Below are 71,618 nucleotides of genomic sequence, written 5' to 3'. Positions count from 1 at the left end.
ACTGCCCATCAGGGAGAGTAAGGACATGGGGCCTCTGCAGGGCATGGCCAGGGGTGAGAGGAGTCTGCCAACTGACTGTGGAGATGGATAATAATAACAATAATAATAATAATAATAATAATAGCATTTATTAAGCACTTACTATGTGCAAAGCACTGCTCTAAGCACTGGGGGGGTTACAAGGTGAGCAGGTTGTCCCACGGGGGGCTCACAGTCTTAATCCTCATTTTACAGATGAGGTAACTGAGGCACAGAGAAGTTAAGTGACTTGCCCGAAGTCACACAGCTGACAATTGTCGGAGCTGGGATTTGAACCCACGACCTCTGACTACAAAGCCTGTGCTCTTTCCACTGAGCCACAGGCAGACATTGCCCGGGGCGGCAGCTCCCCTCCTACCTTTGCCCAAGTCCGAAGCAGATCCTGGGAGGGCGACACATGGTGAGGGGGAAATGTCTGGGGAGGAGGAGGAGGGAGGTCAGAGAGGTCAGGATCCCCAGGAGGAAAGCTCTGAGTTCGGGCAGATTCGGAAAGACTTCCACATAAGCATGGCTGGTGTAATGCCATTGCACCATGCACCCCGGAGAGATGCCCTAAGGATGGGGGTAGCATTTTTTTCTCATATCTCAGGGTAGATAACTGTTTATAACCAGTCAGTCAATCAATCAATCGTATTTATTGAGCGCTTACTGTGTGCAGAGCACTGTACTAAGCGCTTGGGAAGTACAAGTTGACAACATATAGAGACGGTCCCTACCCAACAGTGGGCTCACAGTCTAGAAGGGGGAGACAGAGAACAAAACCAAACATATTAACAAAATAAAATAGAATAGATATGTACAAGATAAATAAATAGAGTAATAAATATGTACAAACATATATACATATATACAGTCCTGATGGCCCATTTCCTGCAGCCTTTCCCAGGGGAAAACTTTCCCTGTAAATCGAAGCCTTGCTCCCATAAAGGGGGCCCAGATGGGGTCCAGCAGGTGCTAGCCCTGTATTGGCAGCAGAGAATGTGGAAAGTGGAGTTAATACAGTTGATGAAGTTTGCTCCCTCATGCCTCACTATCTGAGAGATTGGCCTGAGGACACAAGCACCGGTTCAGGCACCCAAACCAAACCAAACTGATTATCTGGCATCTAGACCTTACTTTGCTTGTCTCCTTCTACAACCCAGTCCGCACACTTGGCTCCCCTGGGGCTAACCTTCTCACTGTGCCTCCACCTCGCTTGTCTCGCCACCGACTCCTGACCCACATCCTACCTCTGGGCTGGAACACTCTCCCTCCTCAAATCCACCAGACAATTACTCTCCCCCCGTTCAAAGCCTTACTGAAGGCACATCCCCTCCAAGAGGCCTTTCCAAACTAAGTCCCACTTTTCCTCGTCGCCCACCCGCTTTCGCATCACCCTGACTCACTCCCTTTGCTCTTCCTCCCTCTCTCCACCCTGCAGCACTTATGTATATATCTGTAATTTTATTAATTTATATTGATGTCCGTTTACTTGTACTGATGCCGCACTTGTACTCCCCCTTTTAGACTGTGAACCCACTGTTGGGTAGGGACTGTCTCTATATGTTGCCAACTTGTACTTCCCACGCGCTTAGTACAGTGCTCTGCACACAGTAAGCGCTCAATACGATTGATGATGATGATGATGCCTGTCTCCTCCCCTCTAATAATAATGTGCTTTGCACATAGTAATAATAACAATAATAATAATGGCATTTATTAAGTGCTTACTATGTGCAAAACACTGTTCTAAGTGATGGGGAGGTTACAAGGTGATCCGGTTGTCCCACGGGGGGCTCATAGTCTTCATCCCCATTTTACAGATGAGGTAACTGAGGCCCAGAGAAGTCAAGCGACTTGCCCAAAGTCACACAGCTGACAATTGGCAGAGCAGGGATTCGAACCCACGACCTCTATGAGCTAGTTGTGAGCAGGGATTGTCTCTCTTTATTGCTGTATTACTTCCCCAAGTGCTTAGTACAGTGCTCTGTATAAAGTACGAGCTCAAAATATATGATTTAATAAATGAATGAATAGGAGAAGGAGAGAACAGGAGAGAAGAAAGGAGAGAGAGAGTGTGCTGCTGGAATCTGAAATGAGATTCAGAGCCAGGCCCTGATTTTATTTTTTGTTTTTAATGGTATTTATTAGATGCTTACTATGTGCCAAGCACTGTGGTTGATCACAGGTTAATCAAATCAGACACAGTCCTTGTTTCCCACTGGAGCCACAGACTAAGAGGGAGGGCAGGCATTTTATCCCTCTTTGACAGATGCGGAAAATAAGGCAAAGAGAAATTAAGTGTTGGAAATTAAGAAATTATCGTGGCGTAGTGGATAGAGCGTGGGCCTGGGTGTCAGAAGGTCATGGGTTCTAATCCTGACTCCACCACTTGTCTGCTGTGTAACCTTGGACAAGTCACTTCTCTGGGCCTCAGTTACCTCATCTGTAAAATAGGGATTGAGACTGTGAGCTCCATGTGGGACAGGAACTGTGTCCAACCTGATTAGCTTGTATCCACCCCAGCGCACTGTAGTGTCTGGCACACAGTAAGTGCTTAACAAATACCACAATTATTATCATTATTATTATAAGTGACTTGACCACGGTCACATAGCAGACTAGTAGCAGAGCAAGGACTAGAACCTGGGCCAACTCCCGGTCCCATGCTCTTTCTATTAGTCCGCACTGAATTTCTATAGCATTTTGATTTCTCCAAAGTATCCCCTGTGAGAAAGGAAGAGGCAGGTGTTATTATCCCATTTTACAGATGAGGACGCTAAAACCGTTTAGATTAAGACTAAGCAACTGGCCCAAGGTCACACAACAAGCCAGTGGCAGAGCTGGGAGTCTTAAACCCGTGGGCTCTCTTGCTAGACCAGAGAGGCATTCTAGCTGATATGTGGTGATCCAGTAGGGTCTAATTAATTTCACTGAGGAAGGGCCCATAATGGGTTTGTAGAAGGATTCTCTCTATTTAGGGAAGTTTTCCTTTAGCACCAACTCTGTTGTGTTGTGTTCTCCCAGAAGCTTAGTGCAGTGCTCTGCACACAGTAACACTCAATAGATAGCACTGATGGATGGATTGATGGGGAGTAGCCCACTATGGAATTCTCCTTAACAAGAAACGAAGAGAGAAAGTTAGGGAGGTTGAGCCATCCATCCCCAGCCATGAGGATCAAAGCCAAGGAGCCAAACATCCGTCAGGTCCTCCAAGTCTCCCGTGTCCCTTTCAGAGACAGAACCCTGAGCTGGGTGGCCACGGGTCTGACCCAGGATGCCTATTCTCATGCTTTCATGTCCATCTGTTCAGGCCACAGCCACAGTAAATAGCCAAGAGGCGGCAGAGGGTGGGCAGAGAGACAAAAGGCGCTGGCCTGGACACAAAAATTTGACTCAAAAGTTTCTCCAGGGCAACTCAAGGGGAGCAGCAATGCAAACCATTTCTGTTCCACTCACTCCAAGAACCAGAACCTTCCTACATCCTCTTTGCCTTGAGAGGCCCTGGGAGCCCACAACCCCAAGGGGACTTCCCCACACATACCCACCCCCTTCAGTTCCAGGCCACAGCACGAGAGCGCTGCCCCAGAGCTGCCAGGAAGGGGCTCAGAGAGATGTCAACAAGCGGCAGCTGGGAAAATGCCTGTGTGCGTGTGGTGAGGGTTGGGGGTGGAGAAGAGGAAGAGGAAAAGGCAGGCCTGGGGTGGTAGGGTGGCAGTCCTTTGGCTGAGAGTCCTGGGAAACTGGGGGAAGCTGGGAGCTGCCCAACCTGCTTTGGGGGTTGGTGAGGAGCAGGCGAAATCACCAGCTGGTGGGCCCTGCCTCTCTGGCTCAGTCTGGAGCAGCCAGAGATGTCCCCATTTGGGAGAGATTTCTGGGGCCCTGGCATAGACCAAGAGGCCACATCTGCCATGTGGAGAGTGCCAACCCGGAGCCTCAGGCCTGGAATTGGGGGATTCTCCCTGGGCTGAATGGAGTTCAGGAGAGGCACAAAAACCTCCAGTCCCGTCTCCAGGAGACCCTGGTACAGGCACCATCCATCTCCCATGATCCCCATATTCTGCCCTCCTCAGACAGCATCTCGTAAAGTACACACACACACACACACACACACACACACACACACACACACACACACTTATAGTTTGTTCTCAACTATTTCCATAAATACACCATATACCACACACCCATCCACAGACACCCTGCATGCACACACACCTTCACACGTGTCAATACCCACAAACATTATCTCACGAATACACCCCCCATGTCCCCACACTCTCACTCACTAGCACCTACATTCTCAAGTAGGTGGTCACAATAATGCACAAAAGCACAAACCCACACTGCAGCACTCTCACCCACCTACACATAAAAAACATCCTCAACCTCCCTTCCACTCCAACTTTGTGTACGATTCCCACTCCCCACTCAAGACTGTTTATTCTTCTCTAATCCTAGCCAAAGCATGGCCCACAGCGCTGTGACTCTCAGACCTACTTAATCTCGACTGAAGGCAATTTCAAAATCATTTCAAAAACCAAGTGCCTGATTATTCTCAGGGTGTGTTGAAACAGTTCCAAAAACGGGTCTTGGTTGCTTTTATTTCACTGATATTTTTCCCTCTCTCTCACATGCTCCTCCCTTCAGAGTCAAAGACACAGACCATCCTGCCGCCATCCCCCTGCGCCCCCCCAAGCCTTGAAGCAGACCACCCAGGACAAACTTGCTCACTTCCCCTAGTAACCATTTTTAATTGCTGAAGGACCATTGCTTGAGCACAGAACAAGAGGAAATCAATTGAAAGTGCCACAAGGAGGAATGAGGCTAGCCCTCAGGAGGAACTTGGTGATGCCTGGGCTGTAATATTCTGGGATGTTTTCCTAGGGACAGGAGGAAGGGAAGTGAAGGCGGAAAATCTACAGGATCTCCTTCTCTGGAGATTTTCTGGGACAGTTTAGAAGCAGTTCTGCAAGAAGACAGGGGAAGGAATAAATTGACCTTACAATTTCCTTCAGCCCGGAGAGCCTCTGCTCCTTAGCTCCAAGGCAGGTCAGAGCAACTCCAGGAGGATCCCATGTTGCCCCAAACTCCCCAGGAAGATTCCTTAACCTGGAAAGGTAGCATTTCTCCATCTGCCATATTCACCCTTACACACAGTTCCAGACACCCCTAGACCAGCATCCAAACACACACCCAGACTCACGCTTACACCCTCACACTGACACAATAATTCCTACACACAAAACCCCTTTGCCAACACTCAGATCCACATTCATTCACGAACACATACACAGCCTCTCAGAAACACCCCCCCCCACCACACACACACACTCATGCACACCTAGATGCCAATTTCTAGCATGATTGAAATGATCGTAGCTGATGCTGGCTGCTTCATTTGGGAGCCAAGGAGTCAGGAGATGCAAATCCTGACCCTCAGGTATGTCTCTCTTCCTTTAGAATACCATGTAACATGAGTGGTAATTCATGGGGTAACTATGGCAACAGACACAGAAACATTTACATATTTCTCTTCCCATAATCACCACAGGGACGTCTAAATCGACTGAGTCGCTTTCTACATAATAATAATAACAATGGCATTTATTAAGTGCTTACAATGTGCAAATCACTGTTCTAAGCGCTGGGGAGGTTACAAGGTGATCAGATTGTCCCACGGGGGGGCTCACAGTCTTAATCCCCATTTTACAGATGATGTAACTGAGGCACGGAGAAGTTAAGTGACTTGCCCAAAGTCACACACAGCAGACAATTGGCAGAGTCGGGATTCGAACCCATTACCTCTGACTCCAAAGCCCGTGCTCTTTCCACTGGGCCACGCTGCTTCTCCCATAACTCTTTGTTTAGTTTGCTAAACAAGAGTCATAATCCAGGTCCTTTCCTTTATGCCATTATCTTCACTTTGCTCATCTAGAATCTCTCATTTCCATGACCCCCATCTTCCCCACCAGATGCCGGCCAATCAGTCTCTGCAGCAGAAATCCCCGCATAGCCCCCCGACCTGTATCAAACTTCTCCAGCTTCCCTCCATCCTCTCAGCCAGGGACAAAGGGCTTCAGCCTGGCCTCTCCTTGGGATGCCTTTGCCCTCTAGACTGCAAGCTCTTCTCCAAACTGTAAATTCTGTGTGGGCAATCAATCAATCAATCGTATTTATTGAGCGCTTACTGTGTGCAGAGCACTGTACTGAGTGCTTGGGGAGTACAAGTTGGCAACATATAGAGACAGTCCCTACCCAACAGTGGGCTCACAGTCTAAGAGATCATACCTACTTATTCATTCATTCAATCATATTGATTGAGCACTTACTGTGTGCAAAGCAGTGTATTAAGCACTTACTACTCTAGTAGTAATGGCATTTATTAAGGGATTACTGTGCAAATCAATCAATCAATCGTATTTATTGAGCGCTTACTATGTGCAGAGCACTGTACTAAGCGCTTGGGAAGTACAAATTGGCATCACATAGAGACAGTCCCTACCCAACAGTGGGCTCACAGTCTAAAAAGCACATACTAAAATCTTTAAGGGAGTGTGAAAGGCCCCTGATCCCTCATGGGGCTCACAATCTAAAATTGTATTGTTCTCTCCACCTCAGTTAATATAGTGTTCTGCACAGAGTAACCACTCAGTAAATACCACTGATTGATTGATTGATTTCTCCTAGAGAGATGAAAATCTGATCCAGAGAAAAAAATGGAAACCTGGACCTTCTGTGGTTCCTGGGATTCCTGAAGGAATTTGCTCCAAGGGGCCCTGAGAGAGCAAAATCAACTCTTCCCTGCTCCAGAGGCTCTCCTGGAGATAAGATTATTGATCTCCCTGAGAGCAGGAAATGTGCATTTCATTTCTGTTGTACTCTCTCAAGTGCTTAGCAGGCTCACTAAATGCTTGGTAATTACCATCTATCGATTGATTCATTGATTGACAAGAAAAGTCAACTTCCAAGGATGGGAGCTTGGTTGAAAGCTCTCCCATAGGGATTTGGGACACAAACACCCACACCCACCCCCCAGCCCTCTCCCAGCTTCTATCAGCCAATCCACAATCTTTGCCTCAGCCTTCTAGATAGCGGTTTCCCATCTGACATGGGAGGAAAAGCTGAAAACTAAAATCTCAGCTACCATTTTACTGCCCCACACCTTGGAGCTAGCCCTGGGCCTGTACCACCCAGGGATCAGGAGCAGGCATGCTAGTGGAAGAGAACAATGCCCTTTGCAGAGTTAGGCCATTAACATGGAGCCCAAGGAAATCTGCCCAAAGTGTAACAGAGAGCCAAAGTGGAGCATTCCTTTGGGCCTGTTCCTTAATTTCCTTTAGGCCCACCGCCTGATTTCTTTTCATCCATTTGCACTAATCTCTGTTCCAGGATGACTTCTGTCCCGGATCCCTGACCACCGAGGAGACATCTTATTAGAGAGATGACAGGAAGGTAGATATCCCAACCCAGATTGCAACTCCAGCATTGACAAGGGGAAGAGGGAGCTGGGACGCAGGAAGAGGAAGAGCATCCATGGAGCAGTCTCCCTCTGGCTCCAAACAAGCCCAACCTTCCACTGCCCAGAGTAATAACCCAATAATCCAATTCCATGTCCTCAAGCACTATTTACAAGGAGGCTCTGCCAGGGGCATGACTGGCATCAGGGTTGGCGACCAAGGACCTGGTTGACTTTGGCCGTTCACCCAGAGTTCTCTATCCCAGGAGGAGAATGATTGGGTTCTTGATGAGCTCCCAAAGTCAATCATTACTGTGTGCAGCACACTGTACTAAGCACTTGGGAGAGTACAGTATAACAGAGTTGGTAGACACATTTCCGGCCCACAACAAACTTACAGTCTAAAGGGAGAGACACACATTAATATAAATAAATTATGGATAGGTATGTAAGTGTTGTGGGGCTGAGGGACGGGTGAGCAAAGAGAGCAAATCAGAGTGATGTGAAAGGGAGTAAGAGATGAGGAAATGAGGGTTTATCAGGAAAGGGCTCTTGGAGGAGATGTGCTTTCAATAAGGATTTGAAGATGGGGAGAGTAATTATCTGTCAGATATGAAGAGGGGCTGGAAGGTAGGGAAAAATAATAATAATAATAGTAATAATAATAAAAATAATTGATCGCTTACTATGAAGCCGAGCACTGCACTAAGCACTGGGATAGATACAAATTAATCAGGTCCAACATGGGGCTCACAGTCTAAAGTAGAAGGGAGAACTGGTATTAAATCCCCATTTTGCAGATGCAGGAACTGAGGCACAGAGTAGTGAAGGTTACACAGCAGGCAAGTGACAGAGCCAGGAGTAGAACCCAGGTCCTCTGGCTCCCAGCCCAGTCTCTTTCCACTAGATCACACTGCTCCCCAGGAAGCAGCCGAAGGAAGGAGGACTAGGCCTTAGGCTCCATCCTAGGGTTGGGGAGGGACAGTCAGTGGAGGAAATGTTTGCTCCTGAACCCAAGTCCGCAGATTTCTCCAGCAACCTCTTCTGGCCCATGAGGGAAACTCCAGAGGCCACTCCGCTCCCATTTCCCAGTCAGAAGGCCCGGGCTCACAGATATTATGTGACTTGTCTCAGGTCCAACATGACATCAGCAGGCCCTCTTTCTTGCCTGCCTGCCAATCTTCGAAGTCTGACTTTATAATAATGATAATAATGGCATTTATTATGCGCTTACTATGTGCAAATCACTGTTCTAAGCACTGGGGAAGTTACAAGGTGATCAGGTTGTCCCACTTGGGGTTCACAGTCTTCATCCCCATTTTACAGATGAGGGAACTGAGGCACAGAGAAGTGAAGTGACTTGCCCAAAGTCACACAGCTGACAATTGGCGGAGCCGGGATTTGAACCCATGATTTCTGACTCCAAAGCCCACGCTGTTTCCACTGAGCCATGCTGCTTCTCTACCCTCTTCATCACTTCCTGAGACTCCCAAAATATAGTTTTCTCACACTATCCTGATCTTTTTATGAGCCATGACTCAGAAAGAAAAGCCAATTGCTTTTACTAATTGAATATTGCATCTTTGAATAGATAGATAAGTAGGCAGATAGATTCATAGGTGAAATTATTTCTTCTATAGCCTTATCTGCTTTCTTCCGGCCCCCTCCACCAACCTCTGGTCCTGACGGCTCCTATTCCCTAAGCTGGATGGCTTTCCTGCCTACTCACTCTACTCCCAGCTTTACTACACTTACGTACGTATCGTTTTTCTCGGCCACTTCCCCTATTTTTTTTTTTTGGTGGTATTGGTTAAGTGTTTACTATGTGCAAGCCACTGTACCTCGGCCGCATAGGGTTCAATCTTAATCCCCATTTTACAGATGAAATGTCTCTGGGGCACAGAGAAGTTAAGTTACTTGTCCAAGGTCACACTGCAGGCAAGTGGCAGAGCTGGGCTTAGAACTCAGGTCCTCTGATGCCCAGGCCTGTGCTCTTTCCATCAAGCCACACTGCTTCCCTACCTGTAATTTATTTTAACATTTGTCTCACCCACTAGATTGTAAAGTCCTAGATTGTAAACTCTCTGAAAACTACTGAACTGGACTCTCCCAAGAGCTTAGTACAGTGCCCTCTGCCCACAGTAAGCATTCAATAAATACCATTGATCAACTGATTAATAATAATTATTATAATAATGGTATTTGTTAAGCACTTACTATGTGCCAAGTACTGTACAAAACGCTGAGATGGATACAAGCAAATCAGGTTGTACGCAGTCCCTATCTCTCATGGGGCTCACAGTCTTAATCCCCATTTTAAAGATGAGGTAACTGAGGCACAGAGAAGTGAAGTGATTGGCCCAAGGTCATACAGGAGACAAGTGGGAGAGCAGGATTAGAACCCAGGGCCTTCTGACTCCCAGGCTTGTGCTCTATCCACAAGGCCAAGCTGATCGTTGCATGACGCTCAAAGCAGGGCCTTGGGCTGGGATCTCTCTCTGCCGTGCCAGGGAAACCTCTGTTCTCTGACCTCAGCTGGCAACGGGGATTCATTGCTGTGGATCCCAGGTGCTTTCAGCACCATGACAGGTAGAACCTTCTGCCAAGCAGGGATAGAAAACTTGGAAAATGCAAGTGAATTATTAAGATTTTTTAAATGGTATTTTTTAAGGGCTTACTATGTGCAGGCACTTTACCAAGTCCTAGGGTAGACACGAGATAATAAGGTTTGGTACTTCCCAAGCTCCTTGTACTTCCCAAGTGCTTAGTACAGTGCTCTGCACACAGTAAGAGCTCAATAAATATGATTGATTGATTGATTGATTGGTACAGTCCCTGTCCCCAGTAGGGCTCGCCGTCTTAATCTCAAAGGCACTGAGAAGTTAAATGACTTGCCCGCGGTCACACAGTAGTCAAATGGCAGAGCTGGGATTAGAACCCAGGTCCTTCTGACTCCCACGTGCTCTAACCATCAGACAACACTGCTTCTCCACTAGACCACCTACTTCTGAGTCCAAGAGTATATTTTAGCCTCAATATCTAGCTATGTGGATTCCGAACCCATTTTTGAATTAGCTGCATTTTTAGGTCTGAATTATCAGGGAAATTTAATGGTGTAGGTTCAACCTGGGTTACCCTGGAGATTACTGCTTCTTCAGATAGCCACAGCTGACCTAAACCCCCCAAATCTGTATGTATTAATGAATTAATTGCTAAGTATCATTCTTAATTAGTAGGTAAGCACTGTCCTTCAAAATGAGGACCTGGACCAGTGACCTATCTCCAGAAAGGTGATAATGAAACCATCCTTTCTTGGCTTTAATTTGCACCCTTTATTCACCCCCTCCCTCAGCCTCACAGCACTTATGTTCACACCTAATTTATTTCTTTATATTAATGTCTGTCTCCCCCTCTAAACTGTAAGCCCCATGTGGTCAGGGAATGTGTCTGTTATATTGTTGTGTTGTACTTTCTCAAATGCTTAGTAAAGTGCTCTGCATACAGGAAGCACTCAATAAATGCAATTGATTGATTGATTTGCTTAGAGTTCTCCAAGGGCAGAGACTCCCTGCTCTCTCTGTCAGTCTCTGGTTTGCAGGGGTGAGGGGTTGGGCAATTGTCTGAACCTGTTTGGACAAAATAAGGAGGAAGTCCATACCTGGAATGGGGTAGACCCTCCCTTCACCTGGCAGGGGTGAGGCCATTTGAAAACCCATGACTGTGGCTCCTTGAAGCGCTCCCAGTTTGGCAATCTGGTCTGCTCCAGAAAGCCCAGCCTGCACACTCCGCTCTTCTGGCACTAACCTTCTCACCGTGCCTCGATCTCAACTGTCCCATCGTCGACCCCTGGCCCACGTCCTACCTCTGTCCCGGAATGCTCTCCCTCCGCAAATCCGCCAAAAGATCACTCTTCCCCCCTTCAAAGCCCTACTGAAGGCTCACCTCCTCCAAGAGGCCTTCCCAGACTAAGCTCCCCTTTTCCTCAGCTCCTCCTCCCATCCGCATCACCTCAACTCACTCCCTTTGCTCTTCCCCCACCCTTACCACACAGCACTTATGCATTTATGTATATATGCATAATTCTATTTATATTGATGCCTGTATACTTGTTTTGATGTGTACTTATCTATAATTTTATTTATTTATATTGATGCCTGTTTACGTGTTTTATGTCTGTCTTCCCCCTTCTAGACTGTAAGCCCTGTGTGGGCAGGGATTGTCCCTCCTAATTGCTGAATTATAGTTTCCAAGCGGTTAGTACAGTGCTCTGCACACAGTAAGTGCTCAATAAATACAATTGAATGAATGAATGAATGAAAGGACTGGTCCCTAGGATAAGGCTTGGCCTGGAAAACCCTTCAGCCTGGAATATCCCAACGTTTCAAAGGCAGTGTCACAAAGCGGTGGGTGAAGATAATCAAAAGTGCTGAGCGTCATGCTTTTAGCTAACCAAACTCGATTCTGAATGTTTTCCTCAGTTACCAGGACCATCCTCAGTTTCGCTCACTGGCGATCAAGAAATCCAGTGTAAGACCCTTGTGGGCAGGGAATGTGCTTCTCAACTCTGTTGAACTGTACTCTCCCAAGTGCTCAGTACAGTGCTCTGCACACAGTAAGTGCTCAGGAAATACAACAGATTGATTGCTATCATTGGGTTTCTATCGTTTTTCAGCTGACTCTCCCCTTCCGCACCCTCCTCGGATCCCCACGCAAAACCTCAACAACCTCCTAGGAGATTGAGTGCAACATCCTGGCCTAGGAATCCCAAGGGGAGAACCTGCCCTGAGACACCATGCTTAGCACAAGAAGAGTGAGGGGGTGAGGTCCAACACAGTCCCTGTCTTTTATGGGGCTCGCAGACTTAAGGGGGAGGGAGAACATATATCGAAGACCCATTTTACAGACGAGGAAACCGAGGCCCAGAAAAGTTAAGTGACTTACCTAAGGTCACAAGAGTAGGCAAAAGGCAGAGTCAGGATTAGAACCCAGGTCCCCTGACTCCCAGGACCGTGGTCTTTCCACCCGACCACACTGATTCCTTGCTAGGGCACACAGAAGAACAAGGAAGACTGAGGAGAGAGGCCACCATGACATCTCTGGTTCTCGCTCTCTATTTCCCTGTCCCTGGGGTTGTCTGTTCCATCGCAGGCTGGAGCATTCGCTATTACCCAACCCAGGCAGAGCACAGGGTGCATCAGCTGAAAGTAATTTACTCGGGCCCAGCTGCCAGTGGGATAAGATTTTTCCTTCGTTTGTTTACTTTGAAATGCTTTTTTAAAAGCCAAAATACACAAGGCAGCCAAATTGCTGACATGTGTGTCTGCTCGCAGCTCAAAAGGCCATTGCATTCTTCCTCGTTCTCCTGGGCTACACTCCACGGCTGTTTATTTAAAGGCCGCAGAACACTTTAGCACTATTAAGATGCATGTTTCAGAGTAAATGGAAAAAAGGTCCCTCAAAGGGAAAAACAGGGCTCGGATTTATTTCTGCTCACCGATCTGTTTTGCCAGTGAACCCCCTTTGTTTGCCCCCTTGGCCCCGTTACCTCCATCTTCCCAATGCTCTGCACACAGTAAGCGCTCAATAAACACGATTGATTGAATGAATTCACCCATTCATGGCACATCAGCAGCTAAACGGTTCCCTCAAGAGGGAAAGCGAGTCCCCTCCCCTCTAGGCCCTGAGACCTGGTTAATCCTCAAACAGCACCAGTGATCTAGGGAGTCCTGGGCTTGCGCAGAGGCAGAGATCATCAGCTGGGATTTTCCCCTTCTTGGTAAAATGGGCAGTGGGATGGAACTATCTTGACTCCAGTTCCTTAACTATTCTCTTCCCATTACAAGCGGTTCCACCTCTTCCCAGCTGTTATTGGCGAAGTTATCAGCAGCATCTAATGTTGACCAGGTGCCTTAGGGGCAGGGGCTTGTCCTTCCCCCCAACCCAGCCCCAAGGAAGTGGGTTTGCCTGGCCCTGGGGAGCCCTGACTGAAATCCTCTTCCATCATTTGCTTATTGGTGAGGGTGGGGCCTCCCAGAACAGAGATCCTTTCCATTTCCAACTCCAGCGCCACTTCAGAACATCTACCACAGAAACCTTGAGGATGATCATGATGATGGTGATGGTATTTGTTAAGAGCTTATTCAGTGCCAAGCACAGTACTAAGCACTGGGGTACATACAAAGATAATCAGGTTGGGCACAGTCTCTGTCCCACATGGGATTCCCAGTCTAAGTGGGAGGGGGAACAGGTATCGAGCCACCTTGAAACACATCCAAGAGCTTAAAGGACCCCTCAAGGCAGAATCCAGTCCAGTCCCCTGCCTCAAGCCAAGAGAATGACTAAACCACCTGGGACTGGTAGATGACAGTGAGAGAGAGAGTGTGAGCAAGAGACCCCATGGTGGGGGGAAGGGGGTGTGTGTGTGTATTTTATACTGGAAGGTCTCCATGGACAGGGACCTCATTGCTGGTTCCAGGATTTAATCCTGTTTCCTCTTGCCTTCCACAAAACTTGCCCCCTAAAGGATGCTGAGAAGAGGCAGAGGAGGAGGAAGCCAAATATTTAGACTGTGAACCTCATGAGGGACAGGGACTGTGCCCAACCTGATTAACTTGTATCTACACCAGCACTTAGAACAGTGTTTGACACATAGTAAGCGCTTAACAAGTACCATTAAAGAGGTCCCAACAGTCAATCATTGGTTTATTGAGCACTTACTGTGGGCAGAGAACTGTGCTAAGCACTTGGGAGAGTTCAATACAACAGAGTTGGGAGACATGTTCCCTTCCCCCCAAGAGTTTACAGTCTCGAGGGGGAAATTTGGAGAGGGAGCCAGGAGATGCCAGGGCCATCAGAGAAAGGGCTCCAAGCCCTTCAGAGAAGCTCATCCATTCATTCAATCGAATTTATTGAGCGCTTATTGCGTGCAGAGCACTGTACTAAGCACTTGGGAAAGTACAATATAGCAATAAACAGACACAATCCCTGTCCGCAGCCCAGGCCTTCCCAGATCCACTCGGTAGATGGAGGGGAAAGAGGGAAGGAGGGGCCTCTCTGTCTCCTGTTCCCTGAAGCCTCCTGCCCATAGTTAAGCATGATTTATTATGGGCATAGGAAGAGTTCTGCCCTCTTCCTCCCCTCCCTGTGCCCCTCCCCTGCCCTCCCTTGGGCCCTGCCTCAGGGAGAGGCAAGCAAATTGAACCCTACCTACACATCAAGCAAAAATTCCCCACTCTCGGCTTCAAGGCTCTCCATCACCTTGCCCCCTTCTACCTCACCTCCCTTCTCTCCTATTAGGTTGCCGACTTGTACTTCCTAAGCGCTTAGTACAGTGCTCTGCACACAGTAAGCGCTCAATAAATACAATTGATTGATTCTCTCCTTCTCCAGCCCAGCCCACACCCTCCGCTCCTCTACCGCTAACCTCCTCACTGTACCTCGTTCTTGCCTGTCCTGCCATCAACCCCCGGCCCATGTCCTCCCCCTGGCCTGGAATGCCCTCCCTCCACACATCCGCGCTCTCTTCCTCCCTTCAAAGCCCTACTGAGAGCTCACCTCCTCCAGGAGGCCTTCCCAGACTGAGCCCCCTGTTTCCTCTCCTCCTCCCCATTCCCCCTGCCCTACCTCCTTCCCCTCCCCACAGTACCTGTATATATGTTTGTACAGATTTATTACTCTACTTGTACATATTTACTATTTATTTTCTTAATGATGTGCATCTAGCTTTATTTCTATTTATTCTGATGACACCTGTCCACATGTTTTGTTTTGATGTCTGCCTCCCCCTTCTAGACTGTGAGCCCGTTGTTGGGTAGGGACCGTCTCTATATGTTGCCAACTTGTACTTTCCAAGCGCTTAGTACAGTGCTCTGCACACAGTAAGCGCTCAATAAATACGATTGAATGAATCAATGAATGAACCCTCCCCCAAGAGAGATCCCGCCAGAGGCCATCTACGGACCCTCCCCATCCCCACAGCTGCTGCCAACCTTCCAGCAGCACCCCCTGCTCCTCTCCCGCAGGCCCGTGGAGCAAGTTCACAAACAGTGGCTGACGGGTGTGTTTCTTCTTTCCAAAACATTTCTCACCCGCAGAGGAGGGAGGGAGGTTTGTGTTTTGTTTTTGTTTTTTCTTTTAAAAAAAAACTTACCAAGAATCCAGGGGACAATTGATGCATCCCAGCACCAGAAGGCGGTGGGAATCCCCCCCTGCCCCGACGCCAGCAGAGGAGAGGCCCTCATCTGTCTGGGCTGGGGAAAGGGCCACCCTACTCGGAGTCCGTCTTGGATCTTCTGGGTTGTCCCAGTGCACTGACAGCATCCCTCTGGCCCCCCAGCCCTGTGACTAGAAAGGCCGCTGTTCCCTGCCCCCGGGAGGCTGCTTCAGTGGGGAGGCTTTAACCGGCTAAGATTTTTTTTAATGGTGTTTGTTAAGCATTTACTATGTGCCAGGCACTCTACTAACTGCTGGGGTAGAAGCAGCGTGGCCTAGTGGAAAGAGCCCGGGATTGGGAGGCAGAGGTCATGGGTTCTAATCCCGGCTCTGCCACTTGTCGGCTGTGTGACTTTAGGCAAGTCACTTAACTTCTCTGTGCCTCAGTTACCTCATCTGTAAAATGGAGATTAAGACTGTGAGCCCCATGCGGGACCACCTGATCACCTTGCATCCGCCCCAGCGCTTAGAACAGTGCTTTGCACATAGTAAGCGCTTAACAAATGCCATCATTATTATGCAAGATAATAATAGAGACAAGGACTGTGTCCAATCCGATGAGCTTTTATCTTCCCCTGTGCTCAGTACAGTGCCCGTCATGTAGGAAGCACTTAATAACATTAAAAATAAAAACTGTGCCAAGGAAAATCCCAGGGCACTGGCACTGCTCATGATTTCAGCCTGGCTGGTGGGGTGGGCCTGCCCCCAGCCCACTCCCCACCTCCCAGGGGCTTGGGACCTAGAACCAGCCAAAGAGGCAAGAGGAGAGTTGCAGGTGAGAAGCAATGTGGCTTAGTAGAAAGTCAGGAGTCAGGAGACCTGGGTCCTAATCTTGACTCTGCCACTTGCCTGCTGTTTGACTTTAGCTTCTTGGTGCCTCGGTTTCCTCATCTGTGAAATGGGGATTAAATATCTGTTTTTCTTCCTCAGACTGTGAGTCTCTAATGGGACAGGGACTGTATTGTTCTGTATTTCCCACTTTGCTTGGCACACAGTAAGCACTTAATAAATACCACTTAATACCCCCTCTCCATCCCCCCATCTTACCTCCTTCCCTTCCCCACAGCACCTGTATATATGCTTGTACATATTTATTATTCTATTTATTTATTTTACTTGTACATATCTATTCTATTTATTTTATTTTGTTAGTATGTTTGGTTTTGTTCTCTGTCTCCCCCTTCCAGACTGTGAGCCCACTGTTGGGTAGGGACTGTCTCTATATGTTGCCAGCTTGTACTTCCCATGTGCTTAGTACAGTGCTCTGCACACAGTAAGCGCTCAATAAATACGATTGATTGATTGATTATTTCTGTGGGGGCCAGGACACTTGGTGCCTAGTCTGCCTCTTCCTCTGTCCTTAACCTCTCTGGGCCTCAGTTTCCCTACCTGTGAAATAGGGAGATGCCATCCCAGCCCTCCCTTACTCCCAGGGCAGTGGGAAGATAAAATGACGGGAAAACTGTGAAAGAACTTTGAGCTGAGGGTTGATTACAGATTCGATGTTTCAAACCAGTGCTCCTCCCCCTGTAAAATAAAATGTATGTGGGGCAGCAGGGGCTCCTGTCAGCCTGGACATCTCCTTCCCCTCTTTCTCTCTCCTTCCTCCCTCCTTCCCTCCCTCTCTCCCCACAAGCCGTCTCACTTGAAGGCTTTTGCAGTGTATTGTATTTCTTTCCTTTGCCAAAATGTGCTTCCTGCTCCCGAGCAGAGTTAACAGAGGGTGACCCGCAGCTTCCTCCTTTTGGCCCCCAAGTGCCGGCCACCACTGCTTGGGCCAGACCCCGTCCCCCCACCCAGGGTTGGGACCATCTGTCGGAGGGCTTCCTGAAAGCCATGGCCAAGTCAGACCACACCTGCAGGGTGCGGGGGGAGTTGGGGAGGAGGACAGACAGCCCCAGAGAAAGCCTAGCCTGGCCTCCTCCCTTGTTGCCCAGGGCCACAGGTTTGGTGGGTTGAGGGAGGAGAGGAGGGGGCACAAGCAAGATGCTGAAAGCCAGATGGGCTTGCACACACTGAGAGGTGGAGCAGGGCAGAACAGGCTATTGTCCAGAACAGGTTGCTCCCGCCGGTTAGCCTGGCCATTCCTCCCTCTGAGAGAAAATCAGGAGATGGCAGCTATAAACCCTCTCCCACCCCTGGACCCTGCAGGCCTTCATCCTGGTGGGACTGAGAGTCACTTCATGTCTCACAGCAGCACTTCTCACAGGACAGCAGCAGCAGCAGGAAGGGATCTGCCGGGGAAAGGAAGTCCCCTGAAGTCTGGCCCATCCCTAACTCCGCCCCTAATACACTTAGGACCCACAGGAAACCACCCCGAGAGTCAAGATAGCACAGCTGACCTGTGGCTATGTAGTGGCCTGCCTTCTGGGCACCTCTATTGGAGGGGCATCATGGACAGAGTTGAGTATCCCTCAAAAAAGGAATCCTTTTGGGGAGAATTTTCCCTGAGTCTCAGTCTCCTCCCTTCACAGTTGCCCAGCCATGGCTCTCCTAGCCTCAGTGTGTAGTAGCTGGAGGCACAGCTCTTACCCAGGAAATGGTTGGCTCAATCTTCTCCCCTCACTCAGCGAACTGAAGCCTGCCCAGTAGACTGGAAAATTCAAAGTACGTCCTTTCCTTCATAGTTGGAGGGTTTTCCCCATTTCCTGCATACCCATGTATTGGTTTCAAATAGTAAGACATTCTCCAAGACCTCGGCCTTCACGAGACCAGGCCACCACACTCTCCTCTCTCACCTCTCTAAGCCCTTCCACCACTCTGCCTGTGACTTGCACACCGTCTTCCTCCTCCTTCTGCCTCTCCATCTTCCCAACTTGCCTTCCCTGTGGATTCAATGCTCAGGGCGTCTGCTCCTGAGACTTCATATGTGGGCAGGGAACGTGCCTATCAACTCTGTTGTCTTGTACCCTCCCAAGTGCTTAGTACAGTGCTCTGCACACAGTAGGAGCTCAATAAATACGATTGATTGATTGATCCCCATCAGGACTCCAGGCTTGAAATCACCGCAGTGTTCCACTTAATGGTCAAAGTTAGAGAATACAGGTATATTTTCCACCAGGTGCATAGAAGATGTCACCTCTCCCTACCTCCACTGGTCCCAAAAAGTCTTCCAGCCCAGGTGTAGCTCTTGATCAAGAAGATGTGCTGTAGACAAGATTCATTTGGGATTGCAGGAGTATTCCTGGAGGTAATATGGATTTCTAGGATGCCTGGTTCACCGTGACCTGATAATTCAACACTCTTCCTTGTTACAACAGGATTCTCATCCAGCCTGACCCTTCAGAGCAACCCTGAGCCACCTGCTCCCTGTCTTACCACAGCTATTCTGAAAGACAGGGATTTTGGGGGTTTACACCCGACTTTTGGCCGGGAAACAGAGAAGCCGAGTTGCCGGCAGCCACAAGAGGGAGCCTGTATCTGCCATTAACACCCACAAAAAACCCAAAAAACCACAAAATTGAGTCTTTAGGATTTAAGATTTCAGTGGGTGTTTTTGTCAAATAAATTAAAATTAAAATTCCTTTCAATTAACAACGGCATCAGTGAGCGATCGTGCCTCTGACTCACTCCGCCTCAGAAGGGGTTTGAGAAGCAGCAAGGTCTCGTGGATAGAACGTGGGCCAGGGCATCAGAGGACCTGAGTTCTAATCTCCACTCAGTCACTTCCCCGCTGCTATGCGACCTTGGGCATGTCGTTTAACTTCTCTGCGCCTCATTTACCTCATCTGTAAAATGTGGATTAAGATTGTGAACCCCAGATGTACAAATGGACTGTGTCCAGCCCGATTAGCTTGTGTCTACCCCGGCGCTTCGTACAGTGCCTGGCACGTAGTCAGTGGTTAACAAATGCCATTTAAAAAAATAAAGGGGGTTGGGGTCACAGAAACCTCTCTGACATTTCTGGGCTAGACACAGCAAAGTTATTCACTGGATTTATTTGTAAGTTATGTTTGCAGGCCCCTTCCCTGGAAAAGTGCAACTTCAGCACATCCTCTTTCTGTCTCCCCCCTCTAATTCTAGGAAAGCCAGTCCTCAGAGAGACTTATTTGGACCAGGACCAGGAGAGCCCCTCCAACCTCCCCAACAAACACACACACACACACACACACACACACACACACACTTTGGAACCAAAGGAGGCAGGATTCACCTATGAACTTGGAACTATATCCCTGAAGCACTTGATATTCATTCCACCCCCACCCCACAGCACTTACGTTCATATGTATCCTTCCCCTCTCCCATTTCCCTTAGCTGTAATTTATTTTAATGTCTGCCTCTTCCTCTAAACTGTAAGCTCCTGTGGGCAGGGACTATATCTACCAACTCAACTGAATTAATAATTGTGATATTTGTTAAGCGCTTCTTATGCGCTAAGCACTGTACTAAGCACTAGGGTAGATACAAGATAATTGGGTCCCACATGGAGCTCCCAATCTAATTAGGAGGGAAAAACAGGTTTTGAATCCCTATTTTGAAGATGAGGGAACTGAGGGACAGAGAAGTTGAGCAACTTAACCAAGGTTACACAGGAGGTAAGTGGTAGAGCTGGGATTAGAAAGCAGGTCCTCTGTTTTCCAAGCTCATGCTCTTCCCATTAGCCATGCTGCTTCCCAAGGACTACTCTCCCAAGCACTTAGTACAGTGCTCCGCACACAGTAAGTGCTCAATAAATACCATTGATTGATTGATTCTTCAGAATCCTCCTGCTCTATCCCTCACTACCCTCCAAGCGACAAGACCAAAATGATGGAGAACTTTCCAGTACTGAATAAAGAAAATCCCCCTTCAGTCTTCCATCATCCCTGGTCTTGTCTCTAACCATCTTTCTGGCCAGAAAGCTCCTCCTAAAGCCTAACCACTCACCATCTTTCTGGCCAGAAAGGTCTCCCTAAAGCCTATCTTCAGTAGGTCTTTCCCTCTCCAGTCACCAAAGCCCTAACTGTGTCTCCTTGGCTTAATTCAAGTTGCCTCTCAGCAGTGTCTTCTAGCCACTGTGGCCAATTCTTCCCTTGAGTGGAGTGTAGCTAGACATTGGGGCAACATCCAAAAAAGAGACAAAAGCTTTTGACAAAAGTCTTATCTAGATACTAATAAAATGACTGAGTAACTTTGTGAGCATTATTAAGTGCTAAAGGCTGCTGCTATTGAATTAATAACAATCAAAAGCTACTCTAAATCCCTAAATCTCCCTTCCTAGTTCCTCAGTCCCCTCTCAGAATCGCAACTGGAGAGTTTCCAATACACTACCAGCCTCGGCTAGAGGAGGCGATTCAAGCAGAGGCATACCCATTCCATTCCTAGCTTGGTCAGTGGCTAGCGAGTGGAAGACAATTTACTACAAGTCAAAACTCACTTGCGCTGGGCAGCAGTGGCATGGGAGAGAGTTGAGGGCGGAGACTAAAATTTACTGCATAGAAGGAGGCAATGGTAAACCACTTCTGTATTTTTACCAAGAAAACTCTATGGACACACCACCAGAATAACTGCAGATGGAGAGAGTCACTATGGGTCAAAAATGACGCAACAGCATAAGACAAGACAGATTCAATATTCCTGACCTCTAAACAGACAATTAAATTTCTTTGCTCTATGGCCAAATGATCTTTTTTCTAGCAGAGTAGACCATGAGGTCCATATCTATTTTCAATTTACTAAAGATATAATTATATATAATATATATTACTATAACCATAACTATATGACTAGACAGAGTCATGTTCTTTTATTGTTCAATTTATGTTGGTTTGTCCTCCAAATAGGATTGCCAGGTCCCAAAGGCAGGAATTGCATTTTATACCCACTAGGTATTCACAAACACTAGTCCTTTCTTTACTCTCACCAAACTGCTTCCTTGAGAGATGTTTTAAGCAGGTGAGAACCAAAGGTCAAGGATGTCAAGCCTCTCTATAAATTGACAAGGTCCCACTGAAAATAGCCCCTTTACTGGCCAGCTGATGTCCTTGCATATTTGTTGGGCAAGAAGGATCTTCAAAAAGCATCGTGACACCCAAAAGGGGTTATACTCTATCACCAGGAAACCAAAGCGTTCCCTAGTTCCAACGGTGACCTCTTCTCCTAAAACATGGAAATCAAGGAGTCACACCAGAACCCTGGCTTTCCCCCTCTTTGCCAATTCCTCAAGTCCTGCAGCAGGTTCTACTTATTACTTCCCATGTGGCAAGCAACCATGACATGGGTCTGCAATTTTCTGACACTAATTGTTAATTTCATTCACGTGATTACAAGCTCTGGCAAAATGGAGAGCGCAGACTATAACAAAATGCTTTCCTTGCTGCCAGCAAAAGACCTCTGTGTTGAATTTTCATGCGTCTGCTCTCTATCTGCCAAAGAAACGTCAAGATAAATTCCTTGAAGATGGCTTTATGGTTTTAACTCAGATTTGACACTGGCTTGTTCTAAAATTTTCCCCCCAAAACCCTACAGCTCCATATGAACATCGATTGATTAAAGCAGTGTAATAAAGGTCGATGGTCTCTATCTTGAACATTAATCCTTCGGAGGCTGTCAAAAGGATGAAGGAATATTAATAGGAAACAGAAGCTGGCCAACCAGTGTGTCTGAATGTAGACCATGGATGGAGGCTCGCTCTCTCTCAATCTCTCTCAATTCATCATCATCATCATCATCATCAATCGTATTTATTGAGCGCTTACTGTGTGCAGAGCACTGTACTAAGCGCTTGGGAAGTACAAATTGGCAACATATAGAGACAGTCCCTACCCAACAGTGGGCTCACAGTCTAAAAGGGGGAGACAGAGAACAAAACCAAACATACTAACAAAATAAAATAGAATAGATATGTACAAGTAAAATAAATAGAGTAATAAATATGTACAAACATATATACATATATACAGGTGCTGTGGGGAAGGGAAGGAGGTAAGATGGGGGGGATGGAGGGGGGACGAGGGGGAGAGGAAGGAAGGGGCTCAGTCTGGGAAGGCCTCCTGGAGGAGGTGAGCTCTCAGCAGGGCCTTGAAGGGAGGAAGAGAGCTAGCTTGGCGGATGGGCAGAGGGAGGGCATTCCAGGCCAGGGGGATGACATGGGCCAGGGGTCGATGGCGGGACAGGCGAGAACGAGGTACGGTGAGGAGATTGATTTGGGAGTGCCCCTTGGACAAAATACAGCTCCACGTCAGGCCCCTTCACCTTTCCTGACTAGAGATTGATCAATCATTGGTACATATTAAGCAATTATCATATACAGAACACTGTACTAAACTGCCCGCATCATCTTTGTGCAGAAATGCTCTGGGCACGTTACTCCCCTCCTCAAAAATCTCCAGTGGGTACCAATCAATCTGCGCATCAGGCAGAAACTCCTCACCCTGGGCTTCAGGGTTGTCCATCACCTCGCCCCCTCCTACCTCACCTCCCTTCTCTCCTTCTCCAGCCCACCCCGCACCCTCCACTCCTCTGCCGCTAATCTCCTAACCGTGCCTCGTTCTCACCTGTCCCGCCATCTACCCCCGGCCCACGTCCTCCCCCGGCCTGGAATGCCCTCCCTCCGCACAACCGCCAAGCTAGCTCTCTTCCTCCCTTCAAAGCCCTACTGAGAGCTCACCTCCTCCAGGAGGCCTTCCCAGACTTAGCCCCCTTTTCCATCCCTCCCACCCTACCTCCTTCCCCTCCCCACAGTGCCTGTGTATGTTCGTACAGATTTATTATTCATTTTACTTGTACATATTTACTATTCTATTTATTTTGTTAATGATGTGCATCTAGCTTTATTTCTATTTGTTCTGACGACTTGACACCTGTCCACATGTTTTGTTTTGTTGTCTGTCTCCCCCTTCTAGATTGTGAGCCCGTTGTTGGGTAGGGACCGTCTCTATATGTTGTCAACTTGTACTTCCCAAGTGCTTAGTACCGTGCTCTGCACACAGTAAGTGCTCAATAAATACGATTGAATGAATGAATGAATAGGAGGAGTTCAGCACAATAAAGTTGATGGACACAGAATCTGCCCTCCAGGAGTTTGCAATCTATGCCGGGGAGGGTCACAAGAGAACCACTTGAAGTGGACTTAAAAATGACCCCTGAAGGCCTTCCATCTTCTACCCTCCCACATCCCAATTTTCCCCAACCAAGCAGATAATGAATTTCTCACCTTGGCCCAACTTCATAATAACAATAATAATAACAGTAATGGTATTTGTTAAGAGCTTACTATGTTTCAAGCACGTTCTAAGTGCTGGGGTAGATACGAGTTAATCAGGTTGGACAGTTCCTGTCCCACATGGGGCTCACAGTCTTAATCCCATTTTACAGTTGAGGTAACAGGCACAGAGAAGTTAAGTAACTTGCCGAAGGTCACACAGCAGACTAGTGGCACAGCCTAGATTAGAACCAGGTCCTTCTTACTCCCAGGCCTGTGCTCTATCCACTAGGCCACACTGCTTCTCAACTTCATAGTGCCCTGTCCCCGACTCATCCAAATTCCCCAAATGAAGCTAATTCAAATAATTAACCACTGCCTTCTTAGAGTTAATGCTGGAAACTTTATACCAATCTCACCATCTACTCCAGTAGGAAATCCAGGGACTCTTTTGTACAAAATTCAGCTCCATTTAAGGCATTTTTCATCTTTCCTGGCCAGAGATGCCATGGGAAGAATTAAACTAAGTCAACCCAACAGACGCAATATACAGGTTCATTTTTATTGAAGAAATACAAATGGCAGTTACGTACATTTCAAATATTTTCCTAACACTATTCAATGGGTTTTGCTGACAATCTTAAATCAAGCTATTACTAAATTCCAAAGATTCTGGAAAATCAGAGATGGTCAAACACTACCTGGAATGGGTTTTTTAATGCTGAGGGTTTTTTTTAATCAGATATGAGCCATGTCTTCTCTTCAACTCATAACACCGATCGACAGTAATGTATTAGCATTTTTCTTTGCAGTTTAAAACCCTTTTAACTGAAGGAGAGATGAATTCATTAAACAGGCTTTCCAGAAAGGGCATGCTTGATTCATTTGCATTAAACTATCAAATTAAAGGAATACCGTCTTGTAATTATATTTCCTTATTATCATACCCTAATCTGACCTTTTCAGTTTTTACCTGCGGCAATTCTTGTACACGACGTTCACTAAGCCTGCAATAAGGTGCCTACTAGCATTCTGTCTGTGGGTTTTCCCCCCACCCAAATTAAAACAAGAAACAAAATGCCTGGTTATTTTGTTGGCTAATGTCTTACTTTAAATGCTGCCAAAATAATAGTAGGGGAGATTATGATTTCTCCAACAAATCCCTCTCCCCCACCGCCCCTGCCCCCCAAAAAATATCACTTATTTTGGGGTCAAAATAGAGGATATGAGGATATGACTGTAGCATGAAACTCAACTTTTGGCCTTAGGAGTTTGATGGATCTTATGAAAAAATTACATCTAATTCTGTTTGAACCAAGTGCAAAAGATGGAAATGCATCTCCTGTCCACAGAGAGTTTTTAGATATTTCAACAAATAAACACTGCTTCAGAGGCAAGATGATCTTCTATGACATCGTGGAACAACTTGCTTCATTCAGACTCTTTGTAATGTTTGATTTTCTACCCTTTTAGAACAGTCTTGGAATCCTTTTCTCTTTCATTTACAGTGTCTGCACTTGCTGAGATTGTCAAATCCCTCTCTGCCTTATGACCGCTTTGCCTACTGAATTGAAGGATTTCGTTCACCGAGAACTAACCCAGAAACTGTACTGTTAATTACCTCCGCACCAGAAGTGCTAAGACATGATGTAATTTAGTCAATAGTACAGGAAAGCAAGAGCTCGTTTCTTTGTTGAACAAATTCAAAAGTAATGCTATGGGGTGGGAACTGCAGTCCAACTTGGGGAAAAGTTACAGCAATGTACGATTTCGTGGGTCATTCAACTGCCACACTCACCAGTCTGCTGTTCGGAATTTGCTACTCCCAATTCCTAACAGGCTCAAAAAGTAGGTCACAAAGAAACTTCATTAGGCGTTACAATTGGAGTTTTTGTTCCTATTTTAGTGTTACAAAATAAAAACCAAATCTGACAAATGTTCAGCCTGAGAGGCCTCTTACCACCCCATTTCTTCCAGGCTAAAAGTGACTGATGTTTTGTGGTTGTTTGCAGGGGGTGGGAAGATGTTAGGAACAGGGCAAATGAAAGGTGTTGTTTCTTCCTCTTAAATTCAGGTTTTTTAAAAAAAAACGTAGCCCATGGATGCTTCAACCTTCTGCAGAGGCCAACATGGCAATGCAGTGGTCTCATTACAGTCCATTACATCAACTAGAAACTGAATGACCAACAATAAACTCAAGACCCAACCTCTAAAGAATCTTCACTCTTCTGCAGTACAAACTGCACTGTCAACATTGTCATACAAAAACATGGATGCTCCTTGATACATCATATGTTTCTATAACCATGCTTTCCCTATCCAAGCAGGACGAATGGTGTCCCTTAGATATTATGGGGTACAAGAATGTTTCCCTTAATTTAGGTCCTGTGAGGAAAAGATGTCATCAATGGGCTCCACTCTATAGCAAAATTGTTCCACTGTCAGTTTAAGGATTAGAAATATTCATCTGAGATGACTCTGCATGGAATGAGATCTTCGAGTTAAGCACTTCTAGGGGTCTTGCTCAGCAAAGTGGAAAATTGCTTCTTCCTACTCTGAAAAACTGCTATGATACTACGCATCCGATTTTTAGCTTAAACATACACAACTTTTGACGGGTAGCTGCCTAACCATAGATCTACAAATAACCAGAGGTGTGAAAGGGGAGTGTAAAGATATAAAGATAACAATCTAGCAAGATGTAGGTATCTAAAGGGTGTAAATTCTGGAAGGCTACAAGGGAAACATACGAGTACTGAGAGGAAACCAGAAAAAAAACCACCTCACAATAACTTGGTGTGCTTTGAAAGGGAGAAGTTGTATAAATATTTATATTCAACCTGACCAGTACGTAAACATTGTCATCTCTATCTTCAGCCTCTTGAGAAGTTAAGGGAACACACCCTGACTCTCAGACATTCATAGTTCTGGAGTTTTTGAATTGTAAACTTGACTATATCTCTCTCCTCTATCAGGAAAAACCATCTGGTGAGTGATAGCAGAAAAGTGGAATGTTCAGGGGATGGAAACCCAGTGCTTTAGAAGGCTTCAAAACTGACTTGGCCAAGACTTTTTTTTTTTTTAATCTTGGCCCTTGCTTGGGCCATTTCAATCAATCTCATAACCTGCTACTGTCCGAGGGGCCATAATAAAAAGCATCAGAAGTGCTACGATGTACTGAGGACATATCCAGTCCTTTGACTCGGTAAGAAAACCTCCCAAGTCAGAAGCCAGCCTGAGAGGTTGGACAGGAAGGGAGAAAGTTGGAGTCCAAACACTAGGAAATGATTGACCATAGGTGCCAAGTGGGTTAAGAACAATGTCAGACGCTCATACATAGTAGCACATACTCCTGGAAAAAGCCATAGTACTTGACTTTCACCACACCTATACTTCTCGACTTCATCATGATAACAAAGCAGGTTAATTTCAAGAAATGTCCAAACATCACTTTGGAGAAGACTCTGAAAACCTGGGTAGACATAGAATCAGCCCTGCCACAAGAAGCTAAAAGCAGAAAGGGAATTTGTCTTAAAAGGCCAGAAGTTTATATAAAGCATAACAAAGGCATTTCCTTTAAATCTTTCTAAATCGCCATGCCCAGGAATGGCTAGGAAATGAGCACAGAATAACTGTAAAGCCACATAAATTTAGTAGTTTTTTTAAATTTTTATTATTATTATTATCCCGGAGGACATAAACAGGCAGGTCTATGCAAGATTTCTCATTACTGATTGCTTGAGCTTGCAACAGAGTGAAATTTTCAAACTGGCCCTTTCTTTACCAGCTCCAGAAAAAGAAGCGGCTGCCATACCTAGCTGGCTGCATGTTTCCATCTACAATTGGATCCGGCTCAGGCCTCGGCCTAGAGTGATAGGGGTTCTCGGGCAAAGGTCGATCTGTCTTCACTTTGGTGACCTGCGGGATGAAGAGAGCAGATTTTGGAATTTTGGGTAGCACTTGGATAGGAATCAATATTTAGCCAAGAAAACAAAGATTTTCAAAGACAAAAAAAAAAAAAAAAGAAAACCATTAAATCTGCAAACAAATCCCCCAGGTTTACCTAAAGGAAAAAAATCAAAGCAACAAAGATAAACCATAAAGGCATATGTAGAGGTCAATTCCCCACATAGAGGTACAAATGACTCAATGCCAAACAACATTTTATTGGGAGCACACCATGTCTTGCACGGGACCCTGCAAAATGCCTAACAAAGATACTTTCTCTTCCTTTGAGATGTTGGAAAATAATGGCCCAAGACATTCAAATTAACACCCTATAGCTTCCTCAAGGAAAATCTTTTTAGAGCCACGATTTAAGTTAAATAGGATCATACCTCCTGGTTTCTACCTTGCTTAGAGGCACATTGGGAGAACTAAATCTATGAAGCCCTTTAAATTACAGAAAGAAAGGCTCTATATAAACATGAGACGGTATTATTACACAACAACCAACCTCTAGCAATCTCCCTCCAGCTGCTCTAATCATCAGCTTGGGGAAAACAGAACTAAAGAAAGGAAGCCTGGTGGTGATCTCAGAAGCAATCAACTCTCTCAAGCCTCTTATACACGTCCACTTTAAAAAAAAACTGAGTGACCTTCGAGTTTGGTGGGGATGGCTTGGCCAGAAACTACAAACTGTTCTGAAATCCTGAAAGGCTAGTGATTAGTAGGTTTGATCTGTCCACTGGGTATTTTTACCATACTTGTGGAAAAGCTCCCAGTGATAGTACATTAAAGAGTCTCATTGGTTATAAATTCTTTAGATGAAAACACTATGGCACATATTATTTCCCATCTTTCAAAACGACACTGAAGAGTTTCATGGAAACTAAATTTCCATTATCTTTTTACTAAGGATTTATTTGCACCCGGCATTTATCCCCCCATCTGGGGATAATTCAGTTTAAGTCTACTTATTAAACACCATAGTTGCGGACACAGATTCAAAAGGAGTCTTTAGAACAGATTAACACACAACACCCACAGATACTTAGGGATATTGTGGGCTTCCAAATTTCCTGTGGGAAAATATTCCGTATGCTTACCAACTGCTGGTTGAAGAACTATTTCATATCATTTGTTTTGGAGCTGACACCTTCAGCTTTAAATGGGAGCCTCCTCATCTTGGGGGAAAACAATTCCACATCGGCCCTGTCCACACCTTTTATGATTCTGCAGATTTCAATTACATCTCTTCTCAGCCTTCGTCCTTTCAGACTGAAGAATCCTAATAGGTTTAGTCTATTCTCATACGGAAGCTTCTCCATTCTCCTGATGAGCCACTTTTTCTAAGTGGTCTTTGCTGCCTGCAGCAAGGCAGACTGTGAGCACCATGTAGAACAGGGACTGTGTCCAACCTGATTAGCTCGTATCTACCCCAGCACTTAGAATAGTGCTTGACACATAGTAAGCTCTTAACAAATACCATCATCATTCTAACTGCCCGCCGATATGTTATAATTCATTTCTATACAGTAAAGCGCTTCTTAAATTTTCCTTCAAGGGAATCTGATTTTTAACTAGTGTCTATTTGGATAGAGCATGGTCCTGGGAGTCAGAAGGTCATGGGTTCTAGTGCCGGCAACATGACTTCTCTGCTACGTGACCCTGGGCAAGTCACTTCACTTCCCTGTGCTTCAGTTACCTAATCTGTAAAGTGGGGATTGAGCCTGTGAGCCCCATGTGGGACAGGGACTGTGTCCAGCTATATTTGCTTGTGTCCACCCCAGCGCTTAGTACAGTGCCTAGCACATAGTAAGCACTTTACACAGACCACAATTATTCTACTAACTTCCCAACTTAAAAACATGGATCCCCAGCTCGTTAATCTAACATAAGAGGGATATCAGAAAGCTAAACTTTATGACTGATGAAAATAAAGTCAGACACGGTGGAAAACAAAAAGGCCAAGATACGCAACAGAGGGGTGTGAGAAAACGTCACAAAGCGGCCCCAATTAACTGCACTCAAGTCAGAAACACAAAAGCATTTAAGAAGGGATTAAAGCTGGGAAAATGGAAATTATGCCTATTCTTTGAGATGCCAAATGCACTACACGGAGACCAGAATAACACACTTCATGCATTTTTCCCCACTCCAGTCATGAGGCAATTGTAAAGACCCAAACAGAAAGACAGGAAGACCCTGGAATCTCAGTCTCCTTTCCTGACTCTGTCCAGGACTCTATTCATTACTTCATGCCCTGTAGTTGGAAGAAGAGTTCAAAGAGCAAGCCTGTTACCTTTGACAGCTCTCCAAGGTCTGGTCTCACCCATCCCAGTTTGTCCAGCACACAGTTGTCAAAAGCGGCCTGCTGTTTGCGACATCGACGAAGCTCTTGCAAGTTGGTATAATCAATACAAGACCAGTACTCAGCAAAGGGCTCGGCACAGTGCAGCTTTATCTTCCTGTAAGAAGGGAACTGGAGTCAGTTAATCTGGTGAAAACAGGACCATTCGGAAATAACTGTCAAACAGACACCAACGTCACAGCACATCACTAAAATCTCCCCTAATAAGATACCCTCGTCATAAGAAAGACATTGAGAGGTGGCAAGGAGAACAGGAGGTAGAGGAAAAAAAGCCTCCAAGGCTGATGGGGATCTCATGCTGACAATTCTCTGGCAAAACAATGTCAGCACAAGTGTTAGAAGAAATTCTAGCAAAGTAGGAAAATTCTGGCAGTGCGAACAGGTCTTTACGAGCATGTATGTTATCTGCAGGAGAAAACTGGCAACATTTTTATCCTTTCCACACAGAAAAGTTAACTTAAGAGAAGAATGCTATTAAACTGGATGCGCTAACCATTAGTTATTAATATTATTATTATTGTATTTAAGAGCTTACCATGCACCAAGCTCTGTTCTAAGCCCTGGGGTAGATACAAGTTAATCAGGTTGGACACAGTCCCTGTCCCACATGGGGCTCGTGCTCCTAATCTCTATTTTACATATAAGGTAACTGAGGACCAGAAAAGTGAAGTGACTTGGCCAAGGTCGTACGGCATACAAGTGGAAGAATCGGGATTAGAATATCCCGGTTAAGGGGACAGCCCATGGCAGCAAACGCACTCAGGCTGTCCGGGCTCAGCACCCAAGGATTCTGTATGAACCAGTGGCAAAGTCAAGACTCCTGATTCCCAACTAGTTCTCTTACCACTAGGCCTCACCTACAGATAAAACATGGAAGTGGCCGTAGGAAAGTTGACCTACCTACTCAAGGTTAAATTAGGGAAAATGATATTCATAACACTGCCACTACTTCTTACTAACCTGAGTGTTTTCAACCAAAATCCCCTGGATCATAATAAGTAGCCTCTCTCTTAAAGGGCTAATGCACATGCTTAGTTCTACTAAGTGCTACCTCCTTTTAAACTTTGTCCTGACTCACTAACCCTGATAAATTGCCCAACTGGAAAAGCTTTTACCCAAGAAAGGTTTTACCTGAAAAAATCCAAAGCACATTCATTGACGAGTTTTCCTTCTTGTAGACATCGCCTTGGATCTTTCTCCTCCCAGCGGCAAAGCATAAACTCCTTATTAGGTTTGTCACACTGAGAGCCATAGTGATGAGCTGCGGCTTTTAACACAGCAGAACTTACTTTCACCTGCAGGGAAAATGTTAAAAGAATCATATAAATGAGACAGGAACAATACTCTCTGAACTTAAACTGTGAGCCTGTTGTGGGGTAGAGACAGTGTCTGATCTGATTTTTTTTTCTATCTACCCCAGTACACAGCACAGTGCTTAGCATACTGCAAGTTCTTGATAAATACCATTGACTAATCTCAAGTTTTAATATCGTTGCCCTGAATGACTTACAAATTGGGAAGTGAAGCCTACTGGAAAAACCATAAGATGAAGTGTCAGGAGATCAAGGTTTTAGTCCTGACTCTGCCATTTGCTTGCTGTATGACCGTGGGCTAACCACTTAAATGTTCTGTCCCTTAGTTGAGGAAAGTAAAATGGGGATAAATGCGGGCTCTCCCTCTCTATTAAGACTGTAAGCCCTGTGAGGGACAGGGCCTCTGTCCTATCTGTTTACTTTACATCGACCCCGGGGCTTGGCACATCACAAGTAACAGCATTATTCTTGGCTGGATGGGTTATCATCTTACAGACCGAGAAAAGACTGTGAGCCCACTGTTGCGTAGGGACTGTCTCTATATGTTGCCAATTTGTACTTCCCAAGTGCTTAGTACAGTGCTCTGCACATAGTAAGCGCTCAATAAATACGATTGATGATGATGATGAAATGCAGGTGTATTATCAATGGATCTAAAAAGGGGTCAGCTCAGCATCTCTGGGTACAGTGAAGTAGGCATCTCTGAGGCCTCTGGGTAATGTGAGGCAGGACTGAAGGGGAGGGAGGCCCAGAGGCCTCTGGGTAATGTAAAGCAGGACTGAAGGGGAGGGAGGCCCGGAGGCCTCTGGGTAATGTGAAGCATTACCGAAAGGGAGGGAGGCCTGGAGGCCTCAGCGTGGCTCAGTGGAAAGAGCCCGGGCTTTGGAGTCAGAGGTCATGGGTTCAAATCCCGACTCCGCCACTTGTCAGCTGTGTGACTTTGGGCAAGTCACTTCTCTGGGCCTCAGTTCCCTCATCTGTAAAAAGGGGATGAAGACTGTGAGCCCCCCGGGGGACGACCTGATCACCCTGTAACCTCCTCAGCGCTTAGAACAGTGCTTTGCACATGGTAAGCGCTTAATAAATGCCATCATTATTATTATTATTGTGTGAAGCATGACTGAAAGGGAGGGAGGCCCGGAGGCCTCTGGGTAATGTGAAGCAGGACTGAAGGGGAGGGAGGCCTGGAGGCCTCTGGGTAATGTGAAGTAGAACTGAAGGGGAGGGAGGCCCGGAGGCCTCTGGGTAATGTGAGGCAGGACTGAAGGGGAGGGAGGCCCGGAGGCCTCTGGGTAATGTGAGGCAGGACTGAAAGGGAGAGAGGCCTGAAGGCCTCAGCATGGCTCAGTGGAAAGAGCCCGGGCTTTGGAGTCAGAGGTCACGGGTTCAAATTCCGCTCCGCCACTTGTCAGCTGTGTGACTTTGGGCAAGTCACTTCACTTCTCTGGGCCTCAGTTCCCTCACCTGTAAAATGGGGATGAAGACCGTGAGCCCCCCGGGGGACAACCTGATCACCTTGCAACCTCCTCAGCGCTTAGAACAGTGCTTTGCACATAGTAAGCGCTTAATAAATGCCATCATTAGTATTATTATGATGTGATGCAGGACTGAAGGGGAGGGAGGCCCAGAGGCCTCTGGGTAATGTGAAGCAGGACTGAAGGGGAGGGAGGCCCAGAGGCCTCTGGGTAATGTGAAGCAGGACTGAAAGGGAAGGAGGCCCAGAGGCCTCTGGGTAATGTGAAGCAGGACTGAAAGGGAGGGAGGCCTAGAGGCCTCTGGGTAATGTGAAGTAGGACTGAAGGGGAGGGAGGCCCGGAGGCCTCTGGGTAATGTGAAGTAGGACTGAAAGGGAGGGAGCCCTAAAGGCCTCAGCGTGACTCAGTGGAAAGAGCCCGGACTTTGGAGTCAGAGGTCATGGGTTCAAATCCCGACTCCGCCACTTGTCAGCTGTGTGACTTTGGGCAAGTCACTTCACTTCTCTGCATCTGTAAAACGGGGATGAAGACTGTGAGCCCCCCGGGGGACGACCTGATCACCTTGTAACCTCCTCAGCGCTTAGAACAGTGCTTTGCACATAGTAAGCGCTTAATAAATGCCATCATTATTGTTATTATTGTGTGAAGCAGGACTGAAAGGGAGGGAGGCCCGGAGGCCTCTGGGTAATGTGAAGCAGGACTGAAGGGGAGGGAGGCCCAGAGGCCTCTGGGTAATGTGAAGCAGGATTGAAGAGGAGGGAGGCCCAGAGGCCTCTGGGTAATGTGAAGCAGGACTGAAGGGGAGGGAGGCCTGGAGGCCTCTGGGTAATGTGAAGCAGGAGTGAAGGGGAGGGAGGCCTAGAGGCCTCTGGGTAATGTGAAGTAGGGCTGAAAGGGAGGGAGGCCTGAAGGCCTCAGCGTGGCTCCGTGGAAAGAGCACGGGTTTTGGAGTCAGAGGACACGGGTTCAAATCCCGACTCCGCCACTTGTCAGCTGGGTGACTTTGGGCAAGTCACTTCACTGGGCCTCAGTTCCCTCATCTGCAAAATGGGGATGAAGACCGTGAGCCCCCCGGGGGACAACCTGATCACCTTGCAACCTCCTCAGCGCTTAGAACAGAGCTTTGCACATAGTAAGCGCTTAATAAATGCCATCATTAGTATTATTATGATGTGAAGCAGGACTGAAGGGGAGGGAGGCCTAGAGGCCTCTGGGTAATGTGAAGCAGGACTGAAGGGGAGGGAGGCCCGGAGGCCTCTGGGTAATGTGAAGCAGGACTGAAGGGGAGGGATGCCTGGAGGCCTCTGGGTAATGTGAAGTAGGACTGAAGGGGAGGGAGGCCTGGAGGCCTCTGGGCAATGTGAAGCAGGACTGAAAGGGAGGGAGGCCTGAAGGCCTCGGCGTGGCTCAGTGGAAAGAACCCGGGCTTTGGAGTCAGAGGTCACGGGTTCAAATCCCGACTCCGCCACTTGTCAGCTGGGTGACTTTGGGCAAGTCACTTCACTTCTCTGGGCCTCAGTTCCCTCATCTGTAAAATGGGGATGAAGACCGTGAGCCCCCCATGGGATGACCTGATCACCTTGTAACCTCCTCAGCGCTTAGAACAGTGCTTTGCACATAGTAAGCGCTTAATAAATGCCATCATTATTATTGTGTGAAGCATGACTGAAAGGGAGGGAGGCCTAGAGGCCTCTGGGTAATGTGAAGCAGGACTGAAGGGGAGGGAGGCCCGGAGGCGTCTGGGTAATGTGAAGATGGGCAGGCCGGGCCCGGCGGCGGTGACCCCGGCTTGACCTCCCCCCGTCCCTGCTGCTGCTGCCCTCCGTCCGGGCCGAGGCCCTCCCGTGCCTCACCTCCTTCACGTCCAGCTCCGGGAGGGTCGGCAGGTCCACCACCCCCGGCATGGCGGCGGGGCCCGTTCTCCTTCAACTCCCCTTCCGAGGGCCCGACCGGGCCTGCACACCGGCGACGCATGCGCAGTTGCGCCGGAGGGCGGAGGGCGTGGGGGGGGTGCGGTCAGCGGGAGCGTTGGCGCACGCGCAGTGCGGCGCCCAGCCCGGAGGGCGGGGGCTGTTTCTCGTTGCCATGGCGACGGCTGGAGATGCGGAGCGCGCCCGCTATGCAGTACACGGGCAGCACTTACCTCGGGGACCGCATCCACGGGAGGTGAGGGGCTCCGGGGCAGTCAGTTGTATTGATTGAGCGCTTACTGGACTAAGCGCTGGGGAAGGACAAGTTGGCAACACATAGAGACGGTCCCTACCCAACAGTGGGCTCACAGTCTAAAAGGGGGAGACAGACAACAATCCATCAATCCATCAATCAATCGTATTTATTGAGCGCTTACTGTGTGCGGAGCACTGGACTAAGCGCTGGGGAAGGACAAGTTGGCAACAGTGGGCTCACAGTCTAGAAGGGGGAGACAGACAACAATCAATCAATCAATCAATCGTATTTATTGAGCGCTTACTTTATGCAGAGCACTGGACTAAGCGCTTGGGAAGGACAAGTTGGCAACATGTAGAGACCCTACCCAACAGTGGGCTCACAGTCTAGAAGGGGGAGACAGAGAACAATCCATCAATCAATCAATCAATCGTATTTATTGAGTGCTTACTGTGTGCGGAGCACTGGGCTAAGCACTGGGGAAGGACAAGTTGGCAACACATAGAGACAGTCCCTACCCAGCAGTGGGCTCACAGTCTAGAAGGGGGAGACAGACAACAATCAATCAATCGTATTTATTGAGCGCTTACTGTGTGCAGAGCACTGGACTAAGCGCTTGGAAAGGACAAGTTGGCAACATCTAGAGACAGTCCCTACCCAACAGTGGGCTCACAGTCTAGAAGGGGGAGACAGAGAACAATCCATCAATCAATCAATCAATCGTATTTATTGAGCGCTTACTGTGTGCGGAGCACTGGACCAAGCGCTTGGGAAGGACAAGTTGGCAACCTATAGAGACGGTCTCTACCCAACAGTGGGCTCACAGTCTAGAAGGGGGAGACAGAGAACAATCAATCAATCAATCAAATTTATTGAGCACTTACTGTGTGCGGAGCACTGGACTAAGCGCTTGGGAAGGACAAGTTGGCAGCATATAGAGACAATCCCTACCCAACAGTGGGCTCACAGTCTAGAAGGGGGAGACAGACAACAATCAATCAATCCATCAATCAATCAACCGTATTTATTGGGCGCTTACTGTGTGCGGAGCACTGGACTAAGCGCTTGGGAAGGACAAGTTGGCAACATCTAGAGACGGTCCCGACCCAACAGTGGGCTCACAGTCTAGAAGGGGGAGACAGAGAACAAAGCATATTAACAAAATAAAATAAGAAGAATAAATATGTACAAGTCAAATAAATAGAGTAACAAATACGTACAAACATATAGACATATATACAGGTGCTATGGGGAAGAGAAGGAGGTAAGGTGAGGGGGATGGAGAGGGGGAGGAGGGGGAGAGGCCGGTTGGGCCGGCGATGGTCCCCCTGATCGAGTTGGGAACTAATAATAACAATTCACTCATTCAGTCGTATTTATTGAGCGCTTACTGTGTGCGGAGCACTGGACTAAGCGCTTGGGAAGGACAAGCTGGCAACCTATAGAGACGGTCCCGACCCAACAGTGGGCTCACAGTCTAGAAAGGGGAGACAGAGAACAAAACATATTAACAAAATAAAATAAGAAGAATAAATATGTACAAGTCAAATAAATAGAGTAATAAATACGTACAAACATATAGACATATATACAGGTGCTGTGGGGAAGGGAAGGAGGTAAGGTGAGGGGGATGGAGAGGGGGAGGAGGGGGAGAGGCCGGTTGGGCCGGCGATGGTCCCCCTGATCGAGTCGGGAACTAATAACAACAATTCACTCATTCAGTCGTATTTATTGAGCGCTTACTGTGTGCGGAGCACTGGACTAAGCTCTTGGGAAGGACAAGTTGGCAACATATATTCATTCACAGTCGTATTTATTGAGCGCTTACTGTGTGCAGAGCACTGGACTAAGCGCTTGGGAAGGACAAGTTGGCAACATAGAGAGACAGTCCCTACCCTACCGTGGGCTCACAGTCTAGAAGGGGGAGGCAGACAACAAAACAAAACATATTAACAAAATAAAATAAGTAGAATAAATATGTACAAGTAAAATAAATAAATAAATAGAGTAATAAATGCGTACAAACATATATACATATATACAGGTGCTGTGGGGAAGGGAAGGAGGTAAGGTGGGGGGGATGGAGAGCGGGAGGAGGGGGAGAGGCCGATTGGGCCGGCGATGGTCCCCTGATCGTGTCGTGAACTAATAGTAACAATTCACTCATTCAATCGTATTTATTGAGCGCTTACTGTGTGCAGAGCACCGGACTAAGCGCTTGGGAAGGACAAGTTGGCAACATATATTCATTCACTCAGTCGTATTTATTGAGCACTTACTGTGTGCAGAGCACTGGACTACGCGCTTGGGAAGGACAAGTTGGCAACATATATTCATTCACTCAGTCGTATTTATTGAGAACTTACTGTGTGCAGAGCACTGGACTAAGGGCTTGGGAAGGACAAGTTGGCAACATATAGAGACGGTCCCTACCCAACAGTGGGCTCACAGTCTAGAAGGGGGAGACAGAGAACAAAACAAACATATTAACAAAATAAAATAAGTAGAATAAATATGTACAAGTAAAATAAATAAATAGAGTAATAAATGCGTACAAACATATATACATATATGCAGGTGCTGTGGGGAAGGGAAGGAGGTAAGGTGTGGGGATGGAGAGGGGGAGGAGGGGGAGAGGCCGGTTGGGCCGGCGATGGTCCCCTGATCGTGTCGTAAACTAATAATAACAATTCACTCATTGAATTGTATTTATTGAGCGCTTACTGTGTGCAGACCACTGGACTAAGCGCTTGGGAAGGACAAGTTGGCAACATATAGAGACGGTCCCTACCCAACAGTGGGCTCACAGTCTAGAAGGGGGAGACAGAGAACAAAACAAAACATATTAAAAAAATAAATAAGTAGAATAAATATGTACAAGTAAAATAAATAGAGTAATAAATACGTACAAACGTATATGCATATATATATGTATAGGTGCTGTGGGGAAGGGAAAGAGGTAAGGTGGGGGGGATGGAGAGGGGAAGGAGGGGGAGAGGCCGGTTGGCCGGCGATGGTCCCCTGATCGTGTCCTGAACTAATAATAACAATTCACTTATTCAATCATATTTATTGAGCGCTTACTGTGTGCAGATCACTTGACTAAGCGCTTGGGAAGGACAAGTTGGCAACATATATTCATTCATTCAATCGTATTTTTTGAGTGCTTAGTGTGTGCAGAGCACTGGACTAAGCGCTTGGGAAGGACAAGTTGGCAACATATATTCATTCATTCAATCGTATTTATTGAGCGCTTACTATGTGCAGAGCACTGGACTAAGCGCTTGGGAAGGACAAGTTGGCAACATATAGAGACGGTCCCTACCCAACAGCGAGCTCACAGTCTAGAAGGGGGAGACAGACGACAAAACAAAACATATTAACAAAATAAAATAAATAGAATAAATATTTACAAGTAAAATAAAGAGTAATAAATACGTACAAACATATATACATATATACAGGTGCTGTGGGGAAGGGAAGGAGGTAAGGTGGGGGGGATGGAGAGGGGAAGGAGGGGGAGAGGCCGGTTGGGCCGGCGATGGTCCCCTGATCGTGTCGTGAACTAGTAATAACAATTCACTCATTCAATCGTATTTATTGAGCGCTTACTGTGTGCGGAGCACTGGACTAAGCGCTTGGGAAGGACAAGTTGGCACCATATAGAGACGGTCCCTACCCAACAGCGGGCTCACAGTCTAGAAGGGGGAGACAGACGACAAAACAAAACATATTAACAAAATAAAATAAATAGAATAGTAAATATGTACAAGTAAAATAAATGGAGTAATAAATCTGTACAAACATATATACAGGTGCTGTGGGGAGGGGAAGGAGGTAAGTGGGGGCGGGGGAGGAGGGGGAAAGGAAGGAGGGGGCTCAGTCTGGGAAGGCCTCCTGGAGGAGGTGAGCTTGGGGAGGACAAGTTGGCAACATATATTCATTCATTCAATCGTATTTATTGAGCGTTTACTGTGTCCAGAGCACTGGACTAAGCGCTTGGGAAGGACAAGTTGGCAACATATAGAGACGGTCCCTACCCAACAGTGGGCTCACCATCTAGAAGGGGGAGACAGACGACAAAACAAAACATATTAACAAAATAAAATAAATAGAATAAATATTTACAAGTAAAATAAATAAATAGAGTAATAAATACGTATAAACATACATACATATATACAGGTGCTGTGGGGAGGGGAAGGAGGTAAGTGGGGGAGGAGGGGGAGAGGAAGGAGGGGGCTCAGTCTGGGAAGGCCTCCTGGAGGAGGTGAGCTCTCAGTAGGGCTGAGAGACATGTCATATAGAGACGGTCCCTACCCAACAGCGGGCTCTGATAATAATGGTATTTGTTAAGCACTTACTCTGTGCCAGGCACTGTAATAATAATAATAATGATGATGATGATGGCATTTGTTAAGCGCTTAATAAAATACCATCATTATTATTATTATCAGCTTGTCCCACGCGGGGCTCACAGTCTTCATCCCCATTTTACAGATGAGGTAACTGAGGCACAGAGAAGTTAAGTGACCTGCCCAAGGTCACACAGCTGACAATTGGCAGAGAAGGGATTTGAACCCATGACCTCTGACTCCCAAGCCTGTGCTCTTTCCATCGAGCCACGCCGCTTCTCAAGCGCTGTACTACTGTACTCAGGGCTGGGGTGGATGCAAGCAAATTCATTCAATCATATTTATTGGGTGCTTACTGTGTGCAGAGCACCATACTAAGCACTCAGAAAGTACAAATCAGCAACATATAGAGACGGCCCCTACCCAACAACGGGTTTACAGTCTAGAAATTGGGTTGGACACAGTCCCCGTACCATGTGGGGCTCACAATCTTGATCCCCATTTTACAGATAAGGTAACTGAGGCCCAGAGAAGTGCATTGACTTTCCCAAAGTCACACAGCCGACAAGTGGCAGTCGTAATTAGAACCCATGACCTTCTGAGTCCCATGCTCTATCCACTAGGCCACGGAGTGAAATGAGTCCCTGCCCATGTAGGCATACTGTGCCATTAGTCTCCAGCCCCGCTGAGCATCACTGAGTCACGACATTCCCCTCGGCATGAAATCCTATCCCGAAATTTACCCCATCAAAGCCTCTAGGTAGCAATACTTGCTGTGGAAGTTCCAGGACGTTGTGCCACAATTTCCATCCTGCTCTGCTGATTCAGAGCAAGCACTTAAATAATAATAATAATAATAATAACCATGGTATTTGTTAATGGCAATGATGACATGAGCCCTACTGAGAGCTCATCTCCTCCAGGAGGCCTTCCCACACTGAGCCCCTTCCTTCCTCTCCCCCTCGTCCCCCTCTCCATCCCCCGCATCTTACCTCCTTCCCTTCCCCACAGCACCTGTATATATGTATATATGTTTGTACATATTTATTACTCTATTTATTTATTTATTTTACTTGTACCTATCTATTCTATTTATTTTATTTTGTTAGTAAGTTTGGTTTTGTTCTCTGTCTCCCCCTTCTAGACTGTGAGCCCACTGTTGGGTAGGGACTGTCTCTATATGTTGCCAGCTTGTACTTCCCAAGCGCTTAGTACAGTGCTCTGCACACAGTAAGCGCTCAATAAATACGATTGATTGGTTGATTAAGCGCTTACTATGTGCAAAGCACTGTTCTAAGCGCTGGGGAGGTCACAAGGTGATCAGGTTGTCCCACGGGGGGCTCACAGTCTTCATCCCCATTTTACAGATGAGGGCCAGAGAAGTGAAGTGACTTGCCCAAAGTCACACAGCTGACAGTTGGTGGAGCTGGGATTTGAACCCGTGACCTCTGACTCCCAAGCCCGGGCTCTTTCCAGTGAGCCACTCTATGTGCCAGGCACTGTACTAAGTGCTGGGGTGGATATGAGCAAATCGGGGTGAACACAGTCCCTGCCCCACGTAGGGTTCACAGTCTCAATGTCCATTTTGCAGATGAGAGAACTGAGGCACAGAGAAGTGAAGTGACTTGCCCAAGGTCACACAGCAGACAAGAGCCAGGATTAGAATCTATGACTGTCCGACTCCCAAGCCCGTGCTCTATCAACTGTGCCATGCTGCTTCTCTGAAAGTGAATGGCATCTGCGTCCACGTGGTGGGTTGGCAGCCTGGGAAGTGGGATCACCCACCCCTCCCCTTGGATCCCACTTGGATCTTGGATCCAAGTGGGAAGAGTAATACTTCCTGTCAAGAGTTGACTCCTAGCCAGCCCCTGTGGAGGGGTTAACTTTGCAGTGGGGAAAGCTAACAAATTCCACCCTACTAACAAATGTTGCTCATTACAGGATGGAGGGGAAAAGCAAATACTTTCTCCCAACTGAAACAAGATACGAAGGTGAAATGAAGGACGGGATGTTTCATGGCAAAGGAACCTTGTTCTTTCCTAATGGAAGCAAGTATGAAGCCACTTGGGATTCTGGCTTAGTCGTAGAGGTACTGTATATGGTTATTCTCCTGTTTCTCAGCCTGATCCGATACTGATCCCTTTAAATAAGTACTTTGAGCAGACTAACATCCCTCTCTCTTTTATCCACATCTCCCCATATTCACTTCTTCCACAGATCAGTAGCGACTGAAACTCTTTAGGGCCTTAGGTGCCAGTTCTTTTAGCCATCTCTTTGATTCTGATTATCCCCATTGGTTTTAAAACCCATTCCTTTAAACCGTCAGCTCTCCGTGGGCAGAGATCATGTCTACAAACTCTGTTGTGTTGTACTTTCCCAAGAGCTTGGTGCTCTGCACACAGGAAGTGCTCAGTACACACTGTTAATTGATTGATAACTCTCCTCTGCATCTAACGCAGTTCTCTACCTCCAGAGATTGTTAAACCAAGCTGTTAAATGACGGTCTTCCTCTAAAGTGAAAGCAGCATGGCCTAGTGGAAAGAGCACAGGCCTGGGGGTCAGATGACTGGGTTCTAATCCAGGCTCCACCATCCTCCTGCTATTTGACCTTGAAAAAGTCACTCTGTGCCACCGGTTTCTCATCAGTAAAATGGAGATTATATACCTGTTCTCTTGTCCCCCTAGGCTATGAGCCCCACTGGGACAGGGACTGTGTCCGACCTGATTATCTTGAATCTACCCCAGTGCTTTATTCAGTGCCTGGCACATAGTAAGAACGTCAATATTTTTGTTGTTGTTTTATGATTACTATTAGTAATACTAGTGATTATCATAATAATAATAAAGTCCCTCCCTCTCTAGACGATTTCCAGTTTTGAATGTAGAATTTTGGGTTCCAGGCAGCTGTGACCTAAATGCAAACATAATTTTCATCAGCTCTCCCTCTCTCTTCCTCAGCCCTTGACTTTTGCAAAGATACACGTGGCCCATTTCAGGTCTCAGCTCCACTGATCGCATGTGTCACGTATGTTTCAGGGGAAATACATCTTTGCTGATGGTCTGGATTATATACCTGAGAAATGGCATTACTGCGACAGCTATGATAGAAGGTTTTACACTGAGATCTGTGGCGGGCTGAAGCCAGCAGGTACTGGGTCCTTTTTTTTTCTTGACTATAGAAACTGAGATTAAAACAAAAGAGCTTTCTCAATAGATGTGTGTGCCGTTCCGAGCGAAGGAGAAAATGATTATCCCCTGGGGTGCTAAACTGTGCGGATGGAAAATGACACAGCTTCGGCAACTCCTTACAATGAGGTTTTCTCTATGTAACACCTACAGAGCTGCTTACAAATCTCATGGACGATAATTCCCACCAACAGCTCTGGCAGCTGTTGAGAAGCAGTGTGGCCTACTGGAAGAAGCCTGAGCCTGAGAGTCAGAGGACCTGGGTTCTAATCCCAGCTCCACCACATGTCTACTGTGAGACCTTGGGAGAGTCACTTAACTTCTCCGGGCTTCAGTTCCCTCATCTGTAAATTGGGAATTAAGACTGTGAGCTCCATGTGGGACATGGACTGTGTCCAACCTGATTAGCTTATTATCTACCCCAGCGTTTAGTAGAGTGCCTGGCACTTAGTAAGTGCTTAACAAATATCATTTTAAAAAAAGAATGGAAAGTGGCAAATATTACTCTTCTCCCGAGATAGGGGGAAGTGACAACCTGCCCCCGGTCCTCCTGAAAATGATTGGCAAATTCATGAAAAGAAAGCATCACAAACCTGCATCTCATGCTTGTTTTCAAGATACTCTGCCTGGAGATGCTAGATCCTGCTGGTCCCATCCAAGTCCTGGAAGTTGCAGGGCTATGCCTTGTCCTTCAGTCTTGACTGACCTCTTGTCAGCACTGCAGAAGTACGACACAGTCAGAAATACATTTCAAACTCCGGACATGGATTGGCACCCCCTGGAGTACCCGGTCTCTTCATTCACCTCCCCACACACCATATGATAAGAGAGTGAGATCATTTGTTTACCTATCTGCTCCCCAGATATTGGGTCCCGTCACTAAACCCCAATGGTCAGCTGCCTTGGTGGCTTCCTGAGGGCCCTCTTAGAGTCCCCCGAGAGGAAGGACACAGAATCATCATGTTTAAAGAGCTGCAGCCACCATGTCAGAAGATCCAGCAGGATAAAATTAGCCCGTCTGCTCCTTGGGTATGAGGGAGGTGGCGAAGAAGAGAAGACCGAGAGGTGGGAAGGAGCTTACCTTAGCTCGCCTGCCACAGCTCAGTCTTGGCGCCGATACAAATCAGTACTCTGTGTTAGATGACCTTCTCTATAGGACACAAATTGGTCCTGCTGCGATCCTAGAATGGGAGTTTTTATTCTAATAGTGGTTGGAGTGCTGAATGGCGCATCCTGCCAGAAATCTGGCTTCGTTTTATGGTAGCAAATTATCCTTTGTGTTCTTTTAAGGTATCTGTCAGCTCACAAACTTGGACCCCCCTCGAAATATCCCTAAGGGCTGTTACGACTGTGGGGACGGGTTCTACAATCCAGACACCAGAGTGATCAGAGACTACAGCTTCAGGTTTCTGAGAAATGCAGGTATGGTTATTTGTACTCTCCATTTTTCTTTGTTATAATAAAAGCATCATCAGGACTTTGTGTAAATGGATGGGTGAGCAAGACAGTGCCTTGCCTATAAAGATGAAAAAAAAAGATCAACTCACTCAAATATTTTTCTTCCCTCCACTTTCCACTGACTAACAAATTTGTACAGCACAGAGAAGAAAATCAGTAAGACCAACAGGCCTTACTCCTCGCCTGCCAGAAATCGATACGGCTCCAAGGTGTGTCAGTACATGGCTATCTGCAAGGCTGCCTGCAAGGGAGATGTTTGAATACTTTCTCTGCCTTCTGCTAATCAAAATCGTTCCTAAGCTGGCCCCAAAGAGATCTCTGCATAGCCTCAGTGTAGAAAGATTGGGTCCAATCTGATTCTCTCATATCCACTGCAGCGTTTAGCACAATGCTTGGTACATAATAAGCACTTAATGAACACCACAATGGTTACTTTTATGATTCTCCTTTGCTAGGTGATGTTCAGGTCTCCCTCCCTTTTCAGAAATGACTCCTCCCAGTGTCTCCTCTCTGAACTTCAGATCTGCCGATGTGCATTCGCAGAAAGAGGAAAGGGAAGGACAAATAAATTGGAGTTGCCATCTGCTATAAAATGTTACACTCCCCCTCCTCCCTCCCCCTCCCACCCCGCTTGGCCCACTGCAAACGCCCTAAATGCAAACTGATTGAGATGATTGCAGATGGCACCAGTCCAAAATACTGGAATGCAGCGGACCTAACGATGAGTAAGATAAGCCAAACGCTTTCCAAAAACACAGGAACCGTCACCGATTAGTACAAAAGGCAACGCCTAAAAATCCCATTGAGCTCTTTGTCAAAGAAGAAGGCTTTGAACTCTCCTTTGCCACATTTTAGGCTCAGGGCCAAGCAAAAGTCCTCATCAATAGTGAGTAATTTGGGTCAGTATCCAGCTGTGGTCTCCCAGAGAGATCAGGTGGAAAGGGTTTTGTAACTGCTGCTTGCCTCGTCTCTGGGAACAAACATTCCTGGGAGAACTTTCCCCAAGAGCAAAGTTCTCTTTGCCCGTGTGAATGAACAGGGAGAATCTGTTTGGATCGGACCTGACTTCCAAGGACATCGGGATGTTTGAAGATCCAACACTTGTTCAGCATCAAAGTCCCTTTGGTGGTCCCCAAGAGGAAAGCTGCAGGGCCCAAGGCCTTGGCTGCCCCCGAAAAAAAAAACACGGGGTGTTAGGCTCAAGATTATGGAAAGAAGTTGGAACGACAGGGAACTGATCCAGAAGGACAACTTTATAGGTTGGGCAGGAAGGAGCAGGAAAGCAACCAGGCCTCCAGCCAAGTCTTGAAAGCATCAAAAGCAGATGGTAGGAAGCATTCAGGAAGGGCTCCCAACAGCCTGACGGGTTTCCCAAAGTGACACCATCGTCCTTTCCTCAGGGAGTGGTCTCCCAGAACCACTGTTTCCCAGCCTTTCTCCCCATTCCATGGGTATCCTCCCAGTTCCAGGGGGGAAAAGAGGAAAGGGGTCTCCCCTTTGACCGTTTGGCTGCATTGCCACTGAGTTTCCATCAATTCCCGGGGATTTCAGATATCTTCCTTGTGACCTTGGCCCTGATTGGTCAGAGTTGAAATAGGGCTTTTCCCCTCAGGATCTCTGAGCTTCTGTTTCCATTAAAGGAGAAAAACAGCCTGCACATCCTCTTACTGGACTTTCTCCGGTGGAATCAAGGAAAAGCAATGCCCTTGAGAAACCTGGTTGAAGCTGCCAATTTCAGGCATATTGTTGTCTAGTTGTGACTGACACAAACATGGGAATGGGAATTTCCAGGGACTTTAGATATTTGGGAGAAAGAACAGTAATAAGGGTTTGCATTTCCTGTTCATTTCAGCAAGTAGGCAGCACACTAAGACAGGCCATTGCTGATAGTTGAGAAGTGGCTTGGGTCTCTCATCAGGACCTGAAAGAGTGCAATATCAGCAGGCCCTAAATCCTTTCTCTTCAAGCAAAGGTCCCAAAGAGGAGCGCTGGTAGAGGCTTTTCTGACCCCAGGCTGACCTTGTCATTCATTCATTCACTCATTCAATCGGATTTATTGAGTGCTTACTGTGTGCAGAGTACTGTACTAAGCATTTGGGAAGTACAAGTTGGCAACATATAGAGACGGTCCCTGCCCAACAATGAGCTCACGGTCTAGAACGGGGAGACAGACAACAAAACAAAGCATGTGGATAGGTGTCAGGACATCAGAATAAACAAAAATAAAGCTAGATGCACATTATTAACAAAATAAATAGTAAGTATGTACAAGTAAAATAAATAGAGTAATTAATCTGTACAAACATACATACAGGTGCTATGGAGAGGGGAGGGAGGTAGGGTGGGGAGAATGGGGAGGAGGAAAGAAAAAAGGGGGCTCAGTCTGGGAAAGCCTCCTGGAGGAGGTGAGCTCTGAGTAGGGCTTTGAAGGGACAAAGAGAGCTAGCTTGGCAGATGTGTGGAGGGAGGGCATTCCAAGCCAGGGGGAGGACGTGGGCCAGGGGTTGACGGCGAGACAGGCGAGAACAAGGTACAGTGAGGAGGTTAGCGGCGGCAGAGGAGTGGAGGGTGCGGGCTGTGCTGTAGAAAGAGAGAAGAGAGGTGAGGTAGGAGGGGGCGAGGTGATGGGGAGCCTTGAAGCCAAGAGTGAGGAGTTTTTGCTTGATGTGTAGGTTGACTGGCAGCCACTGGAGATTTTTGAGGAGGGGAGTAACATGCCCAGAGCATTTCTGCACAAAGATGATCTGGGTAGCAGCATGAAGTATAGACTGAAGTGGGGAAAGACAGGAGAATGGGAGATCAGAGAAGAGGCTGATGCAGTAATCCAGTCAGGATAGGATGAGAGATTGAGTCCATCTCCAGCTCATCCTCACCTGCTTTAGTTCTGCCCTCTCCTCCCAGCAATGATATGTCTTCATCCTTATTGACTCTCATGCCCATTGTCTACCCCAGTGGTTCCAGGCATTTAACTCCCTCCTCAAACCCCATGTCTCCCCATCCTCCTCCCCTGTCTCTTTCTCCTAATGACCTGACCAAGCACTTTAAGGATAAAATTGAAACCGTCAGGCATGATCTCCCTAAAATCTCCCCAGCTCCCCTACAATCCCTCCCTCCTCCTTTGACTCTCCCATCTTTCCCAGCAGCGTCTCAATAGGAGATCTCCCTCCTCCTCTCAATAGTAGTAGTAATAATAATAATAATAATAATAATGGTACTTGATAGTCTTGTATCTATCCCAGCACTTAGTGCAGTGCTTGGCACATAGCACTTAAATGTTATTATTATTCTTATTATCATTACCATTATCAGAGATAGGGAATTAGTAGTGTATAAAAATATTTACATAAGTATTGTGGAGTTGGGGTGAATATCAAAGTATAAGGGGACAATGCCAATTATACAGACAATGTCAAGGGGAGAGTGGATAGGAGAAATGAGAGCTTAGGGAAGGCCTCTTGGAAGAGATATGACGTTAGGATTTTGAAGGTGCAGAGAGGAGTTAACTGTCACATATGAAGGAGGACAGCCTGCTCTCTTGCGCAGCTGCCCCAAGAGAGCATTTTCCTAGTGAACACTGTGTTATTTTTTAAGCCTTTACTATGCATAAGACACTATACTAAGCACTGGGGTGGATGAAGCAAATTGGGTTGGACTCAGTCCCTGTCCCTCATGGGACTCACAGTTTTAATCCCCATTTTATAGATGAGGCAACTGAGACACAGAGAAGTCAGGTAAATTGCCCAAGGACATATAGCACAGGTGGCAGAGGCACAATTAGAACCCAGGTCCTTCTGACTCACAAGCCCATGCTCAACATGTACTTCCCAAGCGCTTAGTACAGTGCTCTGCACACAGTAAGCGCTCAATAAATGAGATCGAATGAATGAATGAATATTTAAGAGCTTACTATGTGCCAGGCCCTGTACTAAGCGCTGGGGTGGATACAAGTAAATTGGATTGGACATGCTCCCTGTCCCACAGAGGGCTAACAGTTTAATCCCCATTTTACAGATGAGGTAACTGAGGTACAGAGAAGTCAAGTGACTTGGCCAAGGCCATCGGTGGCGGAGCCTGGATTAGAACCCATGACCTTCTGACTCCCGGGCCCGTGCTCTATTTACTCCACCATGCTGCTAAGCCACCCCAACACCTGTGTCTCCGACACCATCACTTCACAACTTATCAAAACATTTGTCCACTCCCTTCTTCCCTCCCTGACCACCACCTTCAACGATTCATTTCCAATGGCTTCTTCCCCACTGCTTTCAAACATGCTCAGGCATCCCCTAACCTGAAAAAAACCTCCCTTGACCCCACAGCTCCCTTCAATTATTATCCCATCTCCCTCCTACCATTCCTCTCCAAATACCTTGAGCAAGTTGTCAACATGTGCTGCCTTCATTTCCTCTCCTCCAATTATCTCCTTTACCCTCTCCCGTCTGGCTTCTTCCCCCTTCGCTCCACAGAAACTCCCATCCCTAAGGTTACCACTGGCCTTCTTCTTGCAAATCTGACAGCCTCTATTACATCCCAATCTTCCTCAATCTCTCAGCTGCCTTCAACACTGAGGACTGCCTTGAAACATTATCCAACCTTGGCTTCAGTGGCATTGTCCTCTCCTGGTTCTCCTCCTATCTATCTGGTAATTCCTTCTCAGACTCCTTTACAGGCTCCTCCTCTGCCTCTCACCTTCTAACAGTGGGAGTTCCTGGAGGCTCAGTTCTGGGTCCCCTTTTAATAATAATGATAATAATAATAATAATAATGATGGAATTTGTTAAGCACCTACTATGTGCCAAGCACTGTTCTAAGTGCTGGGATAGATGCAAAGTAATCAGGTTGTCCCACGTGGGGCTTGCAATCTTAATCCCCACTTTCCAGATGAGTTAACTGAGGCACAGAGAAGTGAAACGACTTGCCCAAAATCACACAGCTGGTAGGTGGCAGGGCCGGGATTAGAACCCATGACCTCTGACTCCCAAGCCCATGCTCTTTCCACTAAGCCACGCTGCTTCTCTATGTATTGAAATTAAAATTTTAATTTAATTTAGGTGTATTAAAATTACACTTCCTCCAAGAGGCCTTCCCCAACTAAGTTCTCATTTCCCCTACTTCCTCTCCCTCCTGCGTCCCCTATACACTTGGATCTATAACCTTTAAGCACTTGATATCTACCCCACCTTCAGAACCACATCCCTTATGAACCTATCCATAATTTGTTTATTTATTTTACTGTCTTTCTCCCCCTCTAGACTGTAAGCTCATTGTGAGTAAGGAACGTGGCTACCAACTCTGTTATCTAGAACTCACTTAAGTACAGGGCTCTGAACACAGAAGTCATTCAATAAATACGACTGTTTGAAATCACTCTGGCAAGGACTTCTGGACTAAACTGCTTTAACCTGTACTAATCGGAAATCAGAAATTACTATTTTATTCTGTTGTTACAAAGCTAGATTTGTAAACTTAATCCACCATTAAGATTTAATTATGGCAATGCAAGCAGGTAACGGTTAAAACTAAGGTTGCCTTAAGTCCCTGTTTTTGGGTGAGCAGCATGGCTTAGTGGATAGAACGCAGGCATGGGTTCTAATCCCAGCTCGGCTACTTGTCTGCTGTGTGACCTTGGACAAGTCATTTCACTTCTCTGTGCCTGCTGCCTCATCTGTAAAATGGGGACTGAGATTGTGAGCTCCAAGGGGGACAGGGTGTGTGTCCAACCCGATTTGCTTGTATCCATCCCAGTGTTTAGTACAGTGCCTGGAACATAGTAAGAGCGTAGCAAATACCATTATTATTATTATATCTTTCTTGATAAGTAATAAACAGAGAAGTTTTGGTGAAAGCCCATTCTGCAACAAATGGTGAGACAGAGGCACCAGCAAAGAGATGCTGGAATGCAGTCAGTTCAGCAGCACTGAGGCAGTGCTCACAGCAAAATAGCTGAGCGAGGCATTGCAGAAAAGTGGATGACAGCAGAATATCGATCAATCAGTGGTACCGATTGAGTGATTACTGTGTGCGGGGCACTGTACTGAACGCTTGGGAGAGCACAGTGCAACAGAGTTGATAGACACATTCCCTGCCCACAAGGAGCTTACAGTCTAGAAGGGGAGGCAGATGTTAACATAAATATAGAATTTATTACATATAATTTATAGAAGCCCAATACCCAAGCAATCATTGAATGGTGAACTGAATAGCGAGGGCAGAAGAAACTATTTAAAGATGGAGAAGCCTGCAGGAGACCACCACAGCAAAGAGATCACTCTGCTGTGGGGAACCAGGAAAGCAATTGCTCTCCTTAAGCAAAGTTATCTAAGGGGTAAGTTCAAACTCCAAAACAAGAGAAGCAGTGTGGTCTGATGGAAAGAGCATGATCCTGGGAGTCAGAGGTCCTTATTCTGGCTCCACCTCATGCCCGCTGTGTTACCTTGGGCAAGTCACTTAAACTTATCTATGCCTCAGTTTCCTCATCAGTAAAATGGCTCCTTCTGCATTAGATTGTGAACCCCAAAAGGCACAGGGACTCTGTCTGGTCTGAAAATCTTGTATCTACCCTAGAGCTTAATACAGCGATTCATAGTAAACACTTAACAAATACCACAACTATTATTATTATTATTGCTAATATTTATTATTAGACAGGCCCCGAATGAGGCAAGCACATTAGCACAGTAGAGAACTGTCTTTATGGCCATACGATATGGAAAAGAATGCCAATTGGGCATTAGTCTTTTTGACCATATTCACACTTATGGAAAAGATATCACCTGACATGGCATCATCTTCAAAAATGAAGAACACAGTGCAACAGAGTTGGCAGACACATTCCCTGCCCACAATGAACTTACAGTCTAGAGAGGGAGACAGACATTGATATAAGTAAGTAACTTAAAATATATAATTTAAAGATACGTACATAGATGCTGTGGGGTTGAAGGTGGGGCATATATCAAATGTCCAGTGCTCATCTATATGTTGTTAAAAAGTGGCGTTAAGATCAGGCAACACCTGCCCTACAACCCTCTCCTTTAATCAATCAGTGATATATACTGAGCACTTAACTGTGTGCAGAGCACTGCACTAAGCACTAGGGAGAGTATAACATGACAGAGTTGGTAGATGTGGTCACCATCCTGACAGGGAGAATCTCCAGTCCTATTGACTTCCGAAAGTTACTAGTCATCGTATGTGTCTGTATCACTGGCAGCCGTCTACAAAGTGTTGTGGCTGGCAACACGGCATAGCACAGGACTGAGATGAATATTTTAATGAAACATTTCTTAACATGGCCCCAGTTCTGATGTTAAAGCATCACCACTCTACCCATATTCCTCAGCTTATTTCTTCAAAAAATCTTTTGCAGATCCTCAAGTAGAGACGGGCTGAAGGAGAAAAATGTTTACTTCCCTTCTTAATAAAAATTCAATTGTTGGGAACTATCAAACATATACCTATTTTTCATTGTCAATCAATCAGCAAATCAAAGGAATTTATTGATCACTGACTGTGTGTTGAGGCACTGTACTAAGCACATGGGAAAGTACAGTACAATAGAGATGGTAGACATGTTCCCCACCCACAAGGAGGATACTGTCTAGAGGGGAAGATGGACATTAAAATGAATTACAGGTATATATGTAAGTGTGTGGGTCTGAGGGTGGGGTGAAGATTACATTCTTAAAGGGTACAGATTCAAGTGAATAGGCAATACAGAAAGGAGAGGGAGTAGAGGAAATGAGGGATTAGTAGGGGAAGACTTCTTGGAAGAGATGTGATTTTAGTAGGACTTTGGGGCTATGTACATGGTGGTCTGTTGGATATAAAGGTTGGGGGGTAGTTCCAGTCTAGCAGGAGGACCTGGGCAAAGGATAAGTAACGAGAAAGAAGAGATTTAAGTACAGAGAATAGGTAACCTGAAAGTGGCTCAAAAAGAGAAATTACCTGCCCAAATGGGCTGAATTGTTCTGGATTTTCACCGATGTTTAAAGCTCCCTTGAGCCTTGGGATTGAGAACAAAAACTCACTTGAGTCAAAGAGCCCCTCAGGTCCAAACTGCCCATCTGGCAGCATGCTGAATTTAAAATATGCTCAGGCTGGAGGAGTAAAGTGGAGCAGACAGTGAATCAGTGTGTTCACGGGGGAACAACAGCTCTTAGCTATGTTGACTAACTGGTTGGCTGAGTTAGGAAGTGATCTCTCAGGTCTGACAGGACATTAATCACTTTAGGAGTGTGGTCTTCTTCTGACTGGTGTCTTCGCCATCAGTGACCAGAAGGTTTTCACCCAATAATACCAATAGGTACATAGCACATTCTCCCCGCTGAATGTTCTCTCTACTGCATTTCCATGCCCAGTGATTCCATTCCCCTATTCCTACATTTTATGTAAACATCATGAAACTGAATTTAAATTCTGCACAGAGCCAACAGGTTCGAGTATGGATGGGCTTTTCTTCCAAATCTTCGCTGCCATGAGATATTTTTAAGATTCAAATGAAGCTAAAGGCATTGTTCTTATTGAAGTGAAGTTGGAGTTATTTTGAAGAGCAGCACTATCACTATTTGCCGTTATATATTTAACCATTTGGAATTACATGCTGTAGGAAAGATTTTTAGCTCTAGGACATTTGCCAGATGTGGTTGATTCTACATTTCAGACAACAAAGGGAGTAATGCTCATGTAAAGCTTAAGACATTATTGATAATCAGGATATTCTTCAAGAATGGTTTGGAGACCTTTTGGGGAAGAATTTCAGCTTTTACATCAACTAATTTGGGTTGCTAAGCCTCTGTCTCTTCTACAAAGCAAATTTGGCCCATTGTTAGTTGTATGTGTTAAAATGGCTACGTGGGCTCTTTCTTTGAATATTAATAATCGTGCCTTTCATTTGAGGATCTCTCTCGTTGTCGTTAATGGGAGAGGTAGGATTACCACAATTACTTTGCAGACAACTACAACTGGTGAGGTTAAGTCAAACACAGATACATACTAGATAGATGTATGAATCTAGAATACAGGTCGAGCATCCTCCCGAAGAGGTATGAAAGGAAGGTTAGGAGAGGAAGGGTTAAAAGTTAATCCCCTGATTTGCCACATATTAAGGGTAATTACCCCCAAATCTTTTCAAATGCCTCATCAACCCTCGGTCCATAAATAACCCTTTCAAAAGAGGTAGTGTCTGCTGATGATGTCAGTCATTTGGGGATTGCAACTCTTTCTGGTGCCTAAAACCCAGATCCTTTAAAGCCCATCCACATCATGAGCCTTTTGCCCAGACTCTGAGCCCTGTAGCTCATCACGGGCCAAGACAAAGTGAAAAGCTTCCACTTACCCATTTCCATTAGGTAGGATTCCCCAAAAGCCTTCTCTTCAAACATTCCCCACATCTGGGTAGACAGTGCCTGACTTCCCACGGATCCTTCCAAGCCTGAATTGGCTCTGACAACTCCATGAGCTTGAAAACTGGGTTTGGAATTGGGCCTTGGCTTCCTCGTTCTCTATTTCCCCTTTGCAGTTGGTCTGCAGTCAGGAAATGTGCTTCCGGATTTAGCTCCTGAACGCCCATCAGTATGCACCAAAGCAGGGAAGGGTCTATGCCAAATGATTCAGACGTTATTTTTCTCCAAAGCGTTGGCCCCTTAGGTGGGATCAGGAAGCCACAGAGAACAGGGATCCCATTATAGAAAGTCCAAATTCCAAATTTTTCTGAGCCAAGAATCCTAAAACATCTTCGCCACTATGCTTCCATCATTCGTCAGCAGCGGATGGGGGAAGTGAAGGTTTATGGTGGGACTGTGGTTTTCTTCGAAATCAAGTTTCTTGGGTGAATGGGCAGTCCATTTGGAGCCTTTTAGGGATGTTTTGAGCAGGGAATGTATCTACCAACTCTGTTCTATTGTACTCTCCCGAGCGCTTAGTACAGGACTCTTCACACAGTAACTCCTCAATAAATACAGTTGATCAGTAAATTGATTGAATGAGTGACAGTACTGGGACAGAAATAGAATGAAGTGATTTCAAGGTGGAAGGACATACTTTTTCCTCTGCCTTTCCAACCTCATTAGCCCTGTTGCCAATTAGAGACCAGCAAGGTAAGTCTCACTTAAATATCTGCTTTCTAAATTGCAGTATCTGAGATTTCCAGTGTTTATTCTGAGATCAGCCTAGTAATCACCTTTCTGACTGTAGCGAATTACATTATTGACTCATAAAGATTGAAAGCATCCCAGCGGCTTTGCAAGCTGCCCAAAATGGCAACTCCAAGTAGAAAGCATCATTTATGCATTAAATAACCACTCACATGGAGAGCAGAGAAAGGGGAAATAAAAGGTGGGGGAATGAATGACACAATTCTATTTTTAGAGGGGGATTGTTATTCAGAAGAGACATCCCTGTGGAAGTGATCCAATTAATAATGGGGTTAGAGAGAATACTCTCAATGCTCATGGTTTTAAAGCACCAAATTTCCAAACATCCTATAATATTAATAGCACTAGTAATGGTATTTATTGAGCACCTACCAAGTCCAGTGCACTGTAATAAATGCTTTGGAAGTACAACTAAAGCACAAGCCCAAACCCAGCCCTCTTTGAGCTGACACTCTAATAAGGGAGACTGGCACAGAAATATTCACAAGCAGTGGAATTAGAATCAATCAATCAATCAATGGTATTTCTTGAGGGCTTACTGCCTGCAAAGCACTGTACTAAGCACTGGAAAAGTACAACAAAAAAGAGTCTGTAGACATGATCTGTGTCCACAAGAAGCTTACAGTCTCCAGGGGAGATAGACATTAAAGTAGAGATGGGATAAGGGAAATAATTGAGTAGAATAAATAAAGTTGAATGTCCAGTTGGGTATACATATATGCACAGGGGCTGAAGATAGGCATGAGTAAACATACAAAGGTACAGGAGGAGGCTGAAGAGTTGATGAGATTCATGTTTCTGATGGGCAACCTTTGTTGTTTCCAACTGCCTTGGGATCTTGGTCTGGATAGGAGGCGTGTTTGCAAAGCCCTGCTTCCCTAATTTTTCTGGTCTGCTACACTCTCCAAGAATTTCCTTGCCTTTTCTGGCTCTGCATTCACTTTCCCTTCCTCTCTAAGCATGGCTTCTGTCCATTTGATTTTTGAAAGGCTCGATCTTCCCTGCGCATTGACTATGTTCTCTCTGGCACATTTTCCAGCAGAGGAGATGGCAGGCACGAAGTTTGAAAAGTTGTCAGATCCTCGTCTGTTTGAATCCCTTGGAGGAAAGTATGCTGGAGGTTGGAAAAGGGGATGTGGAAAGCGATAAAAAGTGAAAAGTGATGCCCTCAATCTTCCTGACCTTCAATGGGGAAAGTCACAGATTCATTCATTCATTCATTCATTCAATCTTATTTATTGAGCGCTTGGGAAACTTCTCCAAGGAAATGCATTCTCCTAGGATTTACACTTAATCATCAGTGATATTTATTGAGCACTTACTGTGTGCACAGCACTAAACTAAGCACTTGGGAGAGTACACTGCAACAGAGTTGGTAGAAACATTTCCTGCCCGTGATGAGCATACACTTCTCACAAAAGATCTCCCCATTTGGAGTAATGAATTCTTTTTGGTTACAAAATGGAAACTTCTTCCTGAACAGGTCTGGTGAATGATAAACTCTATTTCAGATGTAGAATAGATGTAGACTAGAATAAGGTTGAGAATAGCTGTGTGACCTTGGACAAGTAACTTAGCTTCTCTGTGCCTCAGTTACCTCATCTGTAAAATGTGGGACATGGACTGTGTCCAAACTGATTATTTTGCATCTACCCCAGTGCTTACTAGAGTGCCTGGAACATAGTAAATGCTTAAGAAAGGCCATAAAAAAGTCTTGTTGCTTATAGACCATTCAAAAGCTAGCTCTCTTCCTCCCTTCAAAGCCCTACTGAGAGCTCACCTCTTCCAGGAGACCTTCCCAGACTGAGCCCCCTCCTTCCTCTCCCCATCCCCGCACCCTACCTCCTTCCCCTCCCCACAGCACCTGTATATATGTTTGTATGTATTTATTACTCTATTTTACTTGTACATATTTACTATTCTATTTATTTTATTTTGTTAATATGTTTTGTTCTGTTGTCTGTCTCCCCTTTCTAGACTGTGAGCCCGCTGTTGGGTAGGGACCATCTCTATATGTTGCCAACTTGTACTTCCCAAGCGCTTAGTACAGTGTTCTGCACACAGTAAGCGCTCAATAAATATGATTGAATAAGTGAATGAATGAATGAATTCAAAAGCTTGATCTGAACATCAAGAAATGAATACCTTGGAAATGTTATGGCCAAAAGGTGAACCAAGTGCTTCAAAGTGATTTTCCCCTCATGTAGCAGAGGTGAGAGAGTTGGATCTCCTAAGCCTTTGTTTATCTTCCCAAATTCAGTCCTCTTTCCGTTGAACACCTCTGCCCAGACTTGCCTTAACTGGCTTCATATGAAAACCATTACCTGGCATTTGGATTATAATCCTCAATTTGCACAAGAATATTTACCTTTTTTTTTTCAAACCATGCACCCTGAAGTCCCATGAGACTCGGAGAGAGTGCCTAAACAGACGGAACTATTGCAAACAGACGGACAACGGCTGACGGTTACAGTAGCCCGTGCAGTAATGGTGGAGCAATTATGGAATTAAAGCCTGGTAATGGGAACCGGTAGATGGTGCCAGTAATATCAAACTTAAAACCTGCACTTCCCAGAGTTCCAAGAATGTTGGAGCCTGTGCTGGATTTTAGCTCCCTGTAATTCTGGGTCCACTTTTAGGAAACAGAATAGCAGGGGCCTTGATCCTTCCTAGTGTAATTGCTGGATAAGTTTATTTTGCTGATTTTTCTCTCCCGTTGGATTTCCAAGCCACTGACTTTTAGCACGGCTTCTAGAGATATTAAAATAAAGAACAGTATGGAGACAGTAGGGACCAGTAATTTGCATTTTGACTGGATCCTCAGAGGACCATAAATTAGGAAATGGTGGGGGAGATGAGTTTGGTTGTGTCTTGGAAGATTCAGGCAGAGCAAGTCTGTACTGCAGAGACCTCCACTGAAGATCCCAGTAGTGGCCAAGAAGCAGTTAGAAAATTTTTCCTCACGACTCATGGAACAGCCCCAGAAGAAGAAGTTCTTCCAGCCATTACCTGGTTTATGCTGTTACCCAAGGTTTGGAATGAATCCAGTGGTCATTGAGTGTGTTTGGAGTGCAATTTGGGATCAATCCAGTCTTTACTGAGTGTGTTTGGAGTGTACCTTTCTGTCTCTTCCCTAAGGAGTTTTCAATCTGATCAGGTGGACAAAACAGATGCACAAGCATGTCACAAAAATCTGGGCATATATATGAATTTGGTTAATTCAAAAATGAGTGGGAAGAATGGGCCAGGAATTGTGCTGGCATACTGGAGAGTGGTCGGGGGAATCTGGGAAAGCTTCCTGAAGCTTTAATCTGTGATTGAAAATAGAGGAGTGGAGATGGCAGGAAGGAACAGAGAGAGATTATTCCACAAATAAGGGACTTCTTTGTGTCAATATTCCCTAGGAGTGGTATGGTGAGGGGATGCAGGATAGTGGGGGTCGGAGCACAATCCAATTATAATCTTTTGATTACTCCTCCGTTCCCCAGAATTGGCCAGGGGGATGCAGATGCAGGGGGAGGCACAAGGAGCACGTGGTTACCCCAGATTGGAAGGTTGCAACCTGCTCACTGATACAATTCACTTTCTAAACACTCCATCTGTGGTGAAAAAAAAAATGACAATTTCCTAATCAGGGTACTCCTCTCTCAACAGAGCTTAAGGCCCAACTTCCCAGGCTGCTTGGTGGGAAGTTTCAGGGGGCTCCTCCACAAGAAACAGCTCTAACATCTCCCACCACCGCTCTTGGCTCCAAAGTGGAAATATCCATCTTCACAGAAACTGAAGCCAATGAGACTTCAGATGCCATCTAGACCTATATTGCTTTTAATGGTCTCTGTTAAGCACTTACTATGTGCCAGGCGCTGTACTAAATGCTGGGGTAGATATGCATTCCCCTCTCAGGGTCATTCATTTGTTATTCATTCAATCGTATTTATTGAGCACTTACTGTGTGCAGGGCACTGTACTAAGCGCTTGGGAAGTACAAGTTCGCACCTGGAGGGTTTCCAGTACTCTACCAGTCTTGACTACAGGAGGGAGAGTCAAGTAGAGGCATACCCATTCCATTCCTAGCTTGGGCAGTGGCTAGCGAGTGGTAGGCAATCTACTACAAGTTAAAGTTCACCTGTGCTGGGCAGCAGCGGAACGGGAAAGAGTCAAGGGCAGAGACTAGAGTTTACTGTGCAGAAGGAGGCAGTGGTATTCCACTTCCTTATTTTTACCAAGAAAACTCTATGGATACACTACCAGAACGATTGCAGTTGGAGGTCGGGAGTTCTGGGAGAGATGTGTCCACGGCATCACTATGGGTCAGAGACGACTCGACAACATAAGACAAGATGCACACTAATCAGGTTGGACACAGTCCATATCCCTCATGGGGCCCCTAGTCTTGATCCCCACTTCGCAGATGAGGTAGCCGAGAAGTTAAGTGACCAGCTCAAGGTCACACCACAGACAAGTGGAGGAGCCGGGATTAGATAGGCCTGTGTTCTATCCACTTGACCATGCTGCTTGATTGGCATCATTGTCTCCATTCATTCAATCATATTTATTAAGTGCTTACTGTGTGCAGAGCAGGACCTCATCCATTCAGACTCTGTTTCTTTTTAGGATTCTGACTCTGAATGAGTGTGAGCAAACTCTGCCCCTTTCAGAAAACCCCAGGGAGGCAATCATATAGGCAAACGCACTGTCCAGGGCAATTCTTTGGTTTTTCCTCAATACCATCCCCTAAAAAAGGGAGCCAGGGCTTGCCCTCACCTCAGGACCCAAGACATTTCTAGGGATCCGTAAAACTTGTGACAGATACTCTTCTAGGCCACAGAGCCTGGGATGAGAAGCAAATAAACTTTTTTAAGATAAATGTGGTAAGATAGAAATTGTTCTTGCTCTCCTCCATTCTGTTGGAAGAGCCATGTTCTCCTTAATTGTGCGAAGGGTAATAATTTACAATTGATTAAGGAGTTTGTATTTTTTTAATCTTTTTTTTTCCAAAGGGAAAATTACTGGAGAAGGTGAAGATGTGCTTAGACAATCATATTAACATATTCAGACAATTGCCATTTGCAAAATAGTAATTACAACTCGCTATCTGGTAGCATTAATCAAACCTCAAGGTTTAATTCCATTTTAAATATTGATGAAATGTGATTCTCCAGCCTCACCCTGGTGTGGCAGGGTTATGGAAGCCGGCAGAGACAGAAAAGGGGGACTGTATAGTTAACAAGCAGCTGCTACAAAGGAGGAGAGGCATCTGTGATTTAAATTGTTAGCTGCACAGTCAGGTAGAGTGTAAAAAGGGTAGTCAAGAGGCTGTTAAGTCCATTGCTGCCAATTACTAACAATCAGGGAGGGGTTTTAAGACTCGTTCAGTACAATAAACCCAGTTTGTCTTGTTTCAGGGGTTACTACTGAAGAGGTTGCAGCTGCACTGATTCAAATAGCCCTAAAACTACAGTACTGTAATTATCAACCAGTCTTCTTTTAGTGTGGCAAAAGTATGTTTAACCAGAGCTTAACTCTTTATGCTCTAACGTGTCTGGGCCGCTCTCTGCAACGAGCCTCCTGAGGTCCCGGCTGGTGGAGGGTTTCCTAGAATCCCATTGCTTCCCTGAGCTCCCTTACTGCCCTCCTGGGCTTTGTCAGATCTCTCATATTCACATTCAAGGATTTCAAAGCACCTATCACCGCCGGATAGGGGACCGAGGCCCAGAGTACCATTCTCATGGCTGCCTCCCATTTCCAGAGAAAATAATAATAATAATAATAATGGTATTTGTTAAGTGCTTACTATGTGCAAAGCACTGTTCTAAGTGTTGGGATAGATACAAGGTGATCAGTTTGTCCCACGTGGGGCTCACAGTCTTAACCCCCATTTTACAGATGGGTAACTGAGGCCCAGAGAAGTTAAGTGACTTGCCCAAAGTCACACAGCTGACCTGTGGTGGAGCCGGGATTATAACCTGTGACCTCTGACTCCCAAGCCCGGGCTCTGTCCACTGAGCCACAGTAGGGCTGGTGAGTCTGTGAATCCTTGGGTCCGCATCTCCCATCCAAGACCGGGGCATAAAAGTAACATGGCCTAATGGATAGAGTACGGGCTCGGGGAGTCGGACAGACCTGGGTTCTAATTCCAGCTCTGTCACTTGACTGCTGTGTGACCTTGGGCAAGTCATTTCACTTCTCTGGGCTTCAGTTACCTCATCTGTAAAATAGAGATTAATACTGTGAGCCCCATGTGGGACAGGGACTGTGTCCAACCTGATTAGCGTGGATCTACTCCAGCAGTTAGTACAGTAACTGACACATAGTAAGCGCTTAACTGATACCATTTAAAAAAAGACCCTGTACTACTTGTCGAGCACTGAGCTCCCTGAATAATAGTAATAATTATGGTATTTGTTAAGCGCTTACTATGTTCCGAGCACTCTTCTTAGTGCTGGAGTAGATTCAAGATGGGGTCCCACATGGGGCTCAACATCTACGTAGGAGGGAAAACGGATATTGAAACCACATTTTGCAGAGGAGGTAACTGAAGATCAGAGAAGTGAAGTGACTCATCCAAGGTTATACACCAGCCACGTGGTGGAACCTGGATTTGAACTCAGGTCAGCAGATTCCCAGGCCCGTTCTCTTTCCACTAGACCACACTGTTTCTGATCACCATTCCTTGAAGACAAGGGTGACACTAAGCTCACTGTGATCAAGGAATGCGTCTACCAACTCTGTTATATTGTACTCTCCCAAGCACGTAGTACAGTGCTTTACACTCTCAAAAAATACGATAGATTGATTGATGGATAGATTGAAGCTGGATATGCCTCCTTCCTTGAGGAGGCACATGAGGACTCAGCATGGCCTTTTCTTGGCCTGGTGACTTGGAGGGATTTTTTTTTTTCTGCCAGCGTGACCTGACCCTGGTAGGCCAAATCATCAGCCACAGGCCCCACCTCGCTCTCTCACACTAGCTCTGACCATCTAGGCTCTCCTTTCCATTCATAGTGCAGCTCTCCAGTGACTGCCTCACTCAGTGAATCTTCTGGCAAATCTATGCTCATTCCCCAAGGAAGCAGCGCTTTGTGTCTCTGAATGATTTCCAGCACTCACTGCCAGCGAGAGTCTCTTTCACTAAAGGAGGAAAGGAGACACAATGGAGACTTGAGCATCACAAGTGACCTCAATTGGAGCTCTTGTGTGCATTGACACTGGGCCTTGCCAGAAGCATTATCAAATACTGGGACTCCTTGGAAACAAGCCTCGGTTCTGAAGAGACTCTTCTGAGAGTCAAGGTCCGTAGAGTTTTCAGGGAAGTGGACTGTTCCATTACTGGGAATGTGGATGTCCCTTTGTGAGTAGTGGTTTCAGTAGAGGAAGGTGACAGGCTCGTTCTCCTCCGTACCTCCCTCCAGTGGCATTCTTTCACCAACTGGGAAAGACCTACATGGGATGAATTTTATGCCAGTCCCATATGTGGCCTGACTGGCCCATTTGGCATGTAGGTGGGCTTGTCCTCTAGAAGTGTGAGTGGCATTTACTGACTCTGCTACTGTAAGATTCCCCTCTTTTGGTTCACCTTTCTGATCTGATTAACTTGTAGTACAGTGCTCTGCACACAGTAAGCGCTCAATAAATACGATTGAATGAATGTACCGGATCACTTGGAACAGTGCTTGACACGTAGTAAGTGCTTAACAAATAGCTAATGCAGCAGCAGCTTGGGTATCCTATTATCATCATATTATCATTATCATTATTATCATAATTATTAATATATAATAATAATTATTATTATCATAATTAATTATCATTATTATCATACCTTGGATATCCTCTCATGTCCCACTCAGTGAAGATGAGCTCCGGTGAGCATCGCTTCACCACAGGTAGACCCTATCGTTCATTAATTTTGTCCGGCCATTTGATGTTGAGGAATGATCGTACCTGAATCTGGTGGAACTGTTGAAAAGCTGGATGGAACTGGGGAGGGAGGGAGACCCAACTTGGGGGAACAGCATAAAAGCGGGGACGCAGAGGGAAGAGATGAGAGAAAGAGTTAGCTCCTACTCCTGGAGGAGTTCCAGATTTTACAGCCATAGGAAAGCTTAATAATGTTTCAGCGTGGCCTAGAGCTCCATGCTCCAAGATCAATCAATCAATCGTTTAAAGTCCAAGATGGGCTTTAAATTCTGTTTTCTACTTTTTCTATCTTTTTATAGTATTTGTTAAGCATTTACTATGTGACAAATACTGTTCTATGTGCTGGGGTAGATAAAAGATAATTAGGTTGGACACAGTCACTGTCGTGCATGGAACTCAGTCTCAGTAGGAAGAAGACCAGGAAAACTGAGGCCCAGAGAAGTTAAGTGGTTTGCCCAAGGTCACACAGCAAGCATTTGGCAGAACAGGGATTAGAAACCAGTTCCTCTACCCCCAGATCTGTGTTCTTTCCACTAGGTAATGCTGCTTCTCTGTGTGTCATTGTACATCTATTATGTTTAGGGAGCACATCTGGTCAAAAGCACTAAGTTCTGTAGTGCCAATGCAGATCTTTGTTTATATAGAGGGTTTCCCTGATGTAGACTGATACGTAAATTCATTTTTCTTCATATTTATTGTCAGTCCACTGCACTGTGCCAAATCAGCCAAACAATTCATGATGATTTTCCACAGTTTCCTGGGTATATGCCTCAAGAACACAGTCATCAGCACATTGCATTTCCTGGATGCCTATGTCAAAGACTTTCAGTGATTCTTCCTATGCAGCATCTCCCAGTTCAGTCCCTCCTCTCCACACAAACAGCTTCCACCCTGAAACAAGCTCTAATCATATCTTGGCTAGACTATTACATTGGCTTCCTCTCTGGGACCGCCTGCCTCCTCCCCCTCTAATCTACATTACATATTGCTGCACGGACCATGTCCTTACACTGCTTTTTGCCTCACATTTCTCCTTTCTCAAAACCTTCCACTGGTTTCCCTTTTCCCTCCACATGAAACAAAAAACTCTTCACAACCAGCTCCAAGGCTCTGCAAAAACATGCTCCACTTCGCCTTTCTGCTCTTTTCACCTGCTGTTTCCCACCTTGCTTTCTTTGTTCCTTCCAAGGTAACACGTGAACTCTATCTCTCACTCATCTCTACCGTCTTTGTCCCTGCTTTCGCACTGTTCTCCCAAGTTGGGACTCCCTCCCCAAATCCAACAGACCGCAACTGTACCCAGATTCAAAGACCTCCTAAAATCCCACCTCTTCCAGCAAGCCTTCTCCCAAGATTTCCCAGCACCCTAAGTTGTATAGCCAGCTCTAGCACCTATGACCTTATTTATGCCCATTCTCAGCACTTGTGTGTTTACACTTATTCAACTGTACATGTAATTATTTATCTCATTATTCTATTTGTAAATATTGTTATGTCTACCACACCATTAGTGGGTGAGCTCCTTGTGAACAGAAAATGTGTCACTTCCTTGTTTTTGTGCTTTCCAAGCACTTAGTACAGTACATTGAGAGAAGCAGCATGGCCTAGTAGAAGATTATTGGCCTGAGAGTCAGAGGACCTGGGTTTTAATCTGGGCTCTATCACTTACCCTCTGTGTGACCTTGGGCAAGTCACTTAAACTTCTCTGTGCCTCAGTTCCCTCATCTGCAAAATGGGATTCATTCTCCCTCCTACTTAGACTGTGAACCTCATGTGGGACCTAATTATCTACCCCAGCGCTTAGGACAGTGCTTGCCACATAGCAAGCACTTAGCAAATACCACAATTATCATTATTATTTTTATTCCACCAATGAGTGCTCAATATATACTACTACGACAGCGAGTAGTCTGGTGAATTGGAAGAGTGTTTTAGTGGTTTGGAAGCATGTTCGGACTCCATCTCTAAATCGCTCATATTAGGGCAGGTTAGAATAGGCTGAACAGGATTGAACCTCCCACACAAATGCACTTCACTCTTACAGTGATGGACAAAGGGTCTGACTGGACACCTGCAACTTTGACTTAACCAATCCTACCATCTTGGATGAGCCTCAGGATCTTGGTGAATTTCTTAGAGCAGCTGAATTTGCTTAGCAGTTTTGAGGGCCATAGTCTGCTGTCAAGGGTATCCAATGTCTGGATAAGGCCAGTGAAAATACTATGGAGTTGCTTGGTGTTGCTCTCTGCACTTTTCCGGTACCTTTTTGGCTGCTATTCTGCTGTGCCGAATTTTGATCTAAAGCCAGATTAGGATTCAGGCAAGTGTCCAGGAGGATCTCACCTGGAATCTTGCCGGGAATGGAAATCAGACAAAATACCCTGGTCAAATGCCGATTAGGATGGCATCTTTGAAGCCTCATAGCCGTATACTGAGGAAAAGCTTATGCAGACGTCTGAGGCTCTGGAAGAGCACATAAAGTCAAAAAGCTTCTTTAAAGATGAATTAAACCTTTTAGTTTGGTGGCAGTCAGAATAGCCCTTGATTCCTTCAGCTATGACATTCCACTACACTGTATTCACTAAACCAGGAGCAGGAATTTAACCTCAGGAATTTAAAGTCAGCATGGCCTCAGGACATCTACTGGACTGGGGCCAAGTTTTAGTTGCGTGGAGAGGAAAGGGTCAGACAGACAAACAGAAAGGAAGGGCTGCTACTTCCTGTCGTGATCTTAGATACCTTCTCCTCTGTCCCCTAGTCGAATTTCTAGTCCTCTGATTTGTCCATACTCTCTTCATCGGGGACTGAAGCCCCCAACCAGGACTTCCTGGAAAGGCTGCCCACATCAACTGTCCACTTTGGCCAGAAGTTCCACTCTGTACCCACCATTTGGAAGGCTCACAGGCAAGCTACACCAACACTATACCCCTGGTAATAACAACAATAATAATAATAATGATGATTTTTATTTAGTGCCAAGTGCTGAAGTAGGTACAAGATAATCAGATCAGACACAGATTTCTGTCCCACATCTAAGAGGCAGGAAGAGCAGATTTCTTCTCCCCATTTTACAGATGAGGTAACTGAGGCACGGAGAGGTTAAGCAACTTGTCCAAGGTCACACAGCAGGCCAGATCTAGAATTAGGATCCAGGTCTCCTGTTTACCAGCCCTATGCTCTTTCCTCTAGACCACTTTAAAGCATTTACCTCGTTTTCTTAATCTCAGGTGAAGCAGCATGGTCCAGTGGAATGAGCATGGGCCTGAGAGTTAGAGGACCTGGGTTCTAATCCTGGCTCTGCCTCTTGTCTGCCATGTGACCTTGGACATGCAAATCACTTTAAGTCTCTGTACCACAGTTTCCTCATCTATAAAATGGAGATTCAACACCTGTTCTTCCTTCTACTTAGACTGTGAGCCCGACATGGGACATGACTGTGTCCAACCTGATGATCTTGCATCTATCTGGTGCTTAGCACAGTGCATGGCATGTAGAAAGTGCTCAGTAAGTAATACCATTATTATTGTTGTTGTTATTATTAGCCAGAAGACTTGTGTGTGGTGCCATGTCTTACAGACATGCTGCCCCTAATTTCAAGCATCCTAGGTTTTTTTGGACATGCTGGTTGCCCATGTCTTAACCCCAGTATCTGATACATGATCTTTGCTATTAAATAATAAAGACGAGTATTAACCAAGTGGCCAGGGACCCCAGAAATCACCTGGACTTGTGAACGGTAATTTTTTAAAAGTTCTGGGAGTTCTTGAGGACTTGAAAGATAGGGAAATTGGGAGAGAGAGCTGTGAGAAGAGATACTTGCAGAAACCAATTACCCCATAAAAAGGAAAGGTGTCAAGGGAGAATTTAGCTTTTTCTGGGGCTTGATTCGGTTTGTGAGAGGGAATGTGAAGTGTCAGAAATAATATGTGGGAATTGCTACAACAGAAATGGGAAAGCACATCACCTCTTGCTATCTTCCCCCATTTCCCACCTGCCTAAGCCCCTCCCCACTCCTTCACACCCCCATTTCCACCCTGATAATAATAATAATAATAATAATAATAATAATAATAATAATGGCATTTGTTAAGTGTGTACTATGTGCGAAGAACTGTTCTAATTGCTGGGGGAGGGATACAAGGTCATCAGGTTGTCCCACGTGGGGCTCACAGTTTTCATCCCCATTTTACAAATGAGGTAACTGAGGCCCAGAGAAGTGAAGTGACTTGCCCAAGGTCACACAGCTGACAATTGGCGGAGAAGGGATTAGAACCCATTACCTCTGATCCCAAGCCCGGGCTCTTTCCACTAAGCCACTCTGCTTCCGATCCTACCTCTTTCCCCACAGCCTCACTGAGCTGTGGTTGGGGAAGTCATTCAATCAGTCAATCGCGTTTATTGAGCACATACCATGTGCAGAGCACTATACTAAGTGCTTGGGAGAGTACAGTGCAACAACAAGCAGCCACATTCCCTGCCCACAACAAGCTTCAAGCAGCCACATTCCCTGCCCACAGCAAGCTTACTGTCTAGAGGGAGAGACAGACCTATATATATATATATATATATATAGGCAGACCTATCTGTCCCATGCTGTGCTACACAGCAGGTGGAGGGCTCCAGTGTCTCCTGGGCCAAAACAGACATGCGTAGCTACCAAAGCTTTCTCCAAATGTCATCCCTCTACAAGGAGCTGAGACCATGTCAGCCAAGTCAGTCAGCCCACCCAGAGAAATTGCCCCCTCCCAGAAAGGGGGAGCCAGCCTTTCTCCAGCTTCTTTTCAGAAAGGAAAGCCAGGAGGGATCCAGGTCCCAAACCATGTCAGGTTGGACATAGTATTTGTCCCATTTGGGGCTTACAGTCTTAATCCCCATTTTACAGATGAGGGAACTGAGGCCCAGAGAAGTGAAGTGACTTGCTCAAGTTCACACAGCAGACAAGTAGCAGAGCTGGAATTAGAATCCAGGTCCTTCTGATTCCCAGGCCCGTGCTCTACCCACTAAGCCATGCTGTTTCACTCTGCTGCCAGATAATTTTTTGGAAAACCACCCAGTCCTTGTCTTCCCACTCCTCAAAATCCACCAACAGTTGCCCATCCACCTCTGCATTAAACAGAGACTCCTTACCATCAGTTTTAAGGCACTCAATCATTTCTATCCCTATTACCTTTTCTCACTGATCTACTACTACAACCCACTCCACCCACTTCACTCAGACAACACCAACTACTCTCCATACCTCAATCTCATATATCCCATCACTTATCCCTGGTCCACATCCTGCCTTGGGCCTGGAACTCCCTCCCCCTTCATATCCAGTGTGGCTCAATGGAAAGAGCACGGGCTTTGGAGTCAGAGGTCATGGGTCCAAATCTTAGCTCCGCCACTTGTCAGCTGTGTGACTTTGGACAAGTCACTTAACTTCTCTGGGCCTCAGTTATCTCATCTGTAAAATGGAGATTAAGACTGTGAGGCCCCTGTGGGACAACCTGATCACCTTGTAACCTCCCCAGTGCTTAGAACAGTGCTTTGCACATAGTAAGTGCTTAATAAATACCATCATTATTATATCCGTCAGGCTTCACCACCCTCCCTTCCTTCAAAATCATCCTAAAATCATATCCCCTCAAAAGGCCTTCCCTGACTAATCCCTCATTTTAATGCTTAAAACAGTGTTTAGCGCTTAGAACAGTGCTTTGCACATAGTAAGCGCTTAATAAATGCCATCATTATTATTATTTATTATTTATCCACCCTCCCCCTCTGTCAATTCATTCATTCATTCAATCATATTTATTGAGCACTTACGGTGTGCAGAGCACTATACTAAGTGCTTGAAAAGTACAATAAAGCAGTAAATAGAGATAATCCCTGCCCACGATGGACTCACAGTCTAGAAGGGGGGAGACAGACATAAATACAAGTAAACAGGCATCAGTATAAATAAACAGAATCATAGATATATACATAAGGGCTGTGGGGCTGGGAGAGGGGGGAAATGCAAAAGGAGTGATTCAGGGTGATGCAGAAGGGAGTGGGAGATGAGGAAAAGTGGGGCTTAGTCTGGGAAGGCCTCTTGGAGGAAGTACACCTTCAGTAGGGCTTGGAAGGAGGGAAGAGTGATTGTCTGGTGGATTTGAGGAGGAAAGGTGTTCCAGGCAAGAGGTAAGATGTGGTCTAGGGGTCGGCGGTGAGACAAGTGAGGTGGAGGCACAGTGAGAAGGTTAGCACCCGTGAAGCAGAGTATGCGGGCTGGGATCTAGAAGGAGAGAAGGGAGGTGAGGTAGGAGTGGGCAAGGTGATGGAGAGCTTTAAAGCCAATAGTGAGGAGTTTGTGTTTGATACGGAGGTGGAGAGGCAACCACTGGAGATTTTTGAGGACAGGGGTAACATGCCCTGAGCATTTCTGTAGAATGATAATCCTGGCTGCGGAGTGAAGTGTAGACTGAAGTGGGGAGAGGCAGGAGGTTGAGAGGTCAGAAAGGAGGCTGATGCAGTAATTTAGGCAGGATAGGATGACTACTAATGGGTTAGCAGTTTGGACGGAGAGGAAAGGGTGGACCTTGGCGATGTTGTGATTATGCACTTTGCTGTGTATTCCCTTAAGCACTTATATATTCACCCCAGTCCCACAACATTTATGTCCATAGCTTTGTACGCTACTGTTTCCCCTATCTGTAATTTATATTAATGTCTATCTCCCCCTGTAGACTGCAAGTTCCTTGTGAACAGGTATCACATCTACGAACTCTATTGTATTATACTTTCCCAAGCACTTTGGTTAGTGCTCTGCACACAGTACACAGTAAGTGCTCAATAAATACCACTGATTAAGGGAAGCAGGCTGTTCCCGTAAGGATCCATCACATCTTCTCCATCTTCCAGGTTGATAATTCTCTCCCAGTGGAACGGAGGGCCAAAGGCAGACACCAATTCCTGAGAGTGAAGTTTCCCTCTATGCCATTGGTGGTTGTCTCTGGAACTCCTCTGACTGGCAAACCAGAAACCAGCTCTGAGGGGCAAAAGTGGAAGGACAGGGTGAAAATGGCCCACCACTGAACTGGAAAAAGCACTTAGACCTTCTGATCCCAGCTGATCCCAAATGTAGAATCCACAGGCCCTGACTACTGGAAACTTTCCTCCTGGTTTAGGGAATGGGTTGGAAAGGAGTGGAGGGGGGAGAGGGGAACATGATGAGTTAAAACAGGGCTTCAGATCTTTTGGGCGCTCTGTGTGACAATCTTTTTCTCCCACTGAAGATGAAGATGAGCATGAGTGGATCACCCGGACCTGCCGGAAAGGTTGGGATGAGATCATCGGCTACAAGCCCAAACTTTGACCAGGCGGCTTCTTCCAGATTCTGAGCCCCAGCTTCAGAGGATTGACTTTGTTCCTGCCCTTATGCCTGAAGGCTGATTGTTTTCAGTATCCACCAGAAATAAACGCATACCTTTCAACTGCAGGCTCCTTGGTGTGGCTTTCCAATACACAGGCTGAGATTGCCAGTTGAGAGAGAGATCTGCTATTTGGTTCCCAGTTCAGACAGGACCATCACTGTTGTACTGAACCTCACAAGTTTGAGAGACTCCTGGGGGGTTGAATGTCCATCTTTTGCTTCCCCAACCTCCCCACCTCTGTTCGTTCCCCACTTCCTACAGTCCTGAGGGGCTGAGATAGAGCAGCCTCCCTTGTTAGGGTCCACTCAGAGTGGATGAGATGCTGGTGATGGGGAGGAGTTCCTATCACTTTTCTGCAGCCCTGAAGGGCTGAGATAGAGCAGCCTCTCTTGTTCTGCCACTCGGAGTGAGGAAGATGCCAGGTTGGTGGGGAGGAGTTCCTATCGCTGTGATGAGTTTCAGAGCCAGTGGACTGGGGATTCAGTGGTTCAGAAAAATATAATCCCAGATTCTCCTCCCGGACTCTCCATTTGGTTAAATTTCCCATTTCCTCCCTCTGTCTCAATCCTAGAAGGCTATTACATCATCATCATCATCATCATCAACGGTGACCCATTAAACCCAAACTCTACATAGACCACCGTTCTGGGCCCTTGACACCACATTAGATGGTGACATCCTAGGTCATCCTGCCTGACTTTAATCCTGCAGAGGATTCCTGGAAATGGATAATGGTTTCCTAGGAGCAGGGCGAACCAAAGTCGGATTTTTGAAATCAAGTCTCCCCTTTCACTTCCCTGGACTGAAGTAGTGTCTCTACCCTTGGCCTCTCGGTGGTGGCCTGAGCTATGGCTTGGTGGGTTGGGGGGAGAGGATGGCTCAGAAGACTAGAAGACTGCCTGCCCTACACCTGTGTAAGCACTCCAACCTACAGCACTGCTTTCCTGGGATCAGCAGTGAGGTAGAGCTGCTGTTGGAAGAGCAAAGAAAGAAAGATGAGGGCTGAGAGGTTGAAAAAAATCAAGATGATTCCTACAAGCCCCAGACAAGGTGAGACTTGGAGATGGTAGATTCAAGATAAAAGAAAAGAAACCATTTTCTCCCCGGTGGGTGGTAGGCCTATGGAATTTGTTACCAGAGTAAGCTGTTCTAGCCCAAAATATCAGTGGATTCAAGAAAGGTTTAATAAATTCATGGATGAGAGATTGATAATGGGCTACTTGGGGGGAAGCTATTGATGTCGGGGAAAAAGGTAAGGGGAGTAGATGGGTGAATGCAAAAGACAGCCACCAACCTCCTATTCCTCAAAACATCCCATGGTTGTTTTCAGAAGAGGTATTCCAGGTCGGATGAACCCTGGATGAACCAGTCAAAGGGGGTAAGAGGATGGGGGCTTTGGCAGATGGGGCAGGTGGGGTTCAGGGGTGGGGCAGAGCGGGGACCATTAGGGAATGGGGTAAGGTGGAGAGGAGTTGGGGACAACCCACTGGAAACGACTGTGGGCTTCTTGGTATGGCTTTCCAATAATAATAATATTTGTCAAGCTCTTACTATGTGTCAGGCACTAATTGCTGGGTTAATCAGGTTCCACATGGGGTTCACAGTCCAATAGGAGGGAAAATGGGTATTGAATCCCCATTTTGAAGGTGAGGGAACTGAGGCCCAGAGAAGCGAAGTGACTTGCCTAAGTTCACACAGCAAACAAGTAGCCAAGCTGGGATTAGAATACAGGTTCTCTGAATCTCAGTCCCATGCTCTTTCCACTAGGCCACAATGCTTCTCAGATGAAGGCTGTCACACAAGAAGGAGAAGTCTGATACCCATGTTGCAGTTCTTAGATCAAGAAAGGGAATGTTGATGGGTAACTCGGGAAGTGGGTTGTAGGGTGTGGGGGCAGAAAGGACGTTGGGAGATGCTCTACAACCTCCTGTCTCTCCCTGCTCCAGTTTATACTTCACTCTGCTGCTCGGATTATTTTTCTACAGAAACGCTCTGGGCGTATCACCCGCCTCCTCAAAAATCTCCAGTGGTTGCCTATCAACCTTCATATGAAGCAAAACTCCTCACT

The 71,618-nt window shown here is 46.1% G+C and overlaps 2 protein-coding genes and 1 non-coding gene across 3 annotated transcripts; 2 read left to right on the top strand and 1 right to left on the bottom strand.

Annotated features, from left to right (window-relative positions):
- Positions 1 to 20,900: 20,900 nt before the first annotated feature.
- LOC119927990 lies at positions 20,901 to 21,037 on the top strand. The gene has a single exon (XR_005450952.1). It is a non-coding gene; the product is annotated as a small nucleolar RNA SNORA7 (small nucleolar RNA).
- A 6,425-nt stretch (positions 21,038 to 27,462) lies between these two features.
- NDUFA8 (NADH:ubiquinone oxidoreductase subunit A8) lies at positions 27,463 to 34,886 on the bottom strand. Its single transcript, XM_038745839.1, has 4 exons — positions 34,768 to 34,886; positions 31,258 to 31,421; positions 30,058 to 30,223; positions 27,463 to 27,731 (listed from the first exon to the last, which is right to left on the bottom strand). Exons 1-4 carry the CDS (start codon positions 34,816 to 34,818, stop codon positions 27,594 to 27,596), a joined length of 519 nt encoding a protein of 172 aa, XP_038601767.1. The 5' UTR covers positions 34,819 to 34,886; the 3' UTR covers positions 27,463 to 27,593.
- A 109-nt stretch (positions 34,887 to 34,995) lies between these two features.
- On the top strand, positions 34,996 to 69,598 carry MORN5 (MORN repeat containing 5). The gene is made up of 5 exons (XM_038745939.1): positions 34,996 to 35,080; positions 41,377 to 41,524; positions 42,472 to 42,583; positions 43,912 to 44,043; positions 69,413 to 69,598. Exons 1-5 carry the CDS (start codon positions 35,016 to 35,018, stop codon positions 69,490 to 69,492), a joined length of 537 nt encoding a protein of 178 aa, XP_038601867.1. The 5' UTR covers positions 34,996 to 35,015; the 3' UTR covers positions 69,493 to 69,598.
- The last annotated feature ends 2,020 nt before the right edge of the window (positions 69,599 to 71,618 follow it).

This window comes from Tachyglossus aculeatus, chromosome 4 (assembly GCF_015852505.1).
Source record: "Tachyglossus aculeatus isolate mTacAcu1 chromosome 4, mTacAcu1.pri, whole genome shotgun sequence".
Classification (NCBI taxonomy): Eukaryota; Metazoa; Chordata; class Mammalia; order Monotremata; family Tachyglossidae; genus Tachyglossus; species Tachyglossus aculeatus.
Note: the sequence above shows the minus strand (reverse complement) of the source record. Positions and strands in the feature narration are given on the sequence as shown.

Bases quoted from the DNA above. Each gene is read 5' to 3' on its own strand.
- NDUFA8 (XM_038745839.1), bottom strand. From the start codon at position 34,818: ATGCCGGGGGTGGTGGACCTGCCGACCCTCCCGGAGCTGGACGTGAAG. The intron at 30,224-31,257 runs GTAAAACCTTTC...CCCTTCTTACAG, and splicing joins TGTGCTTTGGATTTTTTCAG to GAAGATAAAGCTGCACTGTG. The intron at 27,732-30,057 runs GTAACAGGCTTG...TTCATCCCGCAG, and splicing joins ACCTTGGAGAGCTGTCAAAG to GTCACCAAAGTGAAGACAGA.
- MORN5 (XM_038745939.1), top strand. From the start codon at position 35,016: ATGCGGAGCGCGCCCGCTATGCAGTACACGGGCAGCACTTACCTCGGG. The intron at 41,525-42,471 runs GTACTGTATATG...CGTATGTTTCAG, and splicing joins ATTCTGGCTTAGTCGTAGAG to GGGAAATACATCTTTGCTGA. The intron at 42,584-43,911 runs GTACTGGGTCCT...TGTTCTTTTAAG, and splicing joins TGGCGGGCTGAAGCCAGCAG to GTATCTGTCAGCTCACAAAC.